At 41.6% G+C, this 72,089-nt stretch overlaps 2 protein-coding genes and 1 long non-coding RNA gene across 4 annotated transcripts in view; all 3 read right to left on the bottom strand.

Annotated features, from left to right (window-relative positions):
- LOC117557924 overlaps positions 1-842 on the bottom strand; it is a 2,602-nt gene extending 1,760 nt beyond the window's left edge. The window contains exon 1 of the mRNA XM_034233918.1: positions 538-842. Coding sequence (XP_034089809.1) covers positions 538-786 — 249 coding nt within the window. The 5' untranslated portion in view covers positions 787-842. The remainder of the gene's footprint in view (positions 1-537) is intronic.
- A 155-nt stretch (positions 843-997) lies between these two features.
- On the bottom strand, positions 998-3,153 carry LOC117557925. Of its 2 annotated transcripts, none has more exons than XR_004570771.1 (4): positions 3,089-3,153; positions 2,648-2,728; positions 1,300-1,384; positions 998-1,111 (listed from the first exon to the last, which is right to left on the bottom strand). It is a non-coding gene; the product is annotated as an uncharacterized LOC117557925 (long non-coding RNA). The 2 variants fall into 2 exon arrangements; XR_004570770.1 differs by having other exon boundaries at positions 1,001-1,111; positions 3,085-3,153.
- Positions 3,154-22,652: 19,499 nt separating this feature from the next.
- Positions 22,653-61,710, bottom strand: LOC117557920 (zinc finger MYM-type protein 1-like). Its single transcript, XM_034233915.1, is given in 8 exon segments — positions 22,653-23,040; positions 40,723-40,838; positions 41,342-41,412; positions 45,077-45,204; positions 46,331-47,009; positions 47,843-47,957; positions 59,112-59,975; positions 60,170-61,710. Coding segments are annotated over 8 exon segments (3,777 nt in total). The 5' UTR covers positions 61,586-61,710.
- Positions 61,711-72,089: the final 10,379 nt, after the last annotated feature.

The following is a 72,089-nucleotide window of genomic DNA, read 5'->3' as shown; positions in this document are numbered from 1 at the left end:
GTGTTTTCTCCTCCCTCCTCACCTGTGTCTTTTCTTCCTTCCTGTGTTTTCCCTCCTGTGTCTGATTGTGTTCACCTATTGCCTTTGTGTTTCTGCATTCCCTCCCTGTGTCTTGCCCTGTGATTACCCCTCTTTGTATTTAGTCAATCAATCAATGTTTATTTATATAGCCCAATATCACAAATGTTACATTTGTCTCAGTGGACTTCACAGTTTGTACAGAATATCAGTATGACAATACAATTTAGTCTTGTCTTCTCGTGTGTTCCTTGTCGGTTCATTGTCTTTCCTGTCACCCTCCATGTTTGTCACTGTCGTTTTTGGCTGGATGCTACCTTGTGCTACCTGTTTATGGATTCATGGTTTTGTTTTGTTTTTTCATTGTCAACAACTTTTTGTAATTAAAGCTCGCCTTTTGTTACACTTTGAAACCCGCTTTTCCTCAATCTGCATTTGGGTCCTGCCTTACTTCAAATCCTAACACAAATAGAGTATCATTCAAATAGACAAAACCGCAATAGCAAAATAATTTCTTACCATGCCAGGATTGTCTAAAAGCCTAGGGAACTCAGTCAAGATTTCCGGGAGGCTTTTAGATCCATTGCTGCGAATCCACTTGCCTCTATGTAGAGCTGTTTGATTCATGTAGTCCTCAACTTGGGACACTGGATACCTATTGACCTTCATCCATTCAACCATTTCTAGAAGTTTTTCAGGAGGCACATCATATTCTGTTGAATGATAAGTACAGAGGTCCTCAGATTCATTATAGCTGATTTCAAACATTTGGGGTTCTGGCCTACTTGGGAGAGTGTGTGAAAAGTCGCCAATCGGTCCAGCGGTGCCTGAGACTAGCTTTTAGAAGATGGATGAACAGAAGAGTCATGGGACCTAAAATATAATCCCTTGCATTTGTCCATTCTAGCCTGGCGGGGATAATTAATATTGGTTATTAGTATTACCTGGTGTACTAGGGGACGGTCTGTTCCTTCTGTTGTTCTTGGTGGCGTGGTCGTTTCAGCATTCTCATGTGCTTCCTGACGTTCCTCAAGCGCTCCTCCAGGAAACCTGTAGCAGGTTTGTGATTTCGGCCAGGTGTGTACCAAGCTCCCTGTAAAAGAGAAAATTAGATTCAGATTAAATTGGCCTGGCGTAAACCATGAAGATGGTTACATGGGATTTTAAGGAGCAATCCAAAAATGTGCGTGTGACTGTGCACTAGGAAAAACGTTTGAGCACATTTATTTTAGGTGTGTGTGTATGGAGTGTTCTCCTTTATGTGTTGATTGATTAACTTACATAGCCACTGCCTGTACCATCCAAAAGGCAAGGGAATTCATACACCAATGCCACGGCAAGGGCTTTCTTTGTGTCTGTGGATGGCCTGTTAAAATAGACAGTAGAAGTTTGTCAAAGAACGATGAGATGAGACAGTAATCATTGTTACAAATATATGACGATTCAAATCCATGAATTAAACACTGAATTGTGATGCGCTTTTAAAGTGCATTTGAGTTCTGCTGTTCACCGCATGCACTCCTTGGTTGTTGTTGAAGGTGTGTGATAGCCAGTGTTGGACAGCAACATCGTACATTTACTTTACTGACATTTCTTATCTCATCTGTTTGAAAGTGTATGTTCACAGAATAATTCATATGCGGCTCACTCATTTATGACTTAACATCTCTGTCTCCTATTGATCTGAGTATATTATAAAGAATAGCCAGTTAATTGAAGCATTATAGCACAGGCCTTTGTCAGATGGTATATTACGCTGTTTTTTTCCTGCTTCGAATAGTTCTCTCTTTTTTCACCTACCTGTGTTTGCATCACTGTAACCAATGAGCACCTGCATGTGTATGAGAATGGCCCTGACTCCATGTCAGCCCAGATTTACAAACTCCTGGTAGGACAAGCTCCAGCTCAATTCTCACACTGAATTTAAAAAAAGTGAGTGAGGGACTGCAATATAAGAGGGAAAGAAAGAGAAACTTTAAAACTGTTTAATTGTTATGATGTGTAAAGACTGATATTGTTCTATAATCGTCTGAAACAGTTAAGTCATGATGTGAAACGGTTAACAAAGAAAAAGAGAAACTCAAGCTGCTGCTACACTTTATTTTATTTATCTAAAATTAAGCACTTTTAAGATGCACATTTTTAAAAGCTATTTTATTTATTAGAGGAAACTGAGTTATTTAGTTTGTTAAAGTTTCACCTATTCTGTTTACAGTTCTGTCATCACATTATTTAATACCATTTGTTAAAACACTGTTGTTTCTTTTGATGTGAAATATTATTTATTTAATTTAAATTAAAAGCAATGTTAATTTTGTTCAAAACGTGTTTAGTTAATTTAATAATATATGTATTTTTGAATCAAGTATTCATCTTTATTGTCTTGTTAGTTTCCACATGCCTAGAACAACCTCAAGCTACATCTAAAAGTTGATGGCTAAATAAGAGCGTTTGAGAAATTGTGCAAGGCACAGTAATAGTCCGAATAGTCGATTAATCGTTTCATTAATCGATAGATTAATCGATTATCAAATTAGTTGTTTGTTGCAGCGATACCTTGCTCTTTTTAATATATAACAAAATATTTAATAGTAACATCTCAACATTGTCTCAATACAAATTAACTTACCTTTAAATGTGTCAATCAAGTTCTCAAGCTGCCATGCAGTCAACGTCTCTGTGACAAACGTGTCCATGGTGAAACCCTCTACTAGAATCAAATCAGATTAAGTACATTAGAATTTCACAAAACTGTGCAATGTTTTAACATGTATTGTAAGGTACCAAGCTACTAATGTACAGTTACTACAGGGGGTCTGCCAAATCTCTCCATGAAGACATTTTAATCATTCACGAATTATTATTATTTGCCCCTGACACGACCTAGCTGGTTGGTGTGCTATGCTAAGCTAAGCTAAGCTATGGTAACACGTCGATGGCAGGGAACTAAAATGTTACATTATGTGATTCGGTGACTCCGGTCACTCACTCCTAAAAATAACTTCAATAGTTGCTAACTTTAATGATTAATGTAATTAATAAATAACTCTAGTAACCTAAACTTACCTACATCAATGAGCTTCTTTGTCGTCTGTCTGTCCGTATGTGTGAAAGCCCGCGCCCGAGCTGCATGCTGGGAAAGAGTTGTGACGTAAAAGCCATCTGATTTATACTGCCTTATTGTACATCTAATACTTTTGCACACAAATCCAAAGCTATAGTTCAGACCCATTTATAGCTACTAGTAGAACACACGTCTTTGTAAAATAATAATTCATCGCATCACAACGTAAATTCAAGGCTCTTTCACTCATTGACAGAAATGTAAAACATTTGTAGCCGACGTTAACTGCTAATGTTATACTTTGCACAGATCAGATAAATGCCTACAGATCCCTATTGAACTGTTATCACAACTCATTAAAAAAATATAGGTTACAGAATTGTATAATTATATAAATATAGGTAAAATATAGGTTACATGTTGAAAAGATGATTCCAGAATGATTCAGAAGTGGGAAAATGAATAAAGCAACCTCTGGGTTAAAAATAACCCAGGCGGGTGTTCAACTGCAATTGAAGCCCTAATAACCCCTTTGACCCAGCATGAACAACCCACCAGTGTGTTTACAGTACCCAAATAACCCATAATTATGACCCAGCCAAATCAACCCAGCAATGTGTTTATAGAAATAATCCCAGCATTTTTAAGAGTGTAAAGTGAACTTATTGTGAGCTAATTATCAATTGAAAATTAACTCATAATCAACTCAAATTCAAACTCGTCAGGTGTATTGTGCTCCCTTCCAACTTGTGTCTACATTTCTCTACAAAGTACAAATGTAAAAAAAACACTTTTTGCCACTTAGTCTACAAATAACTTATGACAGCAACTACAGTGAACTACTACACAGTTCAAACATTTATTTCATTTACCAAACTAAAGTAACCAAACAGTCCCTGAGTCCACTACACTGTAGTGACTGTACAGTCAGAGTGTACTGTACTGTCTGTACACCATGTATTTTCTACAACTCTACATGTGTACATTATACAGTACATACTACATACATAGTGATGTACATACATAGTGTTAGAAATTAAAATCAATGTTGATATGGCGTAATTTTGAATTAAATACACTATTTAATTTAAATCAGTTTTATTCTGAAAAAAACGGAAGTTCCCACAATTAACTTAATACTTTTATTCTGAAAATTATTCACTTTCCTTGTACGATGTGAGGGTCTAAGGACAGAGGGTGTCGTATTGTCATACTGATATTTTGTACAAACTGTAAAGTCCACTGAGACAAATGTAACATTTGTGATATTGGGCTATATAAATAAACATTGATTGATTGATTGATTGATTGACTTCCGGTTAGCATTAGCATGTGGCGAAATGCTATGTTTTCAAACTGTGAATCGAAGGTGAAATGACATGTGATGTTGTACACTGAGCGCACTGGGATTAGCACTCATTTATTCACGCTGAATAACGTTTATCAGGGAATGTTTAAATAACCACAGACACCAGAATATACGTAAGTGCTAGTTTTTTTGCGAGTCCAAGTACCGGTTCCCGACGTTCCGGTTTTAACCGGACTTGAACCGAAACTTTTTACAAGTCCAATACCGGTTTGGCGTACCGGTACGCAGCACTACACACACATATATACACACTCGCAAGCTTCCCCCAGACCAGTAATCCAAACGAAAATATCTTCCCTCCGTAGTATTTTGATCATTTGCTCCGCTAATAATCAATCAGATCGATGGATTCCAAAGAGGAAACTTTAACCAGTTAAACCCCACGGCCCCGCGGGCGGAGGCAAAACGTAACATCTTGCAAGAAACAGCGTCTGAGGGCTTCTTAACATTTAATAAACTATGAATGTGTCATATCCACTTAACAGGAAGAAACTCAGCTAACAGACAATATTAACAATTTTTAGCAAAACGAAACATAAGGGCCATAACAAAGGCTCAGAATTAGCCCTGAGCGAAAGAATGCTAACACACATAGCACAGAACTCACGTTAAAATACCCTTTTTACTTATCATATTTGCAGAAAAAAGATATCGATTAGCAAGCTGATATTCCACAGATTCCAGACAAATAAGTATCATCACTAAGCGATCAGAACTCGCAGCGAAACGACAACAACAAAAGCCAAAACGGCTAAAAGCGTCTTAACTTTGTTGTTTTCTGATCAAAACTTGTGTTCAATGGCATTAAAACAATAAACGCTGCTGAAAGGTAATCCATAGGTTAATCCAATGTGTCTGTGTCACTTTGAAATGATTACTGATAATCCATCATTCCATTTTTATGTCAATAACGGAGATTTCATATTAGCTGCTACGATAGCTACTGAGTGTATGACAGCTTCCGGTTCCGGGGCATTCTGGCTACGCATCACTCATTCACCAACGAGTAAGGTTTAGATGGATTTTAGGAACTTCCCCTCGATTTTATTGGCTCTAACGGTTAAAAAGAGATGTCAATCATCAAAATCGACCGATGGGGGCCAGAGATATGGAAAATGCAACCAAATGACCCCAGAAGTGAGTGTTCTTTTCTAAATCTCTCTAAAAAGGTCAAATGTCACTTGTTTTGCATCAATCTGGATACAGCCCCACTGGTGGGTACCGGCGCAGCGGCACTGTGAAAGTCCACGGCCCACATACAGTATGCCAGAGCTCTAAATGCATGAAAAAGCAGCAGAATATTTGAACAGAAAACTTTAGAACTAAAAGCATACGTCACCAATAATGTCTAAAATATGTGGAACATGTTGAAGTCAGTATGAAGTCTCCATCAGACGGGAAATAATAGGCTGAGACAGTCTGTTAAACTCCAGGGACCACGTCATTAGTCTGCTGCTCTAATTATGTCAATTGGAGTTATGACATCATCGTGTTCCATGACACAGGTGTTTATATTTGAGCTAACGACGTGTCCAGAGATCAAAGGTTTCCATGGTGATTAGTGAGAGGAAAGCATTTTCATTGTTCTGAATGAGAAATAAACCTGTTACATGTGAACGTTTTTTTGAAGAACCGTAACAGATATCGGTGAAATTTCAAAACGTGAAGCATGTCAAGGAACTTGAGCATCTGAAGTGTACTTGTTGTGTACTTTCGTGTTAATAATGTGGCCTTTTTGGCAGATTAACTAAAGGTGTGCGGCTGCCAGGGTGGGAATTTCACGACGGCCACGACGGCCATGGCCGTCGTTGCCCCGCACTTTGGCCGTGATGCCCTGTGAAAAAAAATGCAATTCACGGCCAAAGTGGCCTTGGTGCCCCTGTCAAAAGTTCCAGTGTAAACAACGCTAGTAAAGTCATATTAGTGCGCGCAGTAGGATAGTCCCGGGCGATGCCTGTGCCCTGTGGATCAGAGCGATTGCTCTGCTGTGATTGTTCCGTCAGAAATGCCTGTAGGGGCCCGACAGCCTCCTCCTCAGCCGCGGGAGCAAGACAAGCACAGGTAAGCAAGCGGACCAAGCCGTTTTGATATGATTTAACTGAAGTATGTGGTAGTATTTGAAAGGACTTAACATTTACGTGTTTATAGAAAGTACTATTGATAGGTAATTACCATTGTATTAGCCTATTTAAAGTTGACTCGTTACATTTTGTCATGAAAACTAGCGATAGCTAGCTAGTTTGGATAGCGCTAACGTCTTCCCTTCAAGGGGTCTACATCTAGTGTTGCTTCTACAAGCTAGCAGATAACTGTCACCTTTGAATCTAGTATTTTTCTTGCTAAGCGGTTTTGATATAATACATGACTGACTTATGTGGTTTATGGCTGAACTTAACGTATACGTTAAAGAAACACTATTGCTATTCAGCCATTTGTAAAACGACTGGTGTTGACGTTAGTGCTACACTTTTCAGTCATGTTGATTGACCAGCGTAATTTAACCAAACGGCCTTTGTGCCCTGTCATGTGGCCTTTGTGCCCTTAAAAAAAATGTGAACGGGAAGGCCAAATGGCCTTGCCCCTAAAATGACGAAATTCCAAGCCTGGCGGCTGCTGTGGTGGGGAACGATGAGGCTGAATTTACAATGGGGTTTAATGGAGACATGTTGAAAGTTTTTGTCACTTCATGCCCTCAAGAGGCATTTTGTTCAATCTTTCAAGCTACGAGATGTTTTCCTACGTTTGCCATGAGAAATTATGTCTCAGGAATGTAGGGTTTGGGAATTATGGCAGGTTTAAAAGAAAATATGAAGGCAAAATGAAATCTGTCCTCCACTCTAGCTGTGACATCACGCACTCTAAAATCTGAAGAAGGCCTCTTTACCAAGGTCTGAACAATGTTTAATATCTCTAAAAGTAAGAATCAGATTTAAAAGTTGTACACGAATAATGTAAGAAAGATGGGCCTGGCTCCAGAAGGGGACCCCGGGCTTCTTTGTTGGTCTTTTGAACCAATCTTAGTCTGGCCCCTTGCCTGAGACCAATTTGCCTGAGACCCTACCAGGAACACAAGGTTCCAGACAACACAGCCCCCAGGTTCATCAGGGCACACAAACCTCTCTACCACGGGAAGGTGCTGGTTCTTCAGAGAGGCTTTTTTAACTTTTCCATGAACAATAAAATACAGCATTGCCTAAGAAGAAACTGAGGTGAAAAACCGTGCCATTAGCTGCAAAGAATCCAATCCCTCATGAACACAAAATAAATTGTAAAGAATGCAACAGTACTCTTTGAACAATTATGTGTGAAAAAGCAATACAAAACTTTAGGGAAAGTTTAAACAAAAACATAATTAAAGAAGTTTGACATTCTGGTGCCTTCTTTGTAATCAGAAGGTGGCTCTGTGGTAAAGACATCTGTGGGTTCACCATGTCCTTTACTCTGAACATTTTCTGCCATTATCGACCTGAAACTTTGATGGAGCTGATTTATTATTCTGTATACTTAATTTTTAAAGAATTATTCCATCTTGGTTGTGAACTCTACTCCCTATTCTGAAAAGAAAACGGTAAACAAAGTCTCATCCTTGCCACCCACCTGTTTAGCCCATTCACATTTCCAAAGCCCTCCTGAGTTCTTCATCAACTTAAAAAGCATCCTTTGCATTTTGGTGGTCGTGCAATTCATCCCCAAGAACAATAGAGGAGACAGCCAATTAGACCAGTGATTTAATGCAATCGACCAATCCTATGTTAGTTAATGCCCAAGCTTATGTTCTTTGGTCAAAGACAGCTGGCTTTCCGTTTTTCGAAGAGACGCACACACACTCAGCGAAATAAAGTCATTACGTTTTCAAATAAGCACGGCCTATTTATTTCTATCTGTGCGCTGTGTGAGTGTCACATCATATCACGGGGCTCCTGAGAGTCGTGCCATATCCATGTTGTTCTTTCATTACCGTGGGCTTATGCAGATTTACATGGATATTGAGGTTGGTTGGGGCCTTAAACCATAGGGGCTTAGGCAATCAAGCAGTTGACTGGGACTGTATGTGTGTGAGTGCAGGAGTAGGTGGGCTTCTATTGGGGGTTCATGATCGTTCGCTTGATAAAAAAAGTATATGACATGAAAGCCTGTCAGCTCAGATAATCTATCTTCATCTCTTCATCTGCCTCAGTCTCTAGTGTGACAAGCTACATTTGCATTGCCAACTTGAATTAGGTTTATTTCACCCATGTGACACAGTCAGGCGTTGAATGTACGGCACTCTATGTGATCCTGGTAATCCCAGCTTTATCACTATTAGAAAGTGAAGGAAGGAGAGCTCTAAATCTTAAATTGTGCATTGTATAGAACATAGGAATATGATGTGGGAAATCCAACTCTCGTATAGCTTACCTAGTGAAGCTGTGGTAGGGTTGGATTCTGGCATTGTTCAACTACAATTGGTTACGCGGCTGGCAATACATCAAACTTGCACACTCATTTGAAAAGGCATCACCGGTACCAAAAGAAAAAAGACTGAAGTGCAAACCCAACTCCCACTAGCATTTAAGCCTCCACCACTCGCACAGGGTATATGCAGGAATCCTGAAGTCAAATTTAATACCTTTTAAGACCTTTTTTAAGACCCTTTCCATACATTTTAAGACCTCATCGCAACTTCGAGTTCTAACCGGTTACATTGGCGACACACTTTACCTCACATTTACTATATTGATTGTAAGATAGCACAACTAAACAGAGTGCAGACAGACTACTGAAGCCTCCTCTCCACATGAACTTCAACCTCTCTGTGAAGGTCAGGTTTAATGCAGTATGCTGCTTTGTTGCTTCTGTACTCTGTGCTCTTTCATTCCAGTAAAACTCCTTTGAAACCAGTATTTGACCAATAAACAAAACAATTGACAAAACTTTGAACTATGAAATATATTAAACTTTGGTGAGCTTCAGCGGGGTAATGCCATATAGGAGCTCCCTCACAAATACCCAGGGGTTAAATTGGGCTGGGGCTTTCCGGGGCTAAGCCCGGCACATAGGACGATGCTCTGACGTCATCATCCTCACACATTTGTCATATGTTTACAAAAAACGATATATATGTTAAGACTTTTCTCGTTCTTAATATAGACTATATTTAGGGTCGATATGTGTTGACCTTACTTTAAAATAGCAGATCTCTGTGACCGGATATAGTTTGGCTTAGTTTGGCCCCACGAGGACGCATACAGTAAAACACATACGCAAACGCAAAAAAGTATTCCGTTCACACGCATTCGATTCATTACGTGTCCGTTCACACTCGACTGCTGGAAATGCTGGAAACGCTGTAGTACATATGCCAGGCCTGTAAGTGGCGCTGCTGCCGCCACCAAATACACCGAAAGCAGCGAAGAAGACCCCGGAGCATGGTTGCCCTTCTCTTTATTCTCCGCGGTGGACGGCGTGCTCTCCTGCTGTAGATCTCTCAGGTAGTCTACCAGCAGATAAACCCCCCTCCCCCCCCCCCACAGAGCGGAGCAAGGCAACGAAGAAGCAGCTTTTTATGGCACGCTATGCATGGGGCCACCTTGAGGGGGTTTCCCGACATGTTGTTTCAGTAAATTAAAGGGAGTTTCATGTTGTCGTTGCTGCGGACCTTCTTAATACCTTGGAAAATGCCGTTTAATTCTTTTTAATAGCCTTAATTTTCGCTAAATTGATTTATCAACTTTTAATACTTTTTAAGACCCCGCGGACACCCTGTCGCAACAAGTTCAGACTGAGCCAAAGCTATTACAAACGACAAATATCCTTATGTTGCCATGTTAGCAAAGCGCTACCTGGCTGTACTGTATCTGCTACCTCTGTCCCTAGAGAGGGTGTTCTCCACAGCAGGAGACATTGTTAGTGTCAGCAGATCTGCCCTTTCGGCAAGCAATGTGGACAAGTTCATCTTTCTTTAAAAAAACATGAAAATACAATGACAAGCAAGTCCTAATGTCAAACTGGCTGTTTAGGTACAGTACAGTTCAAATACAGATTATTTCAGTTCATCGAAATGCTGCACCTTAATGTTTATTTTGTATTTATTTGAGTGAATACATTATTCACAGTTTAATAATAATTAAAAAAAAAAAAAAACAAATGTTATGTTTTGTGATAATTTTTTCTGCTGTACCGAAAATGTACCGAACCGTGACCTAAAAACCGAGGTACGTACCGAACCGAAATGTTTATGAACCGTTACACCCCTAAATTTGAGTAGAGTAGATGAGTACTTCCAGGAAGGTTGTTGCACGTGTGCCTCAAATAAGGGATTACATTTTTAAATGTTTGAGTATACAAAATCAGTACAAGTCTCAAGTCTTTTTTTTAAATTACAGAGGTGTATTTAGAACGCAATTTCCTAAAATAAGCTCAAAGACTGGAATGAGAAAAAAACTGTGATGGTCTGGAGTTCAATAATATAATTATAATGATTTTTTGGTGAAGGAGTTATAAAGTGGACATGTACAAATCTTTGATCCTAGTGCAATGGTAAATAAATAGTAAGCTGCATGAATTCATTATTTATCTACACTATCAGATTTGTAAAAACTATTTTAAAGTGGCAATAGACAACTTTTTAGCTAATGACAAAAACACAACTGCCATCCACTTCCTGTTTTGATGCACAGTGGTTGACTTCGTTTTTTGGAAGATTGTTGAAAGCTAGGCCTATAGGGAATGTTACAAATATATATATATCTATTGATACTTTAAGATGGTCAGATTTCAGATGTAAAACAGTGCTGTTGCCTGAAATGTCCAATTTCACCATATATAGGATGACGAGAGACAATTGTAAATTGTACATTACCCTTTATTTGCCTGATGCTTTTATCCAAAGCGACATACAATAAGTGCAAAAACCATAAAGATTCAAACTCTGAACAAGTGCAGATGCATTCACTTAAAGTGCTGCTGAATTAGTTCCAATGCTTACATTAACTGTAATGTTATACTTTATAGAACAGTTGTATGTTTTTTACAGTACACTGTACAGAAAACATTTCAAATGATATTCAACAATGAAGACATTGGTTCTCAAAGGAGTTTTGGTGCTGACACTGAAACAACTTGTTGTGCTTTGATGTTGAAACCCAAAGAGCCTCCCCTCATCTCTAAAGCCTGTTAATCTAGTGTCCTTTGTGTGCCATAGGTGAAACTATACATGTGACTGCAGCTGTGTGTACTGACACTTTGCAATAATTACCATTTGTCTCTGATGGGATAATTGAGTGAATAGTATTATGGGTCCATGTGTTGCAGTGATGTCTATGCGGAATGGAATTTCCTTTATTATCTTATGGAATCTCCACCCCTGCATTGCTGGTGATTTACAACCCTTACCCGGAAGTAAGCTGCGCATGGGTACCCTCGACAAATTCACGCTTTGTTCAGCCAGATAGTATCCACATGTCTTCCCTACTTTTAAATGTTCTAATCATAGATCTAATTGCCAGAAGCAAAATGCTAACGTTATGCTATAAACGAACAACAGCAGGGTTGCACGACTTCAACGTCACGCCGAAATAAGATCGATATTCAAAATTGTACAAGTTGAAGCGTTTGTTTTAACAGTTTGCAAGAGCGCAGGTACTTGCTTTCAAGCAGAACAGGGCAAACAAACTTAGCGGGAGTGTTTACGTGTTCGGCGTACAACGTCCTCAACAACTTCTGTAGTCCTATTCTGCCACTTGGTAACAACCAGTGGTGTAGTGGGCGTTGGACGCGGGGGTACGCCGTACCCCCACTTATTTGGAGCATGATCTTTTTTTTAAGTCTAATAAATATAAAATCATTGCCAGTGTTATCAGTTGCAAGTGTGTATTTGTTGTAATAATGACGAAAACATTTCACAGTAATTAAAATAAAAAATAAAAACGATTTCCTTAAAAAAGTATGATTCATCATCACGCTCGTGACCCCGCGGCAGAGATGTTCACAAGTCTTTTTTTGCAAGTCCAAGTCAAGTCTCAAGTCTTTGGTCACGAGTCCAAGTCAAGTCTCAAGTCTTTGTGGGGTGAGACTTGATCAAGTCTCAAGTCTTTGGTCACGAGTCCAAGTCAAGTCTCAAGTCTCTAAAAAATCAAAGTCTCATGGTTGTAATAAGCCTTCTATTGTCTGCTGCTATCCAGTCTGTTAAGAATACTGCACAGCTATATCTAAGAAATTCAAAGCATTTACTGTATTAGTATCACTCCTATATCTATTAGCATACAGTATCAGTACTGATTAGTTGTTTGCTATATGATCACTTTAAACAGGCTATTGCAATATGAGGAAAAACATCACACTTTAGCTAAATGCAAACAACTTATAAGCAAAACACTTCAGAATCAAAAATCAGTATCACAAATACTTTATTAATCCCCCGCAGGGAAACTGTGTTAAAAGTACTTCAAAGTAAACATTTGTTCTGTGCCATTTGCAACTAAAAAACTATTGCTGCAATATTATCTGAAATATACTGAACTGGTGATATTAAAAAATGACCTGTTCCAAAAGAGATATCTACCATTAACACCATTTACCAGCCAAATGCTGGTCAATCATGCAAGTGGCTGGTACTGTATGTTGCACGCACCAGCCACAAATAACAATGGCAATCTATTGAGTGGCTGGTAACATTTCAACATTCACTAGGCTAGCCATTTGGCCAGTGGACAAAAATGTTAAAATTTGACCTCTGCAACCGTATTGTTTAATTACACTGGGTCTCTAATGACATCTTTTAAGTCTACTATAAATAAACATATTCCTCTATCCTCTCACTCAAACCCAGTGTAATGGTAACCTGATAAACCTGTAACATTAACGTTACGTGGTCAACAATAAACCTGTAACCTGCCTATAAACCGACAGATGTATTTATGTATGTAACTATGTATTTTTCTACGTTTAACGTTAGCCAGTAGATGGTGGCAGCGGAACGTAATGATTAACGTTACCGACCTTTTTTATGTCATGTCAAGAGTTGGATGTCAACGCCACTCAACGCAAACAAGTGTGACAAGCAAACATTCACTCATCTTTTCAAATATTCAGTTACAAAGCTAGTAGCAAGCTAAGTTAACATTACATAGCTGATGCTGAGCTAAACATGTTTGCTAACCGTCCATATGCGTTAATGTGACTGACCTCTCCGGGTGAGTTTTCAAGTGCCTGATGAAATTTGACGTTGTTGCACCAGCATCCTTGATTTTAATATTGCAGACTTTGCAGTGTGCGCTCCTTTTGTTGGTGCCGCCGGCGTTTTGTTCGAAGTTTTTATAGTTGAACCTAATTACAAGCGGTACAGCTGCAGGTGTGCCGCCGGTCGCCATGGTGTTACCATGATGTTAATGTTAATGTTAAAGGTGGGGTAGATACGTTTGAGAAACCGGCTCGAGATACACTTGTTGTTATATTCCATGGAATGCTCTTAACATCCCGATAGCCGGCCCGGCTAAAGTAACTGGATGGCCTACCTGCCTGTCAGCCTCCCATCGGGGCACAAACTGATCTCGTGCCCTCATTGGTCATGTGCGCGTTCGTGTGTGTTGGAGGAGGGGCTCTGTGAGGAAGTGGCAGATTTTCTCCGGTTGTGTATTTTCAAATTCTAGCGATCTCGAGCCGGTTTCTCAAACTTACCTACCCCACCTTTAATACGCCAAAAATAGAAAACACAATGATTGTTCACGAGTCCCAAAACACGAGTCCAAGTCGAGTCCGAAGTCTTTTGAGCAGGAGTCCAAGTCAAGTCTGAAGTCTCTGTGTGTGCGACTTAAGTGCGACTCGAGTCCGAGTCACAGACTCGAGTCCCCATCTCTGCCCCGCGGTCACTGATACACCCACGGCGAGCCAGCTCGCCGCGCCCGCCGGTTTTGCGGCAGCTCTTTCCCTCAAGAACACTAACGAAAAAGCTCTATAATGGCAGGCTAACATGTTTTACTTGACTTATTTTCTAAAACGAATATAATTCACAAGAAGAAAGAGGCTAGCAGCACCGAAGCTACAAGTGAAGCTGCTAGTAATACATCATCAGAAGAGCCGCCTAAAGACGTGGATAATGCTAGCTAACGTGCACGTTAGCTGCGCTAGCAACGTTCCTCTAGCTAGCTCAAGCTCACCTTTCCCAGAGGTATGGACGGAGGAGATGTGGCGGAGGAAACAAGAGGCATACCCGTGGATATACTGCAAAGCTGGGAAACTGGGCTGCAAAGTTTGTTCATCCATTTCGGATTTATCAGCCTTCAAAACGCAAGGTGTGTGTGTGTTTGTGAAAAGCAGCGCTGTCTGCTTATTTGCAATGTAGGCTAGGCCTAATCAGAATAATGTCAAGTCCAGATTCAATGTTGTTTGCTTAAGTATGGCTATATTTTTCGTTTTTATTTAATAAGTTAATTTCAGGACAACTTTGGACATTTTGTTTGTTTGTTATGAGTTTGAAAGTGGAGAGAGAGAGAGAGAGAGAGATAGAGAGAGAAGCAGCACTGTCTGCTTGGTTGCAATACTGTAGCTCATGCAATTTAGGCCTATAAATTGTTTATGTAACTTATGTGCCAGTGTGTCCATGGTTTTGAGTCTGTGTGTGTGTTGAGCGCAGCACCGTCTGCTTTTTGCAGTACAGTAACTAAAGTAGGACTAAGCATACCGGTAGTTTCTGTGGACCTGTCTGCCCGTTTTGTGAGTGCACTGCACGCATTCGCACTTGTGTGGCATTGTTTGGGATGACCTAATTAAAATAGCGTCCCCCCCAGTAAAACAATCCCCACTACACCACTGGTAACAACCATCGTTTTTCAGACACGTCAACTCTTCAAAAATCACCAGTGTATCAAACACAAGTACTGGCACAAGCTAAAAATAGGACTCAAGAGCACAACCAGGCAAAAAGGTTTAATCAAGCATTTAATCAAAAAAGGCAAAATAATACAGGCTAAGATCCAAAATGAACAGACTGGAAGCAACGAAAAACAACCAACTAAGTTTGTGAAAAAATGCTTAACAGCTAGAACTGTAGCTTACTTTAGGAGAGTCTCTTGGAGCACTTCATGCAAGACAGACAAGACGAACTGGCACTGACCAAGGCAACAGCACAGACTAAAAATACACAGGGGAGGAGGGATGATTAGGGACAGCTGAGGCTCGTTGAGGCCAGGCAGGTGATTAACAGGGAAGGAAAACACATCAGGTGAGGGAGTGAAGCGATTAGCCAGGTCCAGGATGTGACACAGTGGGGTCACTGCTGATGTATTTAATGTCGTAGAACAAAACGTGATCCGTCTCTTCAATTTGTGTCAACCTCATTTCGAGCTATTTTCCAAAATCCTATGGAGAAATCCCATTGACTCTGAGACGAGGGAACCATTAGTGGTAAAATGCTAACTCACTTCCGGGTTTTAGGACTCGTCACTGCACCACCATACTTGCCAACCTTGAGACCATACTTGCCAACCCTCCCGATTTTCGCGGGAGACTCCCGATTTCATTGCCCTCTCCCGGTTTCCTCCCGGGGTCATAGTTCTCCCGATTTCTGACCAAATCAGATTTACTCAGGACTGTTTCCACTCTGACTTTAATACAGCTACACCAATGCTCCCGATTTCTGAGGTCTCAAGCATACTTACTAACCTTCTGACCTCAGAGATCGGGAGCATTTCAAAACCACCGCGTGGGCGGGGGTTGGGGGGGGGTGGTGGTGCTAGATGGAGCATATGTGTGGGCTGGACCTGTATTTTACAGGAAAGGAGTGAGCAGAGGGTAGAGTTGTCGATTCTTGTTCTGTTTTCTGTGACTATCTTCCTCCTCTCAGACTTTCAGTTGCGCGCACTACTAAAGAGACGCGCTACCATGGAAACCAAACAATGGTGTAGCTGTATTAAAGTCAGAGTGGAAACAGTCCTGAGTAAATCTGATTTGGTCAGAAATTGGGAGAAATGCGGGAGAAATATGACCCCGGGAGGAAATCGGGAGAGGGCAATGAAATCGGGAGTCTCCCGCGAAAATCGGGAGGGTTGGCAAGTATGTGCACCACTCTATATCCTCCTGATACACAGCGATCAGTAATTGGGTTTTGATGCTGATGTAATTGCATTACACTGTGCACCATAACTTCACAATAATCAAAGCATATGCTGCATCAAAGTGGGTAATAACATAAAGCATTTTGAATCTTGAATGTCATGGTTCACTTGTTTTTGGGGCAAATAGATGCACTCTTAACTGGGGGTGTTGAAAATAATCATTTCTGCGATGCGGACGTGGACGATTCGGTCTCGATGCAGTGACGGAAGATAATCGGTTATAGCGTAGTAACGTCGCTTCCTGATTTTCCGGCCGCGGCTTTACTATAACGTTTTTTTTTTCTGTCACTTTAATATCAAATCGGTCGGTGACGCAGAGATCAGGGAACAGACGTGACAGCGGCACAGCAACACCAAACACGGAGCAGTCTGCTTTATCCACCAACACAACACCACCAGTCCAGAACCAACAGCAGAAGGACCCGCTCTGAATCACTCCGTGTAATTAAGTCTTGGATCGCAAAGTATGAATGTCCTCTAGCAATTTTCAGACGATATATACGTGTGTAAAGTTTGTGAAGGCAGGAGGAAAAAAGCTTCCGCGATAACCATCTCCTCTCCGTTCCTCCAAACCCCGCCCCCTCCCTGAAAATAATGAGTGACAGGCTGATAGTGACCCGATAGAAACTTTATTATTCACTTAATCACTGAGATATGATGAAGCTAATTTAATCTCATACATTCATGGGATTTATGTAACAGTAAGACAGAGAATGTAAGTGTGCACCCACATGCACTATTTTTGTTTGTATATGCTGTTGTAAATACTCCTGTTGTCTGCTGTGTTCAGACTCAAGTCCTGTGTGTGATGCCACATTCAGGACATTCAGTGTCCTTTTTTTAACAGAAGACCGTTGCTAGAAGCTGCAGCTAGACTGCAGAAGCATTATTTTTTAGTTTTTGAGGATGGAACAACTTCACACACAGATATAGGAAGGCTAGACCTATACAATTCATTTATTTTGGTTTATAAATGAATGTCAAGACATTTATGTTATTGATTTCTGAAGCACTTTCTAAATAATAAAAAGAGAGTTCATATGTATTTACTGCATGTATGCATTGATGAAAAATAAGCCATGTGCAGTAATATAGAAAATTGAGGATACAACGCATTGGTATGAATCGTGATGCATCGGGATATCGAATTGAATCGAATCGTTGACAGGATAATCGTAATGGAATCGAATCGTGAGACCAGTGAAGATGCACAGCCCTACTCTTAACACAAGGTACATACGTATATTGTCTTTTAAAAATGTATGAAACACCACTGTCATGTGTTTCTTTTGGCTAGAATGGTATTTTAATGACATTAATTCAACTATATTTAGAACATTGGGTGGTGTTGATCTTTAGCCTGTTGAGGCAAAAAAATACGGTCCTCACAAAAAGAAATCACCCGCCAAAACCAATTATTTTTTAACTGGATGGAAAAAATAACTTAAATCAGACTTTATAAAATGGATCACTAGAAAAAGAAAATATCTCTTGGGGCTTATAGCTCCTAAATGATTGTCTGTGCTGAAATTTGAAAATCTTTAATCAATGCTAATTATTTGCATCTTCAGTTGATTTTTGCTCAAGGAATAAAACAGATGCGCTTTTGTTGGTATGAAATAATTAACAAATCAGTGTCTCCTTCAATCAAAGCCAGCTTTCTCCACTCAACCCACCGTGCGGGTCACCAATTGCCTTTTCCAGTGTAAGATGATACAAATAAATGACTCAAATAAATGTACATTATAAACTAAGGGATTTATATAAAAACACAGTTTCCCACAACTGCTCTACTTCAGTACAATCCTAATCGGCTGAGCGAATGGGATATACAGATGTAGCACTTATAGGCCTACGTCTGTTTCCTGTTGAAATTCAGTTCAATTTTTAAATCGTTCTGTGTGACACGAAAAAAAAGGGGGAAATCGTGTTGGTGAACACGAATCAACTGGGTTGTGACAGCAGGGATTAGTTTAAGAGTTGCAAAGGTTGATCAAATCTCTTGCAGCCTCAAGGCAAGAAGGTAAGAAACGAGGAGGGTTAGGGCTAGAGAGGACAATGATAAGAATTAGGAAAGAAATTGGTGAAAGGTAATTCAAGAAAAAATCACCCCCAAGTTGCCCAACCCTAAGACCTGGTTAAGGGAAAGAAAGATGGGTGAAACAAAACGGTAAGAGGAAAGATAAGGAAGGTGAAGTAATGGAGGTCAAAATTAAACGGCTAATAATAGAGTGTGAAGAAAAAGAAAAGGGGAGAAATTAAGAAAAGGTAAAACAGAAGAAGAGAGGGTAAAGAGGGTATATTTAAAACATATTTTTCACATGTATTCTTACCATTAAATACCCTAGATCTTCTTAGTCAGTTATTCTGTAATAAGAAAAAAAGTTGAATGAAATCTAAAGTAATAAGGTAAAAATGAAACACCAAGTATGGTTTACATATTGTACCACTTTGTCGTTTGCAAGTGACTTCATCATTTCAAGTGTTAATGTTAAAAATAACTATTAGAGCTATAGCAAAGAGAAAGTTTGGAAAACAGGAAGATGAGTGGGAAAGGAAAGAGGAGACAGACGAGTGGGAGGGAAGAACTCAGACAGAAGCCTCATCCCAATACCCCTCCTTGACTCCTCCTTTCCCTCACTCGCGTCCCTTCCTTGCGTCTTAGCTCCGCCTCCGTAAGATGCGAGCGAGAGACACAAGGAGGTGACGCGAGGACAGAGGAGTCCTCAGGTATTAATTGGGATGTCCTCGTTCACTCAAACGTCACTCTTAAATGACGTCTGTTAATGATGACATGTGCACAGCTGTATCCCCTCTCATCGGGCTTAACTGAATAACCCTTTAGAACCGGCCCATTTGTTGTTTATTTAAATGAATGAATCTTTCTCTTGTTAGTCAAGGAATGCAATGTATGATGGTTGGGCCTGCTTTTGTGTTCCGTTTTGGTGTAAAATGTACATTTAAATAAAATTATAATTATAGTAATGTGAAAGCCTTTACTCTGAACATGTGTGTCCTGTAGATCCCCACATTCACCACAAACCCACATTCAGGACTGTGCATTTTAAATAATTTAACTACTGAATATTTTAACACAAAACAAAACAAATAATTGCTTATCAAGATCTAGCCATTTATGAAATAGCTTTCTTAATAGCTATGTTTCAGTGACGTTCAAGATCATTAAACATACCTTTTACAATATCTGCATTATCCAATGACTTGAAAGATGCCAGGTACACCAGCAGGTGCACACATTAAATAATGAGGCCTGCATTGCTCCATGGTACAAAAGCTCCAGGTGTGGATCGTCTAGTTCGCCAAAGACACGACCAAGACGAGCATAGTGAAAGATCTTAACTTGAAAGCTATGAAAACTGTTCCGTGCGCCCTGGCGACATGGCATCGAATCTGAAATCTGATGCACCAAGAAGAACAACTGCGTTCACAGCGTTGGAGAGCGCGAATGAGACGAATGGTTCTGCTCCTACATGAGGTAGTTTTAACAACTTTGATACACCTGTTGCCTATGGTGGTGATGGCTCAGAGAACATCTAAAGTAGTGCACATTTAACACAAGGTGGCTAATTTTACACTTACAATAAACATTATCAATTTCTCTCTATCAAACCAATTATATTAGGTTTACACTTATATTAATCAGTCTTTTTTCATAGGATAAACAAAGGATTACAATTAAGAATTGTAGTGTAATACAATAACATAAGTACACTTGAGCATGCAGAAAATCACATTTCAACCAATTACATAATTTGTAAGGTGAAAAGTCCATATTCATCTCATTAGTTGTTTCTTTGTTCTGCCTGAAATGTTTGGAGGGAAAGAGTGTACCAGGCCTGTATTCTATTCGTTGGGGAGAGGCCTATCAGAAGTGTAAATCTGGACAGTGCATGTGATAACAATTACACAGAAAAAGTCAAAGTAACAGGACTAGTTTTACTCTCTTCACTTCTTACTTGTTTGCACTGTCTGACATGTCTGAAGCGCTTATTAATGTTGGTGGAGTAACATTGACATGGTTGAATGTAAAGCCTTCAGAAAAGTAATGGCATGCAACACATTTTGTACTTCATAACTTGAAGATGTTGTGATTTCTACTATGCATTATGTGATTGTACTGCTTATTGCTTTGTTTGCTGGCTAATATTTAATCAGCCTCTTTCTCTTCTTCTCTAGATGGACAATGCACCGGCAACAAGGTACTGTGAAATAAATCCATCAGTACCAGTGCTACATCTGTTTTTGGATGGAGAACGGGACCTTGTTGCCGATTACCGTCTGAGCCGAAGGTCACTCGAGGCCCTGATGCTGTTGCTGCCAGACGAGAAGAACCATGGCTGGGGGCATACCATAACTATACTCATCACTGTGTATTGGTTGGCACATGGGCTCTCGTATAGTGTGGTGTGCCGTGCATTTCATGTTCCCAAGTAATGGTAAATGGACTGTACTTATATAGCGCTTTATCCAGTCTTTAAGACCCCTCAAAGCGCTTTACATACTACATGTCGTTCACCCATTCACACCCGTTCATACAGAGCAGTGTATGTTAGGACATGCACTAACATGCATACACATTCACACACCGTTGGCCATGCCATCGGGAGCAACTCAGGGTTAAGTATCTTGCCCAAGGATACATCGACATGTTGACTGCATGGGCTGGGATCGAACCCACAACCTTCTGGTTGAAAGACGACCATACTCCCTCGCAGCCACAGTCGCCCTATAAGTCCACTGTGTGCAGAGTGGTGCACATTGGGACGGCAAAAATTGCAGCTCTGCGAAAAGTGGTGATTACACTGCCCTCCCACCAGGACCTTCATGAGGTGGCCGCTGGTTTTGAGTGGCTGGCAAACAGTCCAGGTGTGTTGGGGCCATAGATGGCTGCCACATCCGGATCAAGACCCCCCCCCTGGACTATGTCAACAGGAAGCTCTTCCCCTCAATTCAGCTACAGGCCATCTGTGACGGGAAGGCTAAATTCCTGAACATCTTCGCAGGATATCCAGGGTCTGTTCATGATACGAGAGTCCTGAAAAACAGCAGGATTTTCAAAGAGGCTCTGTATCCCCCAGCAGGATATTTCCTTGTGGGTGATGGTGGCTACCCTTGTATTACACAGCCTGTTGCCATCATCACCCCTTATCGGGAGTCAGTGCAAGGGAGGATACGGCGCCGTTTCAACGGCCATCATGCCAAGGCACGCCTCATCATTGAACATGCTTTTGGGGATGATGAAGATGCGCTGGAGGTGCCTGCTCTTCAAGGCTCTTGAGGTCAGCCACACCTTTGCCCCAATGGTTATCACTGCATGTGCTGTCTTGCATAACATTTGCCTGACAGCTGGGGACGTCCTTGAACCGCTCCAAACTGAGGACGATCTGGATGTGCCTGCACCTCGTCCAGTAATGGGGGAACGGAGTGCAAATGGCTGGCGTGACAGACTGGCAGCACAGGTCTCAGCTCCAGATGTGCAGCCAAGAGAATTGGAGGATCACGATTACATATAGGTTGCTATTATTTTATATTTTTTGTGATACATTTGTGTTCCCCTGGCACATATACATTTTGTATGTCAAAATAAAACATGTGCTCAAAATCAGTCTACTGCCTCATGCATCATTTAATTGTGCACTGTCCTCATACATGTGTTTCATGTAAATTGGTCCAAGATGATAAATAACAACTGACATTGTATCATGTGATGTGAAATCTAAATGATATTCAAGTATTTCAGTGTGTGCAGATGATTGGTTGAAAAGAGTGAAAATGCAAGAGGTTGACTGAGGGATAACCACTTTGCAGAGTTTTGTTCTCAACTTTTTAAGACCAACCATGATACCAGAGTGGTTCATGTTAGCGTTTGTTTTCCAACCCATAGCTTTGTTACTTTGCCTTAAATAGTGCATTTTGAAACCAGTGTGTAAAAACCCTTCACTCTGCCATTGTATGACACTTTAAAACATGTAGATGTTCTCATCTGAAAGTGAAGATTGCTTGTTCTTTAGATGTTAGCATAAGTTCCATGTGCCATACTTCCACTCCCAAAAGCCAAACTGAATCACATGCATGAACAGCACACCATTTATTTGTTCACAAGCTTTTCGAAAAGGTCAAGGAATCTTTTGGTGGATGCTTCATTCGCCTGTTGAGAGGCCTTGAACCTCTCTTCTTCCCTGGCAGCCTCCGCCTTCACAAAATCAAGGAATGGATCTTCCTTCTGTTTCTTTCTGGGGGGTGGAGCGGCAGGGGTTGATGGCTCAACGTCAAGGCTGCTTGAGCCAGGCTGGGCCTCCTCCTCCTCCCATGCCTGGACAGCTGCAGCCGTCGATCCATCAGAGGCCACAGCAGCCGCAGGTGCCGGGTTCTCCCCATCGCATGAGTCAAAGAGGATAGGAGGCTCAATAGAAGGCCTCCCCCCGATAGCCTCATGCATGGCCTCTCCCTGGTCCAGTGGCTGGGGTCCTGAGCTCCTAAAATAAATTAAATTAAAGTGTTAACAGGCTTTGAAATTATATTACACAAGCATAGGCTATACTGTGTTCAGTGATTAAGCAAAATGCATGACACACATCATGCATTTAAAGAGCAGAAAACATCTCATGGTGCTAAACAACATTTTTACCACACCTTACGCTGCGTCCACACTACAGCGTCGACAGCATCAAAAACAGTTTCCAACGCGTCTGTCCATTCACTTTGAATGGGGTGACGTCACGTTGCCTCGCTTTTCGCCGAACTGAATTGTGGGTAGCATCATAGCGGTCCGTCTCCGCCATCTCCGGCGTCAGAAGTTGAACATTGCCAGCCAATCAAATCCTGTTTTTGAAAATCTGACAGCTCAAGCCCTAGCCAATCAAACCATGTCTAAGCTGGGAGAGATATCCCGCCGATCATTTCAATATTTAAAAAAAAGATGGAGGAGAAACTAATTATCGCCGTAGCAAATCACCCGGTTTTGTATGACCAGACCCTCTTCACCTACCGGGATACAAACCGGAAGAACCAGTCATGGAGGGAGGTGGCAGAGACAGTGGGTGAAACTGGTAGGTTTTCGCCTGTTTGGGGAGTTTATATATATATATATATTGCTCGCATAACATCCTCGGGGTTTTTTGCTTTGTATGTCGGGGGCGGGAGATTCGTGTGATTGGTTGTTGGTCGCGTTGCTCGAATAAAATCCCCAAGCTTCAGACACGCCCAGCTCCAAGCTTTTTTTGAAGCTGTAGTGTGGACGCTCTGTTATACTTCCGTTTTAAATTGTCCCATTTCTTGGACACCTGGGAAGGGCTGACAGGTCCCTGCAGTCCCATTTTCTTAAGTATTTCCCTGAGCAAAGAAATGTATGTACATCCATAAAAATGATTAGGTGAAAACAGTTACACTTTTAACTTCAGAGAACTTACTCCCATGCTTTGTTGGCACTATGCGTCCTCCCTGTGAACAGGTGGTCATGTTCAGACCGCAGCTGTATCAGGTTAAGGGTCTCATCATCAGTCCCTATAAAAGAAAAAGTGCATTGCATGTGTTAACATTTATTTTCTAATGACCCACAATAATGGCTTCAAAATCTTTAAACATGACTTCAATTGTTAGTATAACCTTAAGAAATGAATTGCACATAATAATTCCCACGGAGCTGTGAGCACTTATACATTTATGTGACGCTTTTCCACTCATCTTCCAGTTGTCGGTTTTCCTCTGTTGAAATCGACCAGCTATGAAGGTGGGGGCGGGGCTTTTATACGCGAGTATGAAAACACTTCCGCGTAGTCTGCTCTCGTGTATCCTCCCTTTCGTCTCCTCCCGCACCCCTCCTCGACTCCTCCGTGTGCATTTCAGCTATTGGGACGTCCTTCAAAATGGCGTGTCTTGATCGATTTCCGGGTCATGTCCCGGAGGAGGGGAAGAAAGGAGTCGAGGAGGGGTATTGGGATGAGGCTACAGTCTCTTGGCAACACAACCTTCCAATCAGCATTCGGCCGGCCTGTGGAAGTCCCTCCCTACTCTGTCGCCATCATACGTCATTTGTTTTCGCTAACGTTTCTACAGTTATAGTGGAAAACCTTCATAATGCTGCTTCCTAGCTATGCGGAGGCGTTGAGCACACACACACACACACACACACACACACACACACACACACACACACACACACACACACACACACACACACACACACACACACACACACACACACACACACACACACACACACACACACACACACACACACACACACACACACACACACACACACACACACACACACACTGCCAAGGCCAGAGCCTAATAATAACTCATTGTCTCTGCAGTGTGCACCTGGCTTTTGCAACATTTCTAATGCAAGCTAAAAACGTTCTTGCTGTGACTTTTCCCTTCCTTTCCTTTCCTACCCATCAAACCTTGGGATTGGTGATTTAGTCTATTTATTCCAAAGTCACAGCCTCATGAAATGAGCACAATAAGCTTATAATGTAATAAGAATCAGTCTTTCTAATGTTGTATAAAATAGACTCCACAGGCTCCTGAGAATTGAGATAAAAGCCAGTTAGCGGCCGGCCTCAGATTAAATCTGTCACTGTCAGCTTGCTTCTGACTGCCTCCTCTTTAGGCGCATTCACACTGCGGTACTTTTCCCACAAAGGTTCATGTGAACTCTTTTATCGCGTTCACACCAAAAAGAGCCGGTACTAAAATTAGTTCATGTGAACCTTTTTACCCCCTCGAAAGTCCCTGCTCGAGAGCAGGGACTTTCGAGCGGCTCTTTTGTGAGAAAATAGCTATATTTCTGATTGGCTGGGCGGATTGCAAACCAGACCCCGTAAAACTACCAAAAAGTTTTGTGAAGCCGCCATTTTATTATCCTCGCATTAGCATTATTAGCATTAGCATTAGCCCAGCGCAGAAACGCAGAGAGACTAACTTATGGCAACACAAAATAAAACATGGGAGCGGTGGAGATGAGGAGGTGTCGGCGTTCTGGCGATTTACTCGGAAGGCTTCAGTAGAAGCCGCTGGGAGTCCCAGCAGCTTCTACTGAAGCCAGTCCCCAACTCCGGGGACTTCCGGCCGGGGACTTTGGGCGGCAGTATACGTCGTGAAGTGGTTTGCGGCCTGCCAGTAAACCCAAAGCAGAAGAAGAACAAGTGACATCAGCGGCTTCATTTGCCTAATCCTCCCCCAGGGACTTTTTCCAGTGTGAACGCGATCTGTACTTAGTTCATGCGAACTAAAGAGTTCACATGAACTAAGTTCACATGAACCTTTGTGGGAAAAGTACCGCAGTGTGAATGCGCCTTTTGACAGGGAAGGGACTGCATCCTGCTTACCAGAGGGGTTCATCATATCTAGTTTGGTTATGATCATCAAAAATGGTTTTGTATTTTATTTCTCTACAAACAGCCAATGCACCACCACTACAGACAATTGTAGGCTTAATACAACCCCTGGCTCTCATGTAAATTACTGACCTTAATCCTGAACCTTGTTTTTGTCCCAAAAATCCCTAACCAAACCTTAATCATGATGTGTTCAATAACTTTGGAAGGCAGAGAAAAATATATGTAGGTCATTTGGAGGGCATGGACCAACTTTATCATTTGTTGTTTGAATTTTAAGGACTTCCCAATATCAAAGGTGGTGTAATTGAACTAATAAGACACTTAAATGACCTTTATCACATAGTAGTAAGGCAGCTTTTATTTGGGACTTCTTCTTTAAAAGGAACATCACTTCCTGTATATACAGGAATTTCTTTTTTCCTTGGGTGGAAAATCCATCAGAGCAGTGGCAAAAGACAGAAACATTGACAGGTCAACCCTGCGGAGATTGGTAAAAAGGAAGGAAGAAAAAGGTAGTGAAAACTGTAGGGTATAGTGGAACAGCCAAGAGGGTCTTCACACAGGAGAGAGAAGGAGTTGCAAACAAAAAACTGGCTGACCAGTTCAATGGTCTTACTCCCAAGAAATGCTGTGGGCTAGCATTTTAAACAGCAAACAAAAACAACAGTCCTGTACCAAACAACTCAGGTTTAAACCTGAAAAAGTTAATTGTTCAATTTACCTCCAGATGGCTCAATTTACCCCGATCAACTTAGCCCTTAGAATGGGCATGTCAAGCCACGTCATTTGTTCATGACCATTTGTTATAGATGCATTATTTGCATTTTGATTGACAGAAGTCATCCTGAAGTAGAGGCTGTTGTTGTCATTTTACTTCTATCTAATGTTTCCTTGCCAAGAGGACAACACAAGTAAAAGTTGGCTCAGCTTACCCCCCTACAGTAAAAACAATACATATGTGCCTGGAATGAGCTCTATAGGTAGTTAGTAACTCAAAGTAAAGAGCTTTAACTCTTGCCAATATATTTTCAACTCTACCGCTGCAGCAGTTAAATACACCCACAGGACTCATTGGTTTCATGCAAAGCTGGTGACACAGCACACAGTTTTTTATTCCACTGCTGGCTCACTGAGTGTGTGATGCATAACATTTTCATAGACTGGCTGGTGTAATTATCGGTTCCCAGCCTAATCTAATCTAACAATGTATGCTCCTCATCCAACTGACTCAATGGGCACCATATTGCCACAGAAAGTAGTTTAGGAACTTTTTATGGATAGAAGTTACTGGAAAACCTCACAACAAAAACCTGCCTTGCAATGACGTATTGTGCCAAAAGTCATTTTAGAACATAACTATTGAAAAATACATCAAGGTAAATGAAAAACAACACAACAAATTGTGACAAGATGTGTTTCAATTATTTATGTTGAGACACAGTATATGCAGAACTACTGCATGCTGTAATTGTGTATTTATTATTCAAGGAAATAGTAACTCAGGTGTACAGTAGTTTCCCTGCTCCGTGCCGGCCTGAGGCATTCTCCTGAGGAAGGAAGCTCCTCATGGGACTATGTATGGTGTTCAGGCTGCATTTCCCCCTTACGCAAAGAAAATATATTTCCCCATATATTAACTGTCAATATATTGCATTATTTTGTTTTCTGATTTACTGGTTAATTGAAAAGATTTAATAAAGTAAATATTGCTGTTGGCTACACCAACTGATACTGATTAATAATCAACATGAAACACATATTTATTCATATCTACAAAATATATTGAAGATATATAGTATAATATATTGAGTTAATATATTACAATATATTGATATATAGAATACTATATTGTGTTAATATATTGCATTAATATATTACAATATATTGATATATAGAATAATATATAGTGTTAATATATTGCATTAATATATTACAATATATTGATATAAAGAATAATATATTGTGTTAATATATTGCGTTAATATATTACAATATATTGATATATAGAATATATTGTGTTAATATATTACAATATATGGGATAATACATCAGTAGGGGTGTAACGGTATCCGTATTCGTCCCGTACCGTCGCGGTTCGGACGTCACGGTTCGGCACATGCAGTCAGACGGCGAATACGCCTTTTTTTACGAGTGGGAAAAAAGTCTGTCGCTCAGGGCAGTATTACACTATATATAATCCAGGGGGCGGTATTGCGCCTAAAAGCCAGCCGCCCGTAAATAACAAATGAAGAACAAGAACAAAACACAACAAATCGAACACAATACATGAAGAAGAAAAGTTAGTAGCTATGGCGAGTTCACACAACACACAGGAGCTAGAACCCACCTGTATGGAAGCAAACAAGAGACAGAAGTATTTGAATTTTATTAGACACCGAATTTATAGCATTGAAAATAATTACTTTGAAAATCATGAATCTGAATTTTTTTTGCTCCGAATTTATCTATGTGAAATAAAAATGTAAAAATTCAAGTTAAAAAAATTCGAATGTTCAAATTCAGATCCCAAAAATTCAAGTGAAAAAAATTCGACGTCAAATATTTCGGTGTTTAAAATTCGATGTAAAAAAATTCGGTGTGTAAAATTCGACGTCAAAAATTGCGATGCAGCCTCATCCGGGCTACTCAGACAGGATAAGCAATCGAGCCCTAATGCAATCAAACCGACTTCTGGCCTTTCAGAGCCAAGCGGCAAACCCCGGGACAGTGCGGTGAAGCCCAATGCTGCAAACTGTAGGCGATGGATGCAGATGGGAGCAATTCCCGTAGACCCTTTGTTAAAATGTCCAACTTAACATAAGAAAGTGAACATGTTTCTAGCCTGGATCTACAAAAACATATTCTGTATATAGTTAGATTCCCCCTTCATGACAACGGGACTGCTGCTCCTAGCTCCGTTAGCTCCGTGAAGCTACAGCGGCTCAGCTCATGAGGAGAACACTACTTGAACTCGGCCGTGTTTGTTGTGTTGTTCCTGGTGGACTATTCGTCCTGCAAATATAGGATCTATCTGCGGTTGAAACAGACCGTCCATGAATGCAGTTTCTTCGGTAAGTCAACCCTGCGTACTTTATGTTACTGGTGTTTTTATTAAGCTAACGTTAATGAATGTTTAGATTTGGGGTAGCATTTGAGCAATCGTAGCTCCATCTGTGCTAACGATGCTATGCGTAGCATCCAAGAGTGTAAAACATTAAGTGGGATGCTACTGTATACCAAAAGGCTTCTGTGCGAGGTTGCTAAAATAAGGTCATCCTTGTACGTTAGATAGTTAGTTTGCTAGTTAGGTTACTGTATGCATTGTTAAGGTTCGTTTAAATTCGCTATGCTCTACTATAGCATAAAATAGACTAGCTAACGTCAACGTATTGTTGAAGAGAGGCTTAGTGTATATTAAATCAACCTCACAATGAAATATGTGTATCTTTAAAATATGAACGTCACATTTCAAGATAATAACGCTCCCTTAGATATTGTAATATGGTTTGTTGAACTGGAGTTATTTATTGCAGCTAACCGCCTATCCGACGAACGACCCAAACATTGTTGTTTTTAATATTATTACCAATGCCTCTTTTAATTGTATTATCATCACACTTGAGAAACAGCCTCATCGTGGCTGTAGAACAGAACATGTAACTTAATTCCTGCATTAAAGGACGATGAATAGCGTGGTCAATGCTTTAGTGACAAGGAAATGATTTGTTTAAATATTATATATGACGTTATCTGTGACTTCAGTGGAAATGAAGCTTATCCATTGCATTGCATTTGTTCAATAGGTTTGTGTGTTACCCTTACGTGTGTGATACATATGAATATGGCATATGAAAACAAATGAATTTGACTGATTCATGAAAACCTCATCCAAAGTAACAGTAAAATAAAAAGGACCTACACAATACTACTCAATCAAACTGATACAGGATAAGGACTGTGATATCCAGCCATTTCTTAAGTATAACAATAAGATTATGACCTGTTTTTAAAAGAAGATAACAAGTTGTTTGCATGTAAAGAAGTCTGTAACCCATGCATGTAACTTTACATCTGTTTGTTCAAAGTCTCCTTAAGGTGATCCAGACAGGCTGGACCAGAGTAGGAGAGACAGACCTGGACCAGAGGAGGAGAGACAGACCTGGACCAGAGGAGGAGAGACAGACCTGGACCAGAGGAGGAGAGACAGATCTGGACCAGAGGAGGAGAGACAGACCTGGACCAGAGGAGGAGAGACAGATCTGGACCAGAGGAGGAGAGACAGACCTGGACCAGAGGAGGAGAGACAGACCTGGACCAGAGGAGGAGAGACAGACCTGGACCAGAGGAGGAGAGACAGACCTGGACCAGAGGAGGAGAGACAGACCTGGACCAGAGGAGGAGAGACAGACCTGGACCAGAGGAGGAGAGACAGATCTGGACCAGAGGAGGAGAGACAGATCTGGACCAGAGGAGGAGAGACAGACCTGGACCAGAGGAGGAGAGACAGACCTGGACCAGAGGAGGAGAGGACAGACCTGGACCAGAGGAGGAGAGACAGATCTGGACCAGAGGAGGAGAGACAGATCTGGACCAGAGGAGGAGAGACAGACCTGGACCAGAGGAGGAGAGACAGACCTGGACCAGAGGAGGAGAGACAGACCTGGACCAGAGGAGGAGAGACAGATCTGGACCAGAGGAGGAGAGACAGACCTGGACCAGAGGAGGAGAGACAGACCTGGACCAGAGGAGGAGAGACAGACCTGGACCAGAGGAGGAGAGACAGACCTGGACTCCTCACAGCAGAGAACTTCAGCACGGATTCCAAGGTACACCTTTTTCATGCTTTACAAAGAATGCATAAAGTAATGACTCCAATACACTGATAGACATGCCATTAAACATGGCTGAATACTAGATCACCCACACATCAGTGATGTTGAGTGTACTTTCTTAGAAAAAGGTTACATTTACATTTTACCAAGCAACATCACATAGTGAGAGCTGCGACCCTTTGTCTTTCAGTGAGACAACCGGACAGAGCAAGCTTCCACAGTTGCACTAAGTTTTGATAACAGTTAAATATTATTTTAATAATACATTTATTTCAATGTTGATGAATTTAGAACGGTTGATTCATAATCTGATTATCTTTGTAGTACACTGTTGGATTTAAAAAACACATTCAAATAAAAAAATCATTATATTTATGAACAAACAAACACACCTCTTTCTTAAATAACACACTTGCTCTGCAATAATATGTTTTTTGATATTTCTGTTAGGAAAGGACAGGCCTGAGAGACAGGACTGCTTCACCATGTTCTCTTTCTCTGAGGGTCCAGAAGAACATCCAAGAGGGAAAGGAGAAGCTGATGTGATGAGATTTAAGAGCAGTACAGGACATTCACTAAGAGACACTTGTATTGTAACACAAAGACCTGCACACTGACTAGTTTTGTAGTCTAACAGGAACTTCATTTGTGTTGTTTTGTGTTTTACGTGGCACAGAGACAGTGTGATTATTGTCAGGCCTATAAAGTTTGGCAAAAAAAAAGTCAGCTGATCAAATGCATTTGCACTTTGAGCTTCACATCACTTGTGCCGCCGAGTTTGGAACGTCATAAATAAATGGTACCAATCTTCATTCAGATGTGAATGTGTAATTTAACATTTTCAGCAAGAATAACGGACAAAAGGATTGCAAATACAATTTATTGAAATGTGAACTAAAAGTTATCAAGCATGAACCATCACCATTTTTTTTTAAATAAAAACGAAATAATATAAATAAGTTACACTAAATGTTAATTGACAGGCTAGGCCTGTGCAGGTGGTAACAGCTATGCCCAGCATGGGCTAAGTTCTGTAGGTGGTGCAGGTCCTCCTCCATCAGGTCTGGTCCTCCTCCCTCAGGCCTGCAGGGTCTTTCCCTGCGAGGAGGACTCCTCGCAGGGAAAGACCCTCAGCCCTCTCCGGCCAAACCAACAGACAGGACGTTCATAAAGCTGAGGTCTCCCCCAAAGTCTCTAATCATCCATCCTGTGAATATGAGAGGGGAACAAATAGTGTAATAGATGCTTTGGACAATAAGAAATATAAAGTTAACTGTTGAGTTGCTCAGTTTTTTAGATTGACAGGGTTTAATAACACAAACAAAAGGAGAGAAATAAAGATTGGTCTTTCAATACATTGTGTTGATTTTGTCTTTTGAATTGTTTGTCTGACGTCAAGTAGCTAGAACTGTTACTTATAGTTTGAATGATACAGTCTGGTTATAATGTGTGGAGGAGGCATCACAGGTAAGAGCACCATTTGTTGTGTTCCATCCACAACACATTGATGTGTGTGTATTTATTTATCTACTATTTCTTGAATCATTACTGTCAGTCCAAAACAAGAGATTTTGTTTTGGTAACGTTTAAAAAAAAAAAAAAAACATCTCTTTTCCACTACACTAACTTGAATACTTTAGTTTTTACGTCACTACATTTATCCAACAGCTTTAACATTGTAAAGGTGTCACTTCGGACTCTGGGTAATTATGACAGCATGTCCTACTCAGAGCCCTAGAGTCTCTCGGGCTCTGGTCCTACTAGTTTGAGACTTTGAACAAACCAGACCTTCATCTATTAATGTAGAAAATAGTCAGCACATTACACCATTATGAAAGTAATAATTAGTTAGCTCATTGTTCAAATGAGCTCCAACTACAACAGTTAAGTCAACTCGTGCATCGGTAATAACAATAAATCAAATGATATAATATAATAGAATAACTTGTGTCTACTTTAAATACTCTAACAACACTTTCCTAATTATACTAGCATACTTTGACTAAAGTAACATTAACATGTTTAAATGCAGGGCTTTTGTAAGAGAGTATTTCGTATAGTGTAGCATGGTCTACTTGACTTATCTAACCGAAGTGATCGTTACGTTACTTTGCAAACCGCCCCCCCCCCCCCACACACACACACACACACAAACACACAAAAGGACACGGTAACGTTGTGATTCACTTCAATTAATGATAACTACGGAGCTTGCTAACAGCAAGGCACAAGGCTACTTCACTCATTTAGCTAGCTAATGTAAGATACAAATGCTGTAGAGCCCTCACTGCTTGTAAGATAAAGAGCACAAACTGACTACTTACCCGAGCGGCGAGCCCCGCTGTTCTCCGTCATTTTTCTCCCGGGTTGTTGTGATCACATGACTGACAAAGCCGTGCTCTGATAGGCCAAGTCAGTTTGATTGCATTAGGGCTCGATTGCTTATCCTGTCTGAGTAGCCCGGATGATGATGCATCGCAATTTTGGACATCCAATTTTATACACCGAATTTTTTGACATTCGAATTTTTTTCACTTGAATTTTTACATTTTTATTTCACATAGGTAAATTCGGAGCAAAAACATTCAGATTCATGATTTTCAAAGTAATTATTTTCAATGCTATAAATTCGGTGTCTAATAAAATTCAAATACTTCTGTCTCTTGTTTGCTTCCATACACCTGCTTCTTTTAAATCAGCTGTGTGGGAACATTTCGGGTTCCCTGTGGACTACAACAATGATGGGGTGCGAGTTGTGGATCGGACGAGGACGGTGTGTCGGCGTTGTTTGACAGCGGTGCGGTATGCTAGTGGTAACACGTCAAACATGCTCAATCACTTCCGAGTCAGTCTCAGTCCCCAGCGAGAGGGTTTTCTCGACGGCAGGTGACATAGTTACCGCCAACAGATCTGCCCTCACTACTGACAACGTAGTCAAACTCATCTTTTTGAAGAACAACTTGAAAATAGAGTAAAGCTTGAGTACCTTTATTTAGGCATAATGGCCTCACACACTCACAAGTGAATTACACATGTTAGACATTGCTCCTAAAGGTACAGATTTTATTTTGTTTTATATTTATCATTGTATTTATTTTATATTTTGACATCAGGAGATGTTATACAGTTCTGTATTGCCTTTTATTGATTGTGATTGAAACACTTATTATTTATTTTTAATATTTTCAAGACATTATTTTTAGTTGTACAGCTTATTTAACCTTTTTGTTTGACATCAGCCATTATAAATAATATGGCCATCTGAGTGTCTGTGTTACTGTTTGTGGTTTGTTTTTAACTGTGTAATACAGTTAATGATTCCAAATGGTAGAGTTCCTTATTTTCATACCAAAACTTGCACTACTGTTACAAATAAATAACAGCAAAAAAAATTATGCATTTGGGACTTTTTTTTGCTTTTCCTTGTTGTACCGAACCGTGACCCCCAAACCGAGGTATGAACCGAACCGTGACTTCTGTGAACTGTTACACCCCTATACATCAGTAATTGCGGCTTTCCATATATTGAGTAATATATGTAAATATTTATAATATATTGGTTGTGTATATATGTGAACATACATTTACTATATATCAACATGTATATGGGGACATGTATGTCATATATATTCAGATTTATATGGGGACATGTATGTACTATATATTCAGATGTATATGGGAACATATATGTACTATATATTCAGATTTATATGGGGACATGTATGTACTATATATTCACAATTATATGGGGACATGTGTGCACTATATATTCAGATTTATATGGGGACATGTATGTACTATATATTCAGATTTATATGGGGACCATAAACTATCAGCAAACTCACCTAGTTCAACCTGCACCCTCCCTGAGCACCACGGAGGATCCAGCAGTCCTCCAGCTGCAACATCCAGACACCGGCCTGGGGTGGCCCAACGAGGGTGATCCAGCCGGGCGCCTACTCACCCCGAGCAACACGGACGAGTCAGAGGTTATCCAGCGGCCACCATCCAGTGGCAGCAATCCAAGGAGGTCGACAGATATCCAGAGTCGAACATACATTGGCAAAAACGGGAGCAGTCTCCGCTACTAGTGGAATCCCTGCCCGCGGGTACGCGCGAACTGTCGCCGGGGAATTCACCGCCAGCAGTGATTTCTTCGTCAAGAAGTCTTGCAGCAAAAGTGACAACACCTCCGACTGTTCCAGCAAGTAATAACAGTGTATGTACAGCTGTGGTTCCACACAACATTTCACACAGTGAAATATGTATACTCTAACAGCAACAATATCAAGCGTGGTAGGGTAGTAAACAGAGCAATCCAAATGAACCGGAAGTGAAAAGTCGTCCAAACTGTAAACAATGCAAGAATTATTTGGGATCCGAAGGTAAAACCAAAGGGTATATTAGGTGGACACCTAAATATACGAAGCTTAAAATCTTGTCTAAAAATTGACCAGATAAAGAATATGTTACTAGAGTCTAATTTAGATTACCTCGGTTTAACAGAAACTTGGCTTACGGACAACTCTCCATCGGCTGCCGTACAACTTTCGGGTTACAATAGCTACAGGAGGGACCGAATGCACACTAAAGGGGGCGGTGTTCTAATTTTCGTGAGAGACACCATCCGTTGCAATGAGATTTTATGGCAAGACCCAATCAAACTAGAATGTGTAGGCCTAAATATGATCCTGTCGCCTCAGATGTCCTTTATTTTAATAGTAATTTATCGACACCTTCCTCAAATATTAGCTTCTATGATCAATTCAAGAAGGTTTTATGTCAATGTGATTTTAAGAAAGAGGTAATTGTAATGGGTGACTTAAATTTGAATTGGGAAGATAAGTCATCAAGGAAGAAGCTTAAGCAAATTACTGATGGTTTTAATTTGACTCAAATCGTTAAAGGCCCAACGCGAATAACAAACAGCACCAGTACCCAGCTTGACCTAATTTTAACAAATAGACCTGAAAGGATTACAAAATCATACAATATGGTAACAGGGCTGTCAGACCATAATATGGTGCTGGTATCTAGAAAACTAACTGGCAAACGGTTCACTGTGTATGCAGGTAATAAAGAATCCTTTGGTATCCCAAAAAACAAGCAAGAGGACTTCAGATCTACTATACAAAACTTAGATTGGGAAGATCTAGTACTTCAAAATGATTTAGAAGTAACCAGTCAAAACTTTACGGGAAAACTACAGGCCACAATCAATGAATTTTCAATCATGATAAAACATAAAAATAAGAAACAGACTCTCCCCTGGATGAACGGACATGTCAGAAATGTAATGAAGGAGCGGGACAGTGCCTTAAAAACTGCCATAAAATCAAAGATGTCCCATGATAGACATATATTTGCAGGGCTAAGAAACAAGGCAACAAGGGAACTGAGAAAAGCAAAAGCAGATCACAATTATTGAAAATGCTCAGGGCAACTCAAAAGCTATATGGAGCCAAATAAAAAAATGAACTGGTCAAACCACTACGACAGCCAAGCCAATTGAATTGAGGGTTGAGGGCACAACTCTGCAATGTCCAGCTGATGTGGCAACTACACTCAATTATTATTTTGTTGAGTCAGTGGCTACCATAGCCAGTAGCTTCATAGCTCAGGAAGTTAATGCACTCCCGACTGTCAACACTAGCAAACCAGCAGCTGTTCTAAAGTCAGTGTCTGAGACAGAGGTTGCAGAAGTAATTGCCAATCTGAAATCCTCAAGGGCTAAGGATATCTACGGTATGGACACATTCATGCTGAAAGACATTAACTCCTCAATTGTTAAGCCACTAACGCATATCATTAATATTGCAATCAATCAAGGGAGTTTTCCCAATCAATGGAAGCCTGCTGTTGTGGTCCTGTTATTCAAAGGTGGGGACCCTCTCATGACATCCAACTATAGGCCCATCAGTATCTTACCCATAGTATCCAAGGTATTTGAGAAATTGATTGCCAAACAAATCATCAATCATCTCAACAACAGCTCCTTTCCACTGCATCCAATGCAATTTGGATTCAGGGCTAATCACTCAACAGAAACAGCGACATGTTTCTTTGTGGAGAAAGTTAAGGCATCAATGGACAGGGGTGGGGTTGTGAGGGCCGTGTTCCTTGACTTACGGAAAGCTTTTGACACTGTTAATCACAACATCTTATTGCAAAAAATACTCAACTTAAATTGTTCTATAGAATTCACCAACCTCTTTAATTCGTATCTTTCATCCCGCTCCCAATGTGTTCAAATTGAGAACCATAAGTCTAGTGCACTATGTTTGTCAACTGGAGTACCGCAGGGCTCTATATTGGGCCCAATCCTGTTTAGTATGTACATAAATGATCTGTCTTCTGTGTGTGGAGAATGTGATGTATTAATGTATGCTGATGATACAGTTGTTTTTACTCATGGCAAAACTGCAGAAGAGGCTGCTACCAAGGTCACTGATGTGTTGGAGAATATTACATCCTGGCTTAACAATAATTGTTTGCAACCAAATGTCTCAAAGACAGTGTGTATGTTCTTCTCCAAGGGCCAAAGCATTATAACAAAACAAGATGTTTTATTTTCTGGAAGGAGACTTCAGGTTGTCTCGGAGTACAAGTACTTAGAAGTACATATTGACACAAACCTCAATTTCAAAACCCATATCAAAAAGGTCTGCAATAAAGTAAAATTCAATCTGTCAAATTACAGATACATTAGAAACTTCCTATCATCTGCAGCAGCTAAGCTATACCTTCACTCAATGGTCCTCTCCCACATCTACTACTGTCTGATCAGCTGGTCTAATGCACACTCTACAGCTCTAAAACCACTGGAATCACTGTATAAACAAGCACTCAAAAACGAGACAAAAAGCCATTCCGGTATCATCATTGTCACATTGTTAAAAAGTATAATCTGTTCAGCTGGGGAAATCTCAGTTTACAAAAACATCTGCTTAGTTTATAAGATCACTCGTGGGTTGGCTCCTCCTCTGGCTGGCTTCATAAGCCTAAAGTCTACCTCAACCAGGGTTACTAGAGGTGCGGCTAGGGGAGACTGCACCATCCCATTTAGGAAAAGCGCATTCAGCCAGGCTGTCTTTTCATTCCACGCATCCCATCAATGGAATTCAATACCACAACCAATAAGAGAGTCCTCATCCTACTACACATTCAAGCACAGTGTTAAAAAGTGGCTCATTGAAAACCAACAGTGTCAGCACTGATGTGTGGGTGTAGGTGTGAGTGTGTATTGTAAATGTTTTATTTATTTATTATCATGACTTGCTCTTATCTGTATTCAGTGATGTCATCTATTGTAAATATGAACAATGGTATAACAATGTTGTGGTATTTTTATTATTGCTTTCAGGATGTCTATCACCATCTGGCAAAGGGACTATCGATGAAAACTAGCCTTTTGGCTAATTCTTTTACATGTTTTTAATATGTTGATTGATGTACACTGTCCCTTGTTTTAAATAATTCAATTCAATTTATGTACTATATATTCACAATTATATGGGGACATGTATGCACTATATATATATTCAGATTTATAAAAAAAACATGTACATACCATATATTCCGAACAAGAGTGCAACATATTTTCACAATGATGAGGAGAAATGTATGTTCTGATAAAAAAATCTTTAATTTTTTATATCAATGTGTAACAGTTAATACGAATACATTTTCACGTCGTAATAATACCGAAAAAGAGCAGTCTGTTATTTAACAATCTTGTTTTGTTGTACTTAAAACATGAGCTGACCACTCAAAAAACAACACAAAACAAGGTCCGGAAGAGGGCCAAAAGAACAGTCTTGTTTAATTTAATTGTCCATCTTGTTCTTTCGCTTCACCTGGTGCCGTAACTCACACATTCTCGTGTTAATTGATTTTCTAAGGTCTGATATCTTGATCCCTGGAAAGCGGTTTTTTACAGCATCTGTGGAACAGAATAATTACAAATAATTAGCAATGTTTATATTTCCTGGCAATCTGCCCAACCGATTGTGAGATATTAAATTCAACAATTTGGCCTTTGATTGGTGCTTCAGGAAACATCATGAAGTCAGGAAACCCTGATAAATAAAAACTAAACTGGAAACTAATAATGTACTAATAATGATTCAGTTAACCCCATGTTCTTGGCCAATTCCATAACCGGCATATGACATTGACGGTCACTGCCTCCTAAAACTCTACAAAAATTGGTTTGTAACTATAGCCTGTAATATTTCACTGATTTGGTTTGGAGGTTTTTGTTCTTTAACATTAAGAATAACTATCCAAAAAAAAAAATGAATAAACAAACAAACAAACAAACTGGAAACCCTGCCACCAGCTCTGATCCTGGATCATAGGTCCTGGATGGATATCCTCATGGATTCATCTTCCTATTATACACACATGCATTTCCAAACATTTGGACTACCTATGTTGCAAATGTATTATCTCTTCAATTTACACATGGCATCTATTGCACGTCTGTCCGTCCTGGGAGAGGGATCCCTCCTCTGTTGCTCTCCCTGAGGTTTCTCCCATTTTTCCCTTTAAACTGTGGGTTTTCTTCGGAAGTTTTTCCTTGTACGATGTGAGGGTCTAAGGACAGAGGGTGTCGTATTGTAATACTGATATTCTGCACAAACTGTGAAGTCCACTGAGACAAATGTAACATTTATGATATTGGGCTATATAAATAAACATTGATTGATTGATAACATTGGATATCTTACCAAGCAAAACTTGCAGTTTCTTCCCGTCAAGAGCCTGTCGTCGTTCTGCTGTAGGATCGACCTTGTTCAACCCTCCGGTTAGGTTGGACTTCAGGAGAACATCAACACTGAAGGTGCCATCCCATTGGCTGTACTTTGTGCTTTGGCAGTCTCCCAACAATGAGCTGAGACAGTGGTTTCACCATCATTGCCCAGTGTCACCTTACTTGCAAAAAACAAACCAAAAAAGCAACAGAAAATGCTACTTAGTGTTTATTTTATTTCTCCTCAAAACGTACCAATTGCAAAAATACTTACTTCTGAAGGTTTGCAAGGTGTCACAGTTTCACCTTCACACTCAGAGACTTTGAGATCTTTGGTAGGATTATTTGAGAGACACTTTATCATCTCCCCTAGCAAAGTTGGAATTTCTGGAAAATAATTGGAACAAAAAGATGAATGTGCTACAAAATGATACAGGTGGCTATATATTGAGAAAAAGGAAGATGGGCGTTAATGTTTGTAGCTTTGTATATTATTCAAGCCAGATTAAGCTTGCAGATTTTCACATTGTGAGATACAGGCTTACACCATTTCCCATTCATAACATTATGGGAAGGAAGGCTTAACACAAAGCAGCAAGCTTGCCAAACTAGAAGGACATTTTCTTGGATATGGAATTTCTGGCAGCCCCTAACGTAATGGGCATGTTGCTATTGAACATTTAAGGTTACACCTATAGATTTAAGTAATTTGTGGCTCATTGAAACTAATTTGATGTTGACAAATCCGATGATGGATACTAGCATTGTTACGTTCCCTTTTAGATCCAGGGGCACAAAGGGAAGTAACAGCACGAAAAAATAACCGGCCGAGAGAAAAAGGAGAGGAAACTGATCTCCGAAGCCATAAGCAGGTATTTTTATTAACACAAAGAAAAAGGGCTCACCAGCCAACTTGCAAAACAAATCTAGATACAAAAATATATACTGGAGACATGGACACCACGCTGCACACATCCAGCCAGGGGAGCAGGGGAGAGCGACTGCAACGTTCCTCATGTCCTATATGGAGGCCCTGATTTGAGATTGGGAGCACCTGGGGAGAGGCTGCACCTGAGGACAATCAGGCTGCACCTGGGGAAATCAGAGGGAGAGAGAAACACACCCACACAAACACTACGGCACGTAACACCCCCCCCCCCCATAAAACCAAACAGGTGTTTGGCCACAGTTACCAGGAACACTCAACCTATTGTGAAACCTCACCCACGGGACAGTACATCGGCCACCACATTATCTGCTCCCTTCTTGTATTTGATGATGATGTTGTAGTCGTGTGCCAACAGGGCCCAGCGCATCAACCGCTGGTTGTGGTTGAACATCTGTGACAAAAATACGAGTGGGTTGTGGTCGGTGTACACCACCACTGGCGTTGAACTGGATCCAACATACACTTGAAAATGCTGCAGGGCAAGGAGCATGGCCAGAGTTTCTTTCTCAAAAACTTGGTCGAGAAGTAGCACACAGGATGGCACACACCCCCATCACCTTCCTGCAGCAAAACAGCACCAGCCCCAGAACCACTAGCATCCACCTCGAGTTTGAAGGGAAGGGTGAAGTTAGGCGCACACAACACTGGCGCACTACAGAGGCGAGACTTGGCAGAGCTAAAGGAGCGGCAACACTCCTCAGTCCATATAAATGGAACCTTAGGGCTACACAGTTGGGTTAGCGGTGCCACAACTACCGAAAAGTTCTTACAAAATCATCGGTAGTACCCAGCCATACCAAGGAACCGCCGGAGTTCAAGTCGGGTGGCTGGAGCTGGGTATGAAAGGATGGCTTCCACCTTAGCATCCACAGGCCTCACATGCCCATGACCCACCTGTTTGCCTAGATAGGTGACAGTGGCCTTGCCAAACTCACACTTTGCTAGATTCACTGTTAGCGAGGCTCCTGCAAGTCATTGGAACACACATGTGAGAATAGCCATATGGTCAGTCCATCCATCCATCTTCTCCCGCTTATCCGTGGTCGGGTCGCGGGGGTAGCAGTTCCAGCAGAGAGCCCCAAACTTTCTTTTCCCTGGCGACATCAACCAGCTCTGACTGGGGGATCCCAAGGCGCTCCCAGGCCAGCGAAGAGATATAATCCCTCCACCTGGTCCTAGGTCTACTCCTTGGTCTCTTCCCAGCTGGACGTGCCTGGAACACCTCCCTAGGGAGGCGCCCAGGTGGCATCCTAACTAGGTGCCCGAACCACCTCAACTGGCTCCTTTCGACGCGAAGGAGGAGCGGCTCAACTCCGAGTCCCTCCCTGATGACCGAACTTCTCACCTTATCCCTAAGGGAGACACCAGCCACCCTGCGGAGAAAACCCATCTCGGCCGCTTGTATCCGCGATCTCGTTCTTTCTGTCATGACCCATCCTTCATGACCATAGGTGAGGGTAGGAACGAAAATGGCCCGGTAGACAGAGAGCTTTGCCTTCTGGCTCAGCTCCCTTTTCGTCACAACGGTGCGGTAAAGCGACTGCAGCACCGCTCCCGCTGCTCCGATTCTCCGGCCCATCTCACGCTCCATTGTTCCCTCACTCGAGAACAAGACCCCGAGATACTTGAACTCCTTCACATGGGGTAAGGACTCATTCCCTACTTGGAGTGGACAGTCCATCGGTTTCCTGCTGAGAACCATGGCCTCAGATTTGGAGGTGCAGTTGTCGGAAAAAACGACCACATCATCAAGATACACATTACAGTTGGGCACATCCCCAGTAGCGTGGCGTGGGGAGAAAATTAGGGGAAGCCAATAATACGTCCTTTCTTTTGGGTCGGGGGTGTGGTGGTCAATGTGATAACGTAACCAGATGAGTGATTACAGCACCCGGTATCATTTTACACACATTTGTATCATACAGATGCAGGACTAACACACGCCTGCTATCTAACCCAGTAGTTCCCAAACTTTTTGTGCCCAAGGCACACCAAAGGACAAGTAAAAATCTCAAGGCACACCTATTGTGCAAAATAGCCCTTATAACACCTGTTATCACTCATATCATGTAAAATATCTGTAAATGTGCATAATTATTTACTAATGCCAAATAAAATGTGACCAAGACAACTATATTACTCATGAAATATTTATTAACGAAATATTTCAGAAATTAATTTGAAACTTTATCAAATTAGGCTTCATCAAAGCAGCAACACACTCATTTAAACCAGACAGGTCACAAAATTAACATTTCAGCAATCAGCATTGAAACATGTGCTATTGTAAATATTTTACCGACTTACAAATTAGTGAGATACATGTGCCTGTCGGGGCGCGCAGAATTTTTTTGAATCCTTGGTGGCACTGAGGAGAGGGCCACTCGCAAGTCCTGTTCAACAGAGAGCCGTGAGTCCCGTGACCTCCTGTTGTTCTTCATGTGAATCAGAGTAGAGAACGCCAACTCCAGAGATGGGGTTGTTACTAATTTTTTTAAATATATTACATATTACTTTTTAAAAAGTTATATATTACACTACTTCTTTACTATCTACATAAAGTAACTCGTTACTTTAATCGTTACTTTACTCGTCGAGCACGTACGAACTTGCGCATGCCTGAGTGGCAATAACTTTCTTTACCAGCAGGCGGCGGTAGTGTGTATTTGTCATTCAAAACAGGCAACAACCGGAAGACAGAGAAGAAGAACAGACTGCGTGATATAAACAAACAACAAATAGCTGTGCGGTAGCTTCACCTTAGCATGTGTTCTTTGCAGGTGTTTGTTGAGGTTTGACCACGTGGTGTTTCCAGCAGTGGATAACAGCTTCTGGCCTGGACACAGTTTGCACCTCACCGTCACCTTCCTGTCTATTCTTCGGACGAACTCAAAATAATGGGCATACCTCCACCCCTCGAAAGTTATCGCTGACTCAGCCATGTTTATGCAGCACTGCACGTGGAGCTGTGGACGCGCAAGTCGCGCAGATTACGTACATATAAACCTACAAAGTACTGATATTATAGTAAATAAAACAATTATTATTTTTGTGTAGTTGTATATTGCAATAATAACGTATGGTTGTCACAAAATCCCACGGCACACCCGGACATGACTCACGGCACACCGTTTGGGAACCACTGATCTAACCGACAGGTCCGCACGCACTCTCCAGCCGAAACTCTAATAAGCATTCATTCACAAACTAAATCAGGAGACCTTTAACGTCCGATTCGATCATTTTTTCCTCGCTGTACACAGCTCCAGTTTGGGCATTGGCCTGTCATCAGATTGTATTTGTTGTTGCTGCTGTAGCAGAAGTTTAGTACAATTATTTTTTGATTAAATACTCCAAATCTCCACTTGCTTCAGTTGCTTGCTACTTTCTAACGACGGTGAGAGTGGTGCTATCTATCTTCTATCGATTAGATTTATGATTCAACAATAATAAAAGTAGGGTAGACATGTGGATATTATCCGACTGAACAAAACGTGCATTTATCTAACAGGTTCGTTTTCCACTGACCTTATTTCGAGCTATTTTCCTAAATCCTATGGAGAAATCCCATTGCTTTTTTTCCGAGGGAAACCGAGCGCAGCTTACTTCCGGGTTTTAGGATGCGTCACTGCCACAATAAGTTGATGCGATTTGATTGGCTTGTGAGGCAAGGGAAGCCAGCCGCCTCTGGCTTCCCTTGGCATGGCCCTGACTAATCACAGGTTGGCAGGGGCATGACGTGATGTCATGTCTGATTGGTCAATCCCTCCATTTTTTTTTCACCAAGGGAAGCCAATTTCGGCTGGCCTCCTCTCGCAACAGAGAGTGCAATCTACTGTTCCACCATAACATGTAGAGGGGCGCTGTTTCACTCTTTGTAAAATACTCAATGAGAATGGGGGAGAGACGGGCCGGCAGCAACACACAACAAAGAATTATCTAAACTAAACGAAGTGTTTTAAAATGATAACTACAATCCAAAAAAAAACAGGGGAACCCTGGCTTCCCTTGGCCTCCAGGAGAAAACGCCACTGCACATCCCTAGCACCAAGTGCATTAAACGCTGAACTGTGGCTGGTGCATTCCTCATGCCAAAAGCCATCACAGTGTATTGCATAAAATGGTCAGGCGTTACAAAGGCCGAGATGTCTGAGGCTCTAGAAGTGAGAGGGACCTGCCAATATCCCTTAAGGAGATCCAACTTCGTGATAAACACACTAGGACTAATACTGTCGATGCAATCATCCATGCGGGGCAAAGGAAAATAGTCTGGAACAGTTAGTGCATTCACCTTGCAAAAATCGGTGCAAAAACACGTTGTTCCGTCAGATTTAGGAGCAAGCAAACATGGACTGCGGCTAGGCTTAGCCAAGCCATTTTCAAGTAGATAACACACTTCCTTTTTCATTTTCTCCCTCTTCTCTAGGTGACAACGATACGCATGTTGCTTAACTGGATGAGCATTTCCAACATCAATGTCATGCTTTAACACATTAGTGCTCGATGGCACATCACCAAATAGGGTCGGGTGAGCATGAACCAAACCGACTACGTCGCCTCGCTGGTTTTCTGGAAGATCCGCCAGGTTAGACTCTAAGCTCAGCATAAACTCAGAGTTCAATCACCTACCACACTGCTGACCACCAGAAGGCACTATCAAATCATCCTCAACCATCGACACTGCACAGGCTAGGGAAGTGGCCACTCTGGGAACAGCAGTCACCACAGTACCTTGCTGCTCCCCCTGGGAAGCTTCCCTGGCATGATAGGACTTAAGCATGTTAACATGGCACAACCTTGTTTTTCTCCTACGCTCAGGTGTGTCAATGATGTAGTTTGTGTCAGACACTTGCCTTACAACCACATACGGACCTGAGAAACGTGCATTGAGGGCAGATCCGGGTGTAGGCAGCAACACCAGCACCTGCTCACCAGGCTGAAACTGCCGCTTAACTGCTCTCCTATCGAACCTGTTCTTCATGCGAAGATGCAAGAGCTTCCCTTGCTAGCTTAGTCGCCTTTTGTAAACGCTCACGACACTCGGACACAAACTTCTTCACATCAGTTTTCGGAAAGGACTCGGACATCAATTTATCTTTTAGCATCTTTAGTGGGCCACGCACATTGTGCCCAAACACTAGTTCAGCTGGGCTAAACCCAATAGACTCCTGCTTTGCGTCACGAATAGCAAATAACACGAAAGGAACACCCTCATCCCAGTCCCTGCGTCATGGCAGTATTTACCAAGCATCGACTTCAATGTCTGATGCCAACGCTCAAGTGCCCCTTGTGACTCTGGATGGTAGGCACTAGATACTGAATGGGAAACACCCAATGACTGCAAGGTTTGCCTAAAAATCTTGGAAAGAAAGTGAGTTCCCTGATCAGTCTGCACAACCTTCGGCAACCCAAAGGTGGTAAAAAACTTGGTCAGTGCTTTAATGATGGCGGGTGCAGTGATTTTACGCAAAGGGATGGCCTCAGGGAAACGGGTTGATACACACATCACCGTCAGCAAAAACTGATTACCTGCCTTGGTCTTCGGCAATGGACCGACAGTCAGCAATGATGTGGTCAAAAGGCTCGCCAATAGCCGGAACAGGACACAACGGCGCTGGGGGAACTACTTGATTTGGTTTACCCACCACCTGGCATGTGCAACAAGTTCTACAGAAACACACTATGTCATCTTTCAATCCTGGCCAAAAGAAATGTTGAAGGATCCGATCATAAGTCTTAGTCACCCCTAAATGGCCAGACCACAAGTGCTCATGGGCTAATGCCAGAACCTGCTGCCGACAACTCACAGGAACCACTAACTGATAAACGCTGTTCCAATCAACACCTGAACCAACATCTGCATCACTTGATTGGTCAGCCCACCGGCGCATCAGCACCCCATCATCCACAAAAAACAACTGTTTCTTATTGCATTCGTTAGGGTTCTCAGCAGCGTCAAAACACTTGATCAAGGTAGGATCATCTCTCTGTGCCGTGATGAGCGCCTCACGGGTCAAAGGCATAGCCACCTCTGGAGCAATAGTGACAGGCTCCATTTTACCATCACACACTGTTGGAGGGCCCTCCACTAATCCATCAACAGAGGTCAACCTGTCGTTAGATAGGGCAGAAACAAACCAAGAATCAGACAAATCCACCTCCTGAGCCTGCTTACGGGCCTGAGCTCTGGTCAAAACGCTAACTGCAAATACCTCCGGATGAGTCAGAGCTAGGTTATCATCTATATATCTATCAGGAACGTCAACAACCTCTGGAGTAGGATACACTTTACCTCCGGCTATATCGTTTCCCATTATGAAATCCACACCGTCGATAGGAAACTTGGGGAGTACAGCAACTGTGAAGAAACCCGTAGACAGTTTAGACTGGACATGGACATTGTGTAGAGGTGCGGGCACAAAACCCATTTCGATACCTCTTACCACGGCACTGGTATCACAGGCGGACTCAGTACTCAAAGGCAGAGCCCTGGCAAGAATGAATGACTGTGAGCCACCACTATCTCGTAGCACAGTAACCTGCCGCTGGTCCTCCACCTTCCCTGATAGAGAGACAAAAGCAGTCGAGATGAACGGCTTAAAACACTCATCAGGGCCCGTTTTAACAGTGGTCTGACCACCAGGACACTGTTTTAATCAAGCCCACCCCTTTTGGGTGCTTGCTACCTGCCACCCGTTCTCGCTTCCAAGCTGCTATCACATGACCTGGGTCAAGACAAAAAAAACAAGCTCTGTTTAGCCTGGGTTCCAACACTGGAACACTGGCACAGGGAACGTAATTTTCAGGAGCTCTACGATAAGTGTCCCGCTGAGGAGGATCACGCTGAAAAAAAACGCTCTTATGTATCAGTGCAAACTCGTCTGCCAGAGTGGCAGCCTGCTGAAGGGTAGTTACTTTCTGTTCGTTAAGATAAACTACCGTACAGTTTTTAAACTCCTCCAACATCATCAGCTCACACACTGAAGTAATGTCCTCAGCTTTACAAGCTCTACACCACCTGTCAAAGAGGACTTTCTTCTCCCTCGCAAAGTCCACGTAAGTTTGGCCAGAAGTTTTCTTCAGGCCGCGAAAACGCTGCCTGTAGGCCTCAGGCACAAGCTCATATGCCCTGAGAATAGCACCTTTAACCTTCTCATACACCAAACTATCCTCGACAGAAAGAGAACAGCAAGCCTCTTGAGCCTTACCGACTAGCTTGCACTGTAAAAGAGTAGCCCACACATTTTCTGGCCAGTGCAGAGCAGCAGCAATGCGCTCAAATGCACCGAAATAGATTTCCACCTCTGATTCACGAAACACAGGGACCAAAGAAATATGCCTACTCACGTCAAAGGTGGCAGCAGAATCGGAAGGTGTAACGGCAGAATCACCCACCCCAGCTGCCTGAATCTCTAATTGACGCAATCCAGACAGCAGTGTCTGCCTCCAACTTCCTGATCTCCAGCTCCCTCCTGAGCTGAAAATCCCTATCTCGCTCCTCCCTCTCACACTGGAGACGAGCCATACGCACTTTTACCTTAACATCTAATTTAGACCCCGTAGGTGAGGATCCTTCCGAAAACGAGTCGAATTGAGGTATGGTGAAAATTCTTGCCTGTTCTGTAGCACCCTTAACACCAAGAGTAACACCAACGCGGCCTCCATCATAAGACTCTGCTGCTACAGCCCCGGCCACCGTGCCAGGAGATTCCACCAAAGTAGGCAGACTCAAAACCCCCTGTTCAACTAGTCCAGTTAGCACAGTAGCCTTGAGTTCATTTTTTAACAAGAGCAGTGGAGACAGAAATGTGATAATGTTCAGCAACTAACCGCAAATCAACCTTCCTACACAAGTCTAGTTGACCCACCGTAGGACTGGCCACAAACTGCTCCAAAACAAAAGCCATCCTTATCAACGGCTACTTTTTTAAATTTTTTCTTAACAAACTTCCCCAGATCCTGCCTACCAAACTCACCTAACTATCTTCTGGAGCGTGCCGGGCTCGAGGTGATTTTAAAGGCAAACATCAGCGGCCGAAACCCTGAATCACCTGCCCCCAACAGGGAATAAATCCCCACCCAGGATTACCCCGAAAATAAAAAAGGCAAAATAATAAATGAGTGCCTGAAGGAAGGACTGATTCAGTCCAGCTAGACACTCCCCTCTCTAAACTGAGGAAGCTGTTCAACAGTAAATAATTCAGCCAATGCTACACTTATATACAGTACACCACTACTACCACCAAAGACAATCATCAACACCACCCAACAAACAAATACTCACTCCTTGTCTCAAAGAATGGACGAGCGCCCATTTGTTACGTTCCCTTTTAGATCCAGGGGCACAAAGGGAAGTAACAGCACGAAAAAATAACCAGCCGAGAGAAAAAGGAGAGGAAACTGATCTCCGAAGCCATTAAGCCTATTAACAAAAAGAAAAAGGGCTCACCAGCCAACTTGCAAAACAAATCTAGATACAAAAATATATACTGGAGACATGGACACCACGCTGCACACATCCAGCCAGGGGAGAAGGGGAGAGGGACTGCAACGTTCCTCATGTCCTATATGGAGGCCCTGATTGGAGATTGGGAGCACCTGGGGAGAGGCTGCACCTGAGGACAATCAGGCTGCACCTGGGGAAATCAGAGGGAGAGAGTGAAAAACACACACACACACCCACACAAACACCACGGCACGTAACAAGCATGATCACAGGAGACACTCAAAATGTCTAAAAATGTATAAATTAAAACAAGACATATGCAAGCCCACTTATTTTCTAGCAGTAGAATGGGAATCATCACGAGACTGAATCTGGCGCTGTGAAATTCAAGATTCATCTGGCAGCAAAGCTATTTCCTTCTACAACATAAATGTCTTTAGTCTAAAATGAGAAGTCGCTCATTACTCTTTCATCGAAAAGAGGTACTTGCCTTTAACCAGCATGTTGCGCAGTCTGCTATTTTCCTTCTGCAAAGTCTTGACCTGGCTCTGGAGTTCTCCGATTTGGGTTTTTTCATTACTTGAAGATTCTCCTGGACTCCGGGTTCCTTGGGCAAGTTGATTTTCTTCCGTAATGATTTATTTCTCAGTCCGTCTCTGAGCTGCAAGTGTGGGCTTTTTCTATAAGGGGAAAAAGTAGATTTTCAGGGTATTACACTATTATTATCATTTTAAATAATGTCCTATTATTATAAACAATTAACATACAGTATATTTTAGCTATTTTTTGTTGTGATGTCTGTTTGCTTCCCTTGTCGCAAATTCTGATCGCTCAGTGATGATACCAATGCCCATAGAATCTGAGGAATCTCAGCTTTAATCGATATCTTGTATGTGCAGTTACGATATGTAATAAGGGTATTTATACCTGTGCTAAGTGCGTTAGCATTTTTTTGCTCAGGGCTAATTTAAATGCTTCTTGTGAGACTTGTGCTTTGTTGGTGTGGTTCATTTCTTCAGTTAGCTGAGTTTCTAACCGTTAAGTGAGTATGACACTTTAATAGGTTTTTAAATATTAAGAAGCCCTGAGACGCAGTTTGGTGAAAAAACGACCCGCCAGGGCCGGATTAGGGTCCTCTCGGGCTTAACAGGTTAACAAACAATGCACCACGGCACTCTGGAGAAAAGTATAAGGTTAGAGAAGTAGTTATTTAATTTAATCTGGATTTGTATGATTAAAAACTAACCGACGCAGTCCTCTATTGATGTTGTTGTGAGCGGTTTTTCTAAGAAAAGCAGAGACGTAAAACGCTGTGTTGTCATAAGAAGGCACGTAAACGGTTACGTCATGACGCAAACGATGACGCAATAATTCACCTTTGAATCTGCATCTGTAACAATGAGTGGACCAAATAAATGAAAAGTCAACCGAGTGCCGAGTGTGTTTAATGAGGAGTGGATTTTTCACCGATCTGCTACTGGCCCGGCCGTCAAATGTAAAACTCATAGCGGCCCCCGAGCAAAACGTTTGCCCACCCCTGGTCTACACACACACCAGGGTTCATACACTTTTTCACCAATGATTTTCCATGACTTCTCCAGGACCTTCACCTAACTTTCCATGACCAAAAACATTACTCTTTCTCAGCAGTACCACTGAAAATAGTTTATTTTAACATGGAACAGGAAAATAAGGTCTGCATATGAAACATGTGGTGCCTAAAACAAATCAAATAGTAGGCTTACTAGCTTCTACAGGCTGAAGCAACTAAAATCTCTCACCAGCAAAACACCTTGACAGTTAAATGCCGTTTTACGTTTCATTACGATACAGTATTTATTATCATTATAGTATTACTATTTCGGCGATTAGATAAAATATAAATTGTATTTGATGCAACTTTAGTTACATTTCCATGACTTTTCCAAAACTTTGGGAAAAATATTGTTTTCCAAAACTTTTCCAGGGCCTGGAATTAGCATTTTGAATTTCCATGACTTCTCCAGGTTTTTAATGACCGTAAGAACCCTGACACACACACCTCACTGTACACACACACACAAACCTTTTTCGGAATTTCACAGTCTCCGTCTCCACTGGGAATTATACCCTGCTCTTCATCATCATCACCGAACAGGCATTTGGGTTTCCTGGATCTCTCGTGGTCTTTTGGCGTGTCCGCTTTAAAAAGTTCCTGCTCTGTAGTTTTCAGTGTAGACTCTTTTTCTACATTAATATAGGAAACAAAAATAGCCAAACATCAATGCCATTACTGTGAAAGAATATGAAATATGAAAGACTCTTCCCTCTGTGAGGAGCAGCAGGTTCAGCTTCATTTAAATATGTCGTGCAGTAATAGATGGATTTATTTTTCATCTCAAGAGAGAATGTATATTTTATGTTAGTATTTCAAAAATCTCCTGGGGGAGAATCCCCCCCAGACCCCCTGCGGGGTCGCCCTTTTTATTTACTACAAGACAAATGTGCCTTTTTATTTCATACAGTTCAATTTGGATTGAGACAGGGAAATAATCTAAACCTCACGCGTGGCGTTTCACTGTCAAGGGGGCGATATAGCGTGTATGTAATTACATTTCAAATGCTGATTTGAGCCCCACCACTGTATGGGTTAGCCCTACCATAGATTACCCAACACAAATACTCGGGAGCCGATGAGTCAATTAATTGCTTATCGCGACAGGCACACAATACAACAGTGGAAACAAACATGTGTTTGACTTTCATTAGTGAATGAAACTGTGTGCCCTTTATAGTCTGTGTCCGATATTGTGTATTTGTATATATATTATATATATATATATCCTGAATATAAGCTAAGGTCCCGCTACTGACACGATAGCAGTCATTTTGTGCGCATGTGTGTAATTAAACCCATGATATCAAAATCTCACTCTAGCCAGGTACCCAAAGTTGGCAACCCTGCCCATATCCCAATAATATTTTTATTGCAGATCTACATGAATCACACAAACGATACACATATCATCAATCATACACCGTTTGAACAAACACAATACACGCAGACGCACATACTGACAATGGCGACCTATTGCACAACCCTCATGGCCAACATTTAAAAAAAGTACATTTCATTACATTTGACTTCGACTACATTTCATTTCCTGTCAATGTTAAGAAGTTTAACCGACATTGGTAGGAATGAGTGCTTATAGCGGTTCAGCCTGCTCTTGGGAACCCTGAATCTTCTACCAGAAGGTAGGAGCTGGAATTCTGGGTGGAGTATGTGGGTGGGATCAGACACTATTTTGTTTGCCTGTCTGATAATGGACTGCTCATATATGTTTTGGAGAGATGGGTGTTTTTTAACCCTGGTAGAGATTTAAAGGGATATCTGATCCGCTTTTCAAATCTCCGCGCGTTCCTATGAAGCTGGTTATAATACAGGAAGGAATCCATATCTACAAAGTAACCTTTAACAATAATCTACTTTAATGGCAATATGACAATGCAATACAATCATTACAATACAACATGATATATTACAGTTATATTGTAATGCTTAAGGAGTAATACCGGCTTACTCCTGCACTCGTTCGCATACTGCAGAGCTACTTTCACCCGAGGGCAGCATGTGAAGAAGAGGCCGAACGCCAGGGATCCTCCGGATATATACCAGAGTAAGAAGGAGGGGTTTGGTGTTAGGTCAGCTGGTCATCTTTTCAGGTCATCTCATTGGGAGACGCAACGCTGGCCAGCAGGAAACCAAACAGGCTCACCTTACAACCAAAGGTCTCAAGGCCTGCATACCTACACCTCCCCCACAGAGCAATAAAACCCTGTTTACTCCAACCAGCCCAGAATGTTTATAGCCATTTGTAGTCCTTACATTTATGAAAGGATAAAACAGAGAAATCAATATAAAACACAAACACAGGTATTATTTGAACAGTATTCACTTAACTGCTACTATTGATAACCACCAGAGAAACCCAAGGGACCTCTCTTAATATTACAACCACTGTAGCTTGTTCTAAGTTGAATGCAAATCAGGACATGCTCTCACCTTCCCCCATCTTCCTTTGTCCTCAAAAACACATGTCAACAGGCCCCAAATGCAGCTCACAGTTTTACCCAAATTATTCTCATTTTAAGCTTATCCATAGTTTGCTAACATGAATAAATACAAATATAACTCTACAAATCCCCCTTTTTATCTCCTTCTCCAGAGATAAACTTAGACAAGGCATTTTGAAATATACCCACTGTCATTATTTTCTACTGTGTCCATAAATCCATCCGAAGCTGGTATTTAGAGTACTTGAAACCTTCATGGAGACAGAACACCACTTTCCATGGCAGTGAAGGAACCATGAGGGGGTAGCTGAGTGCTAGAATCATCAGCCCCCCCCCCCTCGGAGGAATAGCCCACAAGGACAGCTAATAGGGAGGGGGAGATGCAGCTTTCCCTTCACGGGTAGAACTGATCAGAGCGAAGTAGACTCCTCTGCTGCCTCGACAAGTTCCCTGTGCCGTCCTGGCTTGCCGTGTCTTTGTCCCCCCAAATCCGCTGACAGCAGCTTCTGGGCTGCCTGCTAGAGAGATGTCTTCCTCCTCCTCGTCCTCCGGCCCGCTGATGGCGGCTTCCGGGTCGATGCTGTAGAGATGTCTCCAGGGTCCTGCTCCTCCAGTCTGCTGCTTCCGAGTAGTCCACGTCTGCCAGGGCCATGTCCGTCCTGATGTCGTCCCCTGGTCCTAGTAGGTGGTTTCCCCGCCGCACACTGGCTCCCGTGGTACGAGCTGTCCCCCTTTTCTCCCAGGCAGACGGCATAAGAGGTCCGCTGGGTCACTCGGTCGGGGTCGGAGAGCCTGGGGTTGAGCCACTTTGTCCTGATGACTTTCAGCCAGACGAACTCTGCTGTCGGCCTCGTGCTTCTCGGGTCCCCCTTTTGGCGCCAGCGACCTGTGTGGAGAAATCTGATACAACTCCCTCAAGCCTACGCTCAGCTGTTTTGACCCACTTGGAGCCTGTTGGTGGGGTGTCTTGAAACAACAGCCGTCTGTGAACAGGTTTTCCTAATTAATTGTAGACCTCCTATCTGCCAGTGCAGCTTCAGAATCTTAATACTTGGATTGTGCCAACTAAATAAGAACCTCAACATCTTTAGATAAACTAAATAACATATTTCAATAGCTCTGAATTTCTGACAAGCATCCGTGTTTATTTTTAAATGAAATCCTATTTAAAATCCAAATATAATATGAACTGCCAATGTTTCTGGCAAAGAAACACACTAATGTTATGGATTCAAAAACAACCAAAATCACGATACTAACAAAGTGAATGATTTCCTGGTGAAACTGCTTCTACCTGTCAGTGCTTAGATATTATCACGCTGAAAAAATGAATACAGAATTCCAACAAACTGTCATCAAATGTCTTTCTATTATACATTTAGATGAAATGTATATCCCCATAATGACCTAAATAATAAAGTATATGGCTTTTACTTCTTTACCAGGCTAGTTACATGATGTTGTCTAAATTAAATTCTGTCTCAATACACTACTATGTTTTAGCTTTAACTGTAATATGTTCTTTCTACATTTCAAACCTCAGTTACTCTAATGTCTGTTAAAATATTACAAAATTGTTTCATTATCACAGGTCAACTTCTTCGGTTTCACAGTAGCCCCTTGGCCACTGCTTCTGTGTTACCTGTTATAATTCAAATCAATATTTAGAAACATCTCAACATTCATCAAACAGTATCTTATCCCCAGATATGGAGCAGGTTAATTACATTCAATGCTCAGTTTGAACATCTTGGTTGGGGCGGAAGGTTTCTGTCAATCCTTAAAAGAAAAATTTAAATTGTGAATTTTACAGCCATGTTGACATTTATACATTATACTCACTCCCCCCTTTTACACATGAAATCATGTGTAACAAAAGCCTGTAATGGGAGGGGAACAAAAACTGTCAGGTAATTGGTTAGGGACATAACGAACATTATTATCATTATTTCCACAGTGAACACTTCAGTGAAAAGAAGTGTTCCTCTCCGTCCTTCAGGCCTAAAAGAAACAGAATCTTCAGATTGTAGTTTTACATTTGCAAACCGCCAACTCATGTGAGAGGAAAATATCACATGTGCGGTTTCCCCTTTTTGTGGAATTTTTAGGAAACCTCTCGTTTCCCTTGGAGCTCCAAAATAATATGTTAGTCCAAAAACATGCTTGGTTAGTTATTGTTTTAGAATCATGCAGTTACACTGATCACATGCCGGCATTCATTCACACTCACACTGTCTGGTTGTCATGTCAAGTTTGGTCAGGTTCACCCCAGAGTCAGTCATCCACAGTGCCTTGTCAAGTTACACTGTCGGTCAGGGTCAAAGGTCAGTTGGTCTCCGTCTTTTTTGGCCATGTGTCGTGCTCTGCAGAGACTTTGACATTTCAGCATAGGCCAGTATCCTTTGTCTACAAAAATATGTCACGATTTCAACTATAATTTTCAAGATGATTCTCACTTGTCATTGGGACTTCTGCCTCCCACTTTTCCTGAAACTTGGTACAAAACTCACTTCCTTCGAGTACCACTACTAATTAAAATGTCTAATGATCTATTTCAGAAACTTTTGTACAATAACTATTATCTTGAGTCAAAACATTACTAGGATCTGTGTCGCTCTGCATTTCATAGCTCATTATAATTCTGGTCTACTTAAAAAACGATGTTAAACTCTTTAGCAGTGTGTGGAACCTTGGGTGTCCGAACATGCAACAATTACTCCCTCCTTTATCAAGGATTTAAAACCGAAGTCTGGTAATAACTATGCCACAATGGTGAAATCAACACTTTAGATTGGAATTTAATATGTGGCTTGGCACTAGCCATTAATACAAACAAAGATTTGTCCTATAGAGTGGTTCCTAAAACTATCCTTTTAATGGTGATCAATATTGTAACCAATGAGATCACTACTTTATTCACACGTGAATAAAAATGTCTTAAAGAATGAATTGTTAACATGATGAAAATATTGAAGAATATACTACTCTGTCAGTGTGTTTTAGGATGATTATCATTTTACTTTAATAGTTTCCTCTTTACTGCTATTTTTAATTTACCAATTGATTAATAAATCTGTCTGTCTTTACGTATTTATGAAGTTAATTCAAGTTATTTAAATGTGCGTTTCGTGAATAAGTGTGTTTATGTGTAACTCACTCATTCCCGTTCTCCTTTCCTCCTCCCCTGGTTTTCTCAAGCCGTGACCCCGGCCTCCTCACTTCTAATCGACCATGCCAACTCCTCTGATTCTGTCTTCTCTTCAGTCCATCAACTGTTGAATCCATCCGCTGTTACTTTTGTAGGCAGCCATTGGCCCAGTCACATCTGCAGCCCCATCATGCCACTGTTGTTGCACTCCTCCTTTACAGTCTCTCTGCTGTTTTTATGGAGGGCGGATTCTGCTCTCATGTCTATTGTGCCAAATCTCGCGGCGCAGTTTGGAACTTCATGTCCTGTTTGAGGGACCGATGAGAGTTTGCCTCTTTGTCAGCATACTGGTTTGGTTCTGGATGCCTCAGGTCGTTGTTGGTTCAGCTCTGGTTCTCTGTCTGTACGATGGAGAAGGAGGAGTCTCCTGTTGGGTTAGGTCTCGTTGTCTGCTTGGAGGGTCGGGATCAAAGCCTTTCTAACTCAGAGGGGGAGTCCAGGTCCCGGTACACATTACCTATAAGAAGTCTAGCCCACTGATGTTAAATAAATCCAACCCTTTCCACTCTGTCTCTTTCTAATCATACTATCTGTCTTAGTTGTTAAATGCCATGTAAACAACATAATTAATGTCTACTTATGATATTACAAAAAACTCACTCCAAAAATTGTTTCATCCATTGTTACATATTTACCCAACACAACTCTGAAATACTTACATGTTTCCAGCATCACATATTCCACACACTATGAAAGAACATCTCCATATCTTCTCTCATTTTACATCCCACTGTTACTTCGAACAATAGTAAACCTGCAGGGCACACCAATCGGATCACAGTAATGAAATTTGAATCAAGTGTAGGCCTATGTCTTCTTTCCGAACATTTATTTATATTGTCTAAATTTGCAAACAGTTCGAGTGTAAAATGTGTTTTGCACAATGTATTTACACTACAGATTCTTGAGTTTACTCATCTCCTGGTGCTGTCGTTGTAAAAAATGTTCAATCCCTTATTGTTTTGTACCAGTTTTCCAAAATCCGTTATAATTAATATACTGGGAACGTGCTTCCCGTCTTCAATACCGGCCAGCAATGTAATGATTCAACTCTAAGCTCGCATAAGTTTCAAGGGTGTGATACCCCCTTTCAGCCACTAGATGGCAGCAGCAGAAGTTTCAAGGGTGTGATACCCCCTTTCAGCCACTAGATGGCAGCAGCAGAAGTTTCCAGACAAAGGGAAACGCTCTACCTTGGTTTAATATATAACAGACCTCTGGCTTTAAGCTTTTAGCATTGGTCTGTTATTTAAACCCCAGTTTTAAACGGCGACTCGATCTGATTTATCGAGTTTCCAGGTTTTGTCGTGCAGGAATCAAACCTCGCATAACAAACTGCACCATCTCTACGCCACTCAGGAATAATCTACCTGCAGATCCACGCCAAACTGCTCTATTTTACGTCACGCAGGACTTTCGTCTACCTGTCGATCAACGTTTACGTTTTGTATATAACTTTCCTAACATAGTAAAATATGCATTGTATATTCCATTTAAACTATAAAAACACTGTGAAACGCCTACAGACAATCCTAAAGTTTTAGCGTATCCAATTACAGACAGGCGACTTTCATCGTCTGCTTACCTTATTTGCAAAGTTGCAGAGTCCTGCTGATTGTCTGAGATGTTTGAAAGCGTCTGAATTCTTCCTCAGCTTCGTTATCTCTAGACGTCGGGTCACCATTTTGTTAGGGATTTGGAGGGATAACTGGTCCGCTTTTCAAATCTCCGCGCGTTCCTATGAAGCTGGTTATAATACAGGAAGGAATCCATAGCTACAAAGTAACCGTTAACAATAATCTACTTTAATGGCAATATGACAATGCAATACAATCATTACAATACAACATGATATATTACAGTTATATTGTAATGCTTAAGGAGTAATACCGGCTTACTCCTGCACTCGTTCGCATACTGCAGAGCTACTTTCACCCGAGGGCAGCATGTGAAGAAGAGGCCGAACGCCAGGGATCCTCCGGATATATACCAGAGTAAGAAGGAGGGGTTTGGTGTTAGGTCAGCTGGTCATCTTTTCAGGTCATCTCATTGGGAGACGCAACGCTGGCCAGCAGGAAACCAAACAGGCTCACCTTACAACCAAAGGTCTCAAGGCCTGCATACCTACACCTCCCCCACAGAGCAATAAAACCCTGTTTACTCCAACCAGCCCAGAATGTTTATAGCCATTTGTAGTCCTTACATTTATGAAAGGATAAAACAGAGAAATCAATATAAAACACAAACACAGGTATTATTTGAACAGTATTCACTTAACTGCTACTATTGATAAGCACCAGAGAAACCCAAGGGACCTCTCTTAATATCACAACCACTGTAGCTTGTTCTAAGTTGAATGCAAATCAGGACATGCTCTCACCTTCCCCCATCTTCCTTTGTCCTCAAAAACACATGTCAACAGGCCCCAAATGCAGCTCACAGTTTTACCCAAATTATTCTCATTTTAAGCTTATCCATAGTTTGCTAACATGAATAAATACAAATATAACTCTACAACCCCCATAATTTTCATAGCCGTCTGTACCAGGCGAGCGATCTGTGACTTTGACTGCACTGTCAAGTTACCGTACCAGGCAGTGATACCATACCTAATGATGCTCTCCAACACTGCATGATAAAACAGCAGTGGCGAGCCGTGACTTTTCTACCTAGGCCCTCTGACCCCACCCCCCTCTTCCCTCGAAAAAAAAAAGAAAAAGTTTTTACGTCACAGCCTATAGTATACTTCAGCGGAATATCAAAACAGCGTCCCGGGGTGCAAAACGCATCAATGACAGCGACCCTCTACCACACAAAACAACACCATTTATATAAACACCTATCATGACAGGGCACCCACAGCGAAGTAACAATTACAAATGAATTAAGTCGGCACGGCGGCCCACATTGAAAATCACTTTGACTTACCTTTGATGATCAAATCACCTAAACACAAAGTCCATCCTCCTGTCTTTTTGGATGAAGAACTTGATGGCGTCGTCATGCAGGTGATCCTTTGCTTTTAAAGCAATCAGCAATTCCTTCTTGATCGAAATTAAGGCCAAGTCTGACAGTCGGACTTGCCCAGTCGTGGACCTCGAGTAGCTTTTTATGCGCTACAGCGCAGAGAAGGACCTCTCCACAGAGGCAGTGGACACAGGTATTGTCAGGATGATGGATGAGAGGGTGTACACCTGTTTCATGCTTTCACTCAGTCCTTTTTTGAGGAGAAACTGATGAATGTCGGCTGGGCTTTTCCCCAAAATGTCAGACATGCCGTACATCACGGCGAGTTCCGTGTGCAGTCGAGGCTGGTCGAAATATCCGCCATAGCTCTCCATCAAACTGTTCAAGGCAGCAGTTGGGAAATAGTTACAGTAATGCCCAAACTGTTGCGGGTCCAGAAGGGCCAGGAATTCCAGCTTTTTGTGGTCACTGAAGCGGTTGGAAATCTGGGTTAGCAGGCTGTCAATTACGCTGCAGTGGAGCTCCCTGTACCGTGCACGAACGTCTCCTTGAGCTCCACGGCCGCGCGGAGGACCAACCAAAGCCTGGGTTTCATCGTAGACGCTGTCAAAGTTCCCCTTCTCCTGTTCAATTTGTCGCTGTAGCTGATCCACTCTGGCCAGGCAGAACTGCATATCAAAACCTTTGTTCTGAAGTATTTCAAAAACAACATCCGAGTAGGAGAAGATAGCGTGGAAGGTTTTCAACCAAAAGCTGAAATCGAAGCTGGTAAGGAGGGTGATGTATCCATCAGAGCAATGAACAGTTTCGTCATCAAACTCTGTGTGATGGTCTACGATGTGCTCGAACACCTACGAGAGTAATGCTCAGTTTAGAAAAAACAACTTATAGACCTCCAGTAAACACTAAGATTAGCTTTTCATTTAATGTAATACTAGCATAGTTCTTTACCTTCATGTTTTTATGAGTGGGTAGTTTCCAACACTAAATCATTTCTTTATTATTGTTAATATTTCCATTACGTTCATTGTTATTATTATCTTACCTCTCTCAATTCCCTGGTCTTATCTGCCACTGTGCACACCAAGCAAGAATGAAAGCACCAGCGAGTAGGAGCTGCCCGTGGAAGCCTATGCTGGCAAATATCATCCAGTAGCTTGGTGCGCTTTGCTGAGCGGCTGAAAAAGGTGGCCAAGCCAGAGAGGTGGGAGAAGAAGACCTTACACTCTCTTATCTTGGAAGCTCCATTTGACAAAACGAGATTTAAGATGTGAGCATAGCAGTGAATGAAAAGGGCCTGTGGAATTGTTTCCTTAACTTTCGCTTGCACCCCATTCAATCCAGAGGCCATAACAGCTGCTCCATCGTAGCACTGCGCGACCACTTTGTCAATACAGCCACTCTCCCTCAGGAACTCCAGCAGCCGTGTAGCTATGGCCTCTGCTCGTTTGTCCTCTGTCACATCTTCGTACTTGAAGAAACGCTCTTTTATCCCATCGTCAGTGACATATCGAAGCACATATGACATCTGCGCCACGTTGCTAATGTCTGTCGTTTCATCCAACATGACCGCAACAAAAGGTGCCTTCCTCAGCTCCTCTTTCATGCTATCCGTCATTACACTAGCGACAGCGCTGATCAGGTCATTCTGAATCCTTGAAGATGTGCCGGTAAATACTGTTGATGTGGCGAGGTGTGTGTGCAGGTCGCTGTCATATTCTGCCACTAAATCCAGCAACTCTATGTAATTCCCCTTGTTTGATGAAGTTACACTCTCATCGTGACCTCGGAACGGCAACTCCTGCTTGCCCAAGTACACCACACAATTTATCAGGCGTTTCAAAATTCCTCGGTTCCTCTTCACCTTTTCATTATGAAGGATGACACCCCGGCGTTGTTGCTCATCCAGCTGGAGCTCTATCCTGGTGTCCCCAAATGTTTTAAGCCGAATAGTAGCTCTGAGGTGACCTGAAGCATTCTGATGGCGATGTGCTAATTTGGATAAACTTCCTAAATCAGAATATCCATCTCTGGCCCATGACCCACTGTCCGCTCCAAAAAGCAAGCAATCCCAGCAGTACAGCTTGTGTTCCCTGGTTGATCCGGTCATCCAGTTGTATCTGGCGTAATTGCCGATATTAAAATGCCTCTCGAACCGTTTGGTTTTTTGAACCAAATTAAGCTGTGGTGTTGGTCGCCCTTTGGTAATTAACTCCAATTTATCCGTGTAACTCATTCTTGAAAAAGACTCGGTTAGTAGTTTCGCAACGATGTCATCACTATCACTAACGTGAGCCATCGTGAATGAACGTATGCTAATTCCGCCTAGCTTGACCCGTTGATATATCACATGCATAAACTTGGCAGCGCAGCGGGCGGAACTTGTCATAAAGTCCGCGATAATAAAGCCCTCCCATTTAGAGGGAAGATATGATTGGTCAATTGTACTGTCACTTGACATTACTCTCTCGTTGTTTTACTATAGCGGGCCCTCTGTGAATCGCATAGAGGGCCAGACGAGCTTTTTTCATGTAACCCTTCACATTCAAACAGAAACTGAACAGGCAGATTCGAAGGATTTATTTCTTTGGAAATTTTATTTTAAATCCAATTAAATCAAGTTTTTTCGGTAAAAATATAACAAAAATAATATTTAAAAAATGTATATTAAAAAAAAATAATATATTTTTTAAATGTTTTTAAATATTATTTTTTAGAATATCTTAGGCCCTCAGAGAGGGCCTAGAGGGCCCTGACGGCTCGCCACTGTAAAACAGTAACATGAACTTCTGGTCGACTCCGAAAGCCCGGAGTCGACGCAGAAAGTACAATCGCTGTTGAAGTCTAGAGCACAGACCTTGAACATGCGCCTTCCAGCTGAGTGTATTATCTAGATGGACACCAAGGTACTTATAGGAGCTGACCTGAGATATGGGTTCATTGTGGATAACCACCGGGCTAAGGTCACCCACTGCCTTTGGGTCCCACACCATCTCCTCAGTCTTCTTCACATTCAGCACTAGATGGCTAGAATCACACCACTGCACAAATCTCTCTATTTCAGAGTGATAAGCCGATGAACTGCTGCCCTTGTGCATTAAGCCAAGGATAGCTGTATCATCAGAGAATTTGATGATATAATTCTCCGGGTGGGCTCTTGTACAGTCGTTTGTGTACAGTGTGAAGAGGACCGGGGAGCTCACACAACCCTGGGGGGCTCCTGTACTGATGGTCCGGGGCTCTGAGAGGGCATTGTTGACCCTGACTTGCTGAGTGCGATTGGTTAAAAACGAAAAATACCATTTCAAGATGAAAGGATTTATATTGATCTTTATCAGTTTTTGAAGCAAGATGTGAGGCTGCAGTGTGTTAAAAGCCGAGCTGAAATCCACAAACAGTAGGCGTACATATGCCTTAGGGTCTTCCAGGTGTTTAGTGACCAGGTGTGTGATGCTATTTAGAGCATCGTCTGTGCCACGCCCTTGCTTGTAGGCAAACTGAAAAGGGTCTAAATGTACATCAACCTCCATTTTTAGCAGCGGCACCATGATCCTCTCAAAACATTTCATGACAATGGATGTCAATGCAACAGGCCTAAAATCATTGTTTACCTTTGGACAAGGTTTTTTGGGGACAGGTTTTATTATTGATTTTTTCCAGAGGGTGGGGATGGTGTGAAGATCAACAGATTTTTGAAATATGGGACACCATGCTGGTGTCAGTTATTCTGCAAATGTCTTGAGGAGGAATGCAGAGATGCCATCTGGCCCTGTGGCCTTCTTAGTACAGGTGTGTTTGAAAAGTGATTGGACCTTTAAAGGGTCAATCACCACCCTTTCATCCTGGTCACTAGCAGGGATTGTCTCTACGATGTCTGTACATTCAGAGGAGAAGTCCTGGGTTTCAAATCTCATGTAAAAGTCATTCAGTTCATTTGCTTTTTGCAGGTCATCAGAGGTACAGAGAGTTTTTTTTAGCTGGGGTCATATTTGTGATGACGGCTCATATGGGTCAGAAATATGACTCTCGTTACCACGGAGTGGGTTGTTTGTTTTTGAAGAAGCCCCTACTATTTTAAAAAATAGGCCTAATGTCAGGGGCCTCTTACTGTCTACTTCTGCATGTATTCACATTATATGGACCATGTTTCCACCTGGTGAAACTAGAGGCTGCACGGAACTCAGGCTACAATACAACCATGTTGTTCTGCTCTAACGATTCAATTTATAGATTCTATATCAAAACAGTTCGTTTTTATTGTTTCCAATGATAACGTCACCTTAAAGAGCCTGTGACAGCATCCCAACAACTGTTGTGCAATGAAATATTGGGCTACTAGTAATCTCGAACCGTCAGTTTAAAAAAGAAAAAGCGATACCGTTCCGTTAAATATCAATAATTTCGAACATCGCGGGGAAATTCCTTCGACTCATTTTGAAGTTTTGGGGGAGCCGGAAGTGACGTCAATGCGGGAATGCTTCACTGTGCGGCGAGAGAGCTAAATACGGACAAAGTGTGTTGTCATGCGTAGAAATGGTGAATTACAGAGTTTAGGCACGTTAATAACGTTTTAATGAAGTTGACTACAGTATATTCATATTTGTCAGTGCTTTCATGTCAATTCGGCGAACATCAACATAAATGATCGTGGTGAAGATGATGATTACATTAGGATTAAAAAATCGGTAGTGAGAGCTACTGAATTTCCTCCCGTAGGATGTGATATAAAAACAAATCGATTATTTTTGTAGTTGTAAACTCAAGTGGATGAAACTACATGTATTAGTGCTTTCATGTCAATTCGGCGAACATATGATACATTAAATGATCGTGAGATCTAATGATGATTAAAAATCGTTTGTTTGTGCCGGTCTGCATTTCCTGATGAGAAAACAAACCGATGCTTTTTGTAGTTGTAGTACACCAACATGGATTAAACGTGTGTTTTTTTCACCACAATGTTGGGGAAATTAATGGATAAAATGCACGGATTATTATTATTATTATTCCCACTCCGATCGGGACACTAGGTCCACCGTTTCCCCGCAGCGAAGCTCCCCCCGTTTACAGTTTACGTGGGCTGGGTGCAGTGGCGGACTGGCCATCGGGACGAATCCAGATGGGCCGGTACCGAAGTGGGCCGGTCGGATAAGTCACTAGCACATCCCCCATAGGCGGCGCGTGAGGCTCAGGTTTGGGAAGGCTAAATAACTTTTTTTACCTGACGCTGCCCGCCTCCGGAGTCTATAGAAAAGAGATCAACTCAGTGTGCGGAGTTTAAATCTCTCAAGTCATATTACAGGATAAAGGAAATACAGTTTAAACTGCCGTAGGCCTATGCAGAGAAGACGCCGACGTGTCGCACTTGTAGAGGAAACTTCTGTGTAGCTATGTAGTGGGAGTCACCGACTCAGGAAGGAGACACGGGAAGAGCAGTAGCTTTGATGTCAAACACATGATGGTTTATTTGGAGTTAACGGCCGGAGGATTCACATCACAAGTCCAAGAGTCAGAGGTTCTGACTTCACGGTAGAGTTGCCACGTCAATTCTGGAGAGCCTCTCTCTTGCCAGCCCATCTAACTGGTTTCGCAGAGAGTAAACAACATATTTGAGAAGATAGCCTAAACAGTGTGGGAACACTGAGCTACTTGCCTCGGACACCTATGACCTCGAAGATTTCACCTTGGAGTCCACAAATACAGAGAAGGAAGTGTCCCAGTGTACCCACAACACAGACCATCTGTGACCCAGTATTGACCGGTCACAGAATGGGAACAATAACATTATTGGCTAAGCAGCCTGTGTCCTTAAAGAAGGTAAACAGACATCAAGGTTTGTCCTGTATGTCACATCTTGGCGTCTGACAATTATTTCCATAACAGTCCTCTCTTTTTATCATTTATGATAACCTAAAAACATTAGTCTAATAATAATTTGGTCAATAATTAACTCAATAGGCGTCTCCAGATTCGAGTGTGGTCTCACCTTACATTAATTACATCACAAAGTAGAATAAGATTGAAACATTCAATCACAATGATTGATACAGCCAATCATAATAGGAAAAATCATCTCTCATCAGTGTTTGATCATCTTTTGTCAAAAGCATAATAATGAACACACATAAAACACAGGTGCACAATGGCTAAATATTTGTTTTTAAACTAATATCTTTTATCATTTACCATTAGTTAATTTCATTCATCAAACTATAAAATCAAAACCAGCTTGCCGCTTTAAAGATTTACTTCAAGGCAATCACTAGTCAAAAGCATTTTAAAACTCAGGATCGTAAGAGATCCAGCTAAACATTCACAGTTAGAGTATAGAATTCACAATGGTGATTTGATCAATCTGTAATCTGCAAAAGTGCAGTGTCCTCAATTTTAGGATTACTTTTACGTTTACTTAAATACGCTTTAGTCAAGAGTAAGGCACTTAGTGAAATCAATACATTCATTTTAGTCAAGTACATTGTTCAAAATCTGAAAAGGAAAAGTTAGGCAAATATTCAAAGACGTTTGTAAAAACCTGGAAAGGAAGGATTAAACATTTTTAAACCTTGAATTATTACATTTGTAAATGCTACCACTGATCTGTACCAAATTAAGTCTATCAAGTATTCCTATTAGCCATACTTACCTGAGCTACTTATGGTACTTGGAAAGGATTCTTCTGTGTTTATCTAATGTTGAGAATATCAATTTCTTTAAATTATACTTCTCTAATTTGAGGATCAAATATGCTACATAATTGTTATATGAAATATTATAAATATTTGTTTTGGGCCAAAACTGAAATTAATCCAGTACTTGAAACATCATTGTAGGTCTTTCTATGCATGGATAATACATTAAAGAGTAGTGTTGTTAAGCCTGATTGCTGGATTCAAATCCACTAGAGTGCATGTACCTATCCAGAGGGGAGCCAGAACTTGATAGAGCTTGTCGCTGCACAACCAAACGTAATCTTGTGGCGAGCTAAACCCCACATCACTGGGCCAGGCCAGTTGTATTGCTCACGGTTGCGTTGTCGTTTTCCCAGGCGAGCCGTCATCACGAGGTGGGAATGCTCCATGGGGTGTGTGTGTGTATTCCTTCGGTCGATTTTGTGACACGGACAGTCAGACTCCGCACACCGGTAACACAAACGAGGAACCAGAGGCATATGGAACCGCTCAGCTGGCACTCGCTTGGGACACCTTGTGTGTAGTGTGTTTTGGTGTATGTAGTGCAAGTGTGGTGCAAGTTGGTGATTAGGACACATCACTTGTTGTCATCTACTTTTGTTGGTGATTAGGACACATCACTTGTTGTCATCTACTTTTGTTGGTGACTAGGACACATCACTTGTTGTCTTCTGCTTCTACCGTTTCTCCTTTCCTGTGACTACGACCTTGCAGTGTCTGGCGTGGACCCACGTAGCTCTCTCTCTGACCCTTGGCCTTCAGAGCTGTCCTACTGTAGTTATTGGGTTAACACTTGATAGGGATGTTTTCCTGAGTGCAGACAACTCAAGGTAATGGATTAGCACATTATCATTTAAATACAAAAATAGGATAGGCCCCTCAGAATTATTTGGGAGCCTTCCTGACACATGTACATGCATAAATGTAAGGTTTGTGTTAGTCATTTAACATGCAAGAATCATAAACTCATCAGTCCAAAGTAGAGAAATGTTATTGTAACTAAAGGTGAGCTAGTCCCTGTGGATATCACCCCTTCTCAATGATTCTAAATGTTATATTAATTCACCATTTACCGTTTGATAACATATTAGTTTATCAGAAATATTTTCCTCTTCCATAAAACAGGTTTGAGAAATAAATGTTCCAATATAAAATCAATTACTCAATATAATTGACTCTTCCCTCCCTTTTCTTACATATGTCTCATATGAAATAATAACTTAGGAGTCTATTTAAGCATGGTGTAATCTATTACTCGAGAAGACTCAGTATCACCTGTGTGCAGCTTACAAAAAAACAAACAATTGTGAGAAACATATATGATGCAGGAACTGTATACCTTTGTTAAAAAAACAAAGCATATCTGATTTGAGAGGAAAAGCTTCATCCCCCTTAACATCTGAGTCACTACTGAAGGCATAGCATGAATGATAGTGGGTGTCTGAGGGTGTTATTACTGAGAAATGTCAAACACATTCAAAACCTTACATTTGAAAACAGGTTTGCATTCCTTCTCTTAAAATGACGTTATCATTGGAAACAATAAAAGCTAATTGTTTTGATGTAGAATCTATCAATTGAATCGTCAGAGCAGAACAGAATGGTCGTATTGTAGCCTGAGTTCCGTGCAGCCTTCAGTTTCACCAGGTGGAAACATTGTCCATATAATGTGAATACATGTAGAACTAGACATTAAGAGGCTCCTGACATTAGGCCTATTTTGAAAATAGTAGGGGCTTTTAACAGCTTGCCAACCTACAGGCATCCTCTGCATAGCAGTATGAATAGCCTTAAAAAAACAACCCACTCTGCGGTAACGAGAGTCATATTTCTGAACCAAATGCCCTAAGTTAAGCCGTTAGTCCCATCTGACTGACCCAAGGGTTGGTGCTGGTGTGACCGGGAGGCTTCCAGGTGTTCTTTCAGTTCATGGCTTGGTGGGGGGAGTGGCCCACGTGAGACAGTATTGTTCAGTCTGAGGAGCGGCATTGTCTCTGGAAGCAGGTAATGGTGTCCATTCTCAGACCAGACCATTAATGTCATTTCATGTAGAGCAGCCATAGCATCTCTGTGACTGCACTCAGAACTGTGTCAGAACTGGGTGATTCTTAGTGAAGCCGTCCAAGGCCATAGACAGAATGGAACCACGTACCAACAAAAGGGACACAAGGTCATCAATGTCTCTCTTTACCATTGGCCTAATTGCACAACAAATTAGTGGGAAAAATGTGGAGCACTAATCCATCATCATGTGAAATGTTGAGTTAATCTAAATAATTCCTTATGGGTTGAAATCAAATTAACATTAGAACTAAAGTCAGTCATAATTGGACTTTGCACAGATCCGAATCTAAGCAATACACCATTTCCCCAGCTCTGTAATGAAAAGGATAAGAAGATTAGGTACATTACAGGAGTGTTCCACACCCAAACATGCACACTTATCTTATTCTAGTAGAGATTAGAGGACAAGGTCTAATGTTGTGAACAAAATGATCAAATCAAAGTTATTTTGTTTATTGTTATGTACCTAATTTAATTTAATAATTAATCTTGAATTACTAATAACTTTAAAGAAGGCAGTAATTTACAATTTGGATGAAGTGATTACTCATCCAAAGTGTGTGTGTGTGTGTGTGTGTGTGTGTGTGTGTGTGTGTGTGTGTGTGTGTGTGTGTGTGTGTTTATCTGCCCAAGGTTTAAAACATTTGGGACAGCACAGCAGTGAGAATGTTATGAGAACCAATCTGTTGTTTATACTAAACTCGAAGGAAGCTAGATTGGAACATTTTAAATAAATCAAAACACTTGCACATTAATTAAATACATTTCACATTTAGCTCGAGCTGGGTTCAATACTTTTCTTTATGGTATTTAAAATTGGGCTCGAGTAGAACCCCTGGATTTGGCTTGCAACTCAAAATGATACTGAGTCTCTGTAGGACTTGGAAGTGTTATGATTCAAAGTGCCTGTGAAAGAGAGGCCCTTGGAAAACAACATCTATTTTTTAACTGTGATTACTTATTTTAAAGAAATTGCAACATTATACTTTTAAAGAATTGCTCAATTAATTTAACACATTTATTATGCACACAATAAAAACTTCAACAAATATATTGATCCTGGCTTAACCAGCGACCTTTACTCTGTTGTTCATAAGCTCGGTTTCAGAAAACTTGTCAGTAGGTTAACAACTATTTTAATTTTAGTAATGTCTATGGAGACCAATTGGTTGATACGAGAAATAATTTGAAGCAGTTTAATAAAGAATGTTAAACTATTTTTAAAACTGTAATTGAACTTCAACTTATATTAATTACCTGATTCCAGTGGCCAGTTGGAACAGAATAATTAACACAGTTTCCATTTTGCTGCAACAGCGCAAAAGGTTTCAACAACAATTAGTATTATGTCTGAGTCTTGTTCTGCTTATCTGCTTTGTTTCGGAATGTGTTCAATACATTACGTTTTTATTCATTATTACTATACAATACATAGATTAAGAATAAATGAAACAAATAATACAACATTGACCTAAAAAACAGATTTTGCAACTCTGATCTCCTCAGGCAGGTCTCTGAGGGTCTCGGGGCGCAGGACGGGCATAGGGTTTATACAAGGTCACAAAGATATCTTAACATTCCAGCAATACCATTTAAGAATGGATTCTTAAAGCAATATAATCTTATTTTCTTCTTACACCTAGCGCTCACCCTGAACAGTGTGCTTCTTGTTTACATTTTCCCCTGCACTCAGAGGCAGGACATAAAAACACTTTTTATTTTTCTCAGGTCATTTACTTTTGGTGAGATAATGAAAGTTTAGTTCATTTTACCCTGGCTATGGACTGATTCATTATTGTTACAAAACATACACAAGACGGCGGGACAAACCAATATTGACCCCCATACAAACAATCAGACAAACAAAACATGAACTCTTAATAAACACCAGCGCGACAGCAAAGCTCTTCAGCTCAATTTAGTCCGGATTTTAGAGATCTTAGAGGGGTGGGGAATTATCTCCAGTGCGGCGTCTTCTCACGCCTCACCCTTGCATACAAGTGATTTATCGGTGCCTGAAAGCCGTCCAAGAGCGGTAACTAGCTTATCCTCTTGCGACAACCACTAGGCTATTTGTTTCTAGTGGCGCTGTGCCCCCCCGATCGGAGCCCACAGACGTTTTTCCCTGCCCTTTCTATCCAAACAACAGCTCAGTTGACTGTAGTCCGTACGACCAGCCTATATATACTTGCTATCAAGTTCACCTCAAGGTGAAACACAGTTTGCCTATGCTTGCTTGCCACTACACACCTCTGATCAATTAGCCTATAATTGTATGTATGCACTCCTGACCGCCACCTGCTCCAGAGAGCCGTAGCGCATCGGGTGATGCACGCACTTCGCGCTGGCCCGTCTAACCATGAGAAAAGCGGTCCTAAACAACGAGTGCTTTTAGACCGTCCCGTTTGAAGGACGGTGGTGCCGTGAGTTAAAACCTATAGGCAATAAGCTGTGACTTTCTCCCTCTCAGCCTGCACTGCTCCAGCCCCACACACGGTGAGGTTTCTTTTACACACACACGCAAGGCTGCAGCTGGAGCCGTGTTTTTACAGAGAGGTGATAGCAGTAAATATCTCTGGCTGCTTATTTTCAACTGCTATGTTTGGCCGCTAAGACCCCCAAAATCCGGCGATTTGTCCAGTACAAATCTTTTACATTGCTTTCAATTCACACAGAAGCTCCACTTCACTGATGCCCTTTCTTTAAGGTATCTCTAAACATGAGCTGTGCATGCCTGTATGGCACTTCCGTCCCGAGCAGCATACACAGAGGAAATAAGCCAGGACTGAGTCCCCAGACACTGATCTCCTGGGTTTATCATCCCCAAATGTTCATTAACCAAAAGGAAACGCAGCCGATCAGTTTCACAGGTAATTTTAGGATACCGTCAATCACAGATTCTGGTAAGGCAATGTCCAAATGTAGATTTGAAAATCACACTTACCAGCCCTGTAGATTTATTGGCATCCTGCCGACAACGCCAATTTGTAGAGGAAACTTCTGTGTAGCTATGCAGTGGGAGTCACCGACTCAGGAAGGAGACACGGGAAGAGCAGTAGCTTTGATGTCAAACACATGATGGTTTATTACGAGTTAACGGCCGGAGGATTCACATCACAAGTCCAAGAGTCAGAGGTTCTGACTTCACGGTAGAGTTGCCACGTCAATTCTGGAGAGCCTCTCTCTTGCCAGCCCATCTAACTGGTTTCGCAGAGAGTAAACAACATATTTGAGAAGATAGCCTAAACAGTGTGGGAACACTGAGCTACTTGCCTCGGACACCTATGACCTCGAAGATTTCACCTTGGAGTCCACAAATACAGAGAAGGAAGTGTCCCAGTGTACCCACAACACAGACCATCTGTGACCCAGTATTGACCGGTCACAGAATGGGAACAATAACATTATTGGCTAAGCAGCCTGTGTCCTTAAAGAAGGTAAACAGACATCAAGGTTTGTCCTGTATGTCACATCTTGGCGTCTATGACAATTATTTCCATAACAGCACTTATCATTCATATTACATCATCAATCAGATCATCGATCATTTAATATCATAATATATCATATATTTCCTTATCTGAGTCAGCTTCTCCAGCCGTATCTGGCCGTGCAACACTTACAGTGTCACATACTGTATGCAGAAGTATTATTTTTAGCAACACATTATGTTGACGAAACACTCGAGTCAAATGTAATTAAAGTCAGATCCACTCGTGTCTTAGACGTGAACGCGCTCTCAGCTGGAGAGAGAAACCCTGGCTTGATTTACCGAGTTGATAACCAGCGTCGTAGGACCGCTTAGCGAGATCTCGTTTGTTAGTTTGTTGTTGTTAGTTAGTTTGTTACTCAAACATATCCAGGGTCTGTTGAACTGGCTTCGTAGTACAGGGCACAGGTGGCTGGCAGCGCTAATGTCAAAGACACAGACATTGCATTATATTTGTATTTTACCAGGATGCAGTGACACAAATATTTACATATTTACATTTACTATCTACAGCACCCGCCGCCCCTGACATCCCCCACTCCCCCCGTTGACAATTTACTAGCGGTACCGAAGTGGGCCGGTCGAGAGTCCCGGGATGATTTTTAGTCCCAGTCCACCACTGGCTACATGACCGTATGATCGCCCATATTGACGCACCTAATTCCTAAACTTCTAACAGATACAACATAAACCGATCCTTCAGCCTCATATGAGCTCTCAGA

The sequence above is a fragment of the Gymnodraco acuticeps genome, unplaced genomic scaffold (genome assembly GCF_902827175.1).
Source record: "Gymnodraco acuticeps unplaced genomic scaffold, fGymAcu1.1, whole genome shotgun sequence".
Lineage (NCBI taxonomy): Eukaryota > Metazoa > Chordata > Actinopteri > Perciformes > Bathydraconidae > Gymnodraco > Gymnodraco acuticeps.
The sequence above is the reverse complement of the archived record's forward strand: the minus strand, read 5'-3'. Positions and strand labels throughout refer to the sequence as shown.